We start from the raw sequence: 72,089 nt of genomic DNA, 5'->3' as shown, positions 1-72,089 counted from the left end.
ATCCCTTTTGGAACTATCCAAATTGAATTCAAGCGGTGGAAGCAAGCTGCGAAGGGTGCTATGAAAACACTGGAATTCTGTGTTTTTAGAAGGGGGCGCGGGTCACGCTCTGACATAGGCTTCTTAGGGCACGGGCGCGCTTTGACCTTTTGACAACAACACCTCAACTTTTCACAGTAGCTTTATTTTATCTCATTCATGCTATTCCCCACCTTGTTTCATGTATTCTCTATAGAGTCAAGTCGTGAGAATCTTACAACCTCGTAAAGTCCTCAGTCTTAGCCCTTTTCGTCGTATTCACGTCAATTCCTGTAAAATCAATGAAACAAACTAATCAGAGGAACTTATCCTAATTAACTAGATAATATAATATAAATATGGGCATATATGTGTAGCATTTATGTGCTTATCAAATACCCCCAAACTTATATTTTGCTAGTCCTCGAGCAAACTAACTTTTGAACTAATAACAAAAATTAAAAATCCTAACTCACTTTCGTAGGAATCACGATTACACCTAGTATGTGCAACAAACCTTTTAAACCCCTAGGTTTACCCTAATGGACAAGTTTAGTCTCGTGAGAGTTTTCAGAGAAGATACTCACAAACTTCATCTATACTATAGTGACTAAGAAATAACATCAATGTTTCCTTAATTTAATCTTAGGTGTCTGTACATCTCACTAGCAAGGAATAAAGAATACTCATTTTAAAACCTAAGTTAATACATGCATAATAATCAAATCATCTAAAAATAAACGTACATGCAATGAACAATACTATGAAATGCAGTGGCAGGTCCGTTTATGAAACTTTTGGAATAGCGTTCCTAAGTAGGTCCTCACAAATGTGTCAAGACAAAAATACTCTGATTTTTCCACTCAGGTTTTGCTCACTCCAGTGTGTAGTGGGCACACTTTTCCTTTCAATCTTAATGACATCCAAAGGAGCTGGGTCGATCAAACACATCTACCACTTACTATTACACCAACCTATTTCTAATTGAGCTAAATGTCTTTATTAGGTGTTATGGATGGTTTAGGTGATAGTTTAAGAATAAATGGAATGGATAAACAAAATAGACAAGTCTGAGAAAATAAGGTCTTCAAATTATGTAACTAGAGAAAGCCTTGTTCTTACTTTGCTTCTATACTTTGTTTCCATCCTTATCCCTTTTGTTTTGGCTTTTGACTCATTTGATTCTGTTTTTGGAGTTCTAACTTTTTATTTTATTTCTATTTATTTTTCTTTTCTTTGGATGGAAACTTTATTTTCTTTTCCTTAATTTTCTTTTGAAGTAACTAACAAAAATCTGTTTCTGCACATGTCTTTCTCTTCTCTTTTTCTTCATTTCATACTATTTCTCAAACTTATCCAGTGGGTAGGCTATTTTTATTTTTATTATTATTTATTATTTTGTTTTTTTATAAAGGGTAAGGAATTTGCGGTTTATGAAAATGCTAATGAAAGGCTCAGTGGGGCGACTAGCGGAAAAAATATTCTTTATATTGGAATTTCTAGCTATATCGATCCAAAGATGGCCTAAATTCTCTAACAAAATATCTTGTTCCCACCACCAAACTTATGTTAGACATTGTCCTCAATGTTGACATATATGCTCAAATTAAAAAGATAACAACATGGACAAGTAAAGATAAAGGAAAGAGGTTACCAATAGCTCCATGAACGAAAAATAAAGCTCGAGTCACCTGTAAAAATTAGTACCTTACCAAAGATATAACAGTGATAATATATATAAGGAACCAAATTACTACAACGACTAAAATATGTCACGTATCTCATTCCATAGAGTTATACGTCTCCAAAAAGACGGAGAAAAGGTGCTAAAGTGGAATGCATGAGATATGTGTACACAAGACTCAACAAAAAAATAAAATCATGGGTTGCCCCCAGAAGCGCTACAGTTAACGTCTCTAGCAGACGATTGCTTCACATAATCGATTCTTGGATTAGCGCTATGTCAAGCTAAAGTAGACTAGGGGCTGAAATGAAATACATGGAATCAATGCGAAGCGACTCTAACAAGAGGAAATAAACAAATCCTAAAAAGAAACGAAAAACAATAAAACATAAATTATAATCAATTAGTCATGATAAACTGGATCAATAAGACTCACCCCTTCCACATCCTGCCCGACCAAACCATCAAGGTATGGTTTCAAACGTTGGCCATTTACCTTAAACACATGACCATTCGTAGGATCTTCTATCTCAACAGCACCATGAGGAAAAATAGTTTTAATAATGAAAGGATCAGTCCACCTAGAACGTAACTTACCAGGAAAAAGACGCAAACGAGAATTATATAGCAAGACTTTTTTTTATTAGGTTCAAAAAAACTTGTGAAAAATAGATTTATCATGAAAAATCTTAGTCCGCTCTTTGTAAACCTTGGCATTCTCATATGCCTCATTCCTTAACTCTGCTAACTCATTCAACTAAAGTTTACGTTGTGAACCTGCCTTGCCTTACGCATATCAAAGTTAAAAGTTTTAATGGCCCAAAAAGCATGATGTTCCAATTCTACAGGCAAATGACATGCCTTTCCAAACACAAGCCTATAAGGAGACATACTAATAGGAGTCTTATAAGCAGTTCTATTAGCCCAAAGAGAGTCATTAAGACGTTGAGACCAATCCTTACGGTCAAGTCATACAGTCTTTTCTAAAATCCGCTTAATTTCCCTATTAGATACTTCAACTTGGCCACTAGTTTGAGGATGGTATGGGGTAGAAAGCTTATGAGTAATAGAGTACTTTTTCATTAAAGATTCAAATGCTCAGTGTGTAAAATGAGTACCATTATCACTTATAATTGCACGAGGAGTACCAAAACGAGAAAATATATTATATTTTAAAAAGTTAACTACGACTTTATGGTCATTCGTTTTACATGGCACCGCCTCAACCTACTTAGAAACATAGTCTACGACAACAAGAATATAAATATAACCAAAGGAAGGAGGAAAAGGACCCATGAAGTCTATACCCCATACATAAAAAAGCTCCACAACTAAAATAGGGGAAAGAGGCATCATGTTCTTATGGGAATATTACCTGTACGCACTGGCATCTATCACAACTCAAACAAAACTCATGTGCATCCCTAAAGAGAGTAGGCTAATAAAAACCACACTGCAAAACCTTCGCAGCTGTCTTTTTAGGACCAAAGTGACCACCACATGCATGATCATGGCAAAAAGAGAGAATACTATGAAACTCACTTTCAGGGACACATCTCCTAACAATTTGATTAGGGCATGACTTAAACAAGTATGGATCATCCTAGAAAAAATTCCTAACCTCAGCAAGAAACTTAGATTTATCCTGTTGTCTATAATGAGAGGGAAACTGTTTTGTTACAAGATAGTTAACAATATCCGCATACCAAGGTGACTGAGATATAGCAAAAAGTTGCTCATCAGAGAAAAACTCATTCACAGGCAAAATAACAGTAGAAGACTCTACTATAAGTCTAGACAAGTGGTCAGCTACCACGTTCTCCGTACCCTTCTTATCCCTAATCTCTATATCAAACTCTTGCAACAAGAATACCCAACAAATCAGTCGCAATTTAACATCCTTCTTAGTAAGGAGATACTTCAAAGCCGAATGATCAGTAAACACGACAACCTTAAACCCTATGAGATAAGACCTAAATTTGTCTTAAGCAAACACAACAGCTAACAACTCTTTTCAGGTTGTAGTGTAGTTCATCTGTGCATTATTAAGAGTTCGACTAGCATAATAAATAACATGGGGCAACTTGTCAAACCGTTGACCTAAAATAGCCTCAACTGCATAGTCAGACACATCACACATTAACTCAAAAGGCACACTCCAATCAGTGGATGTATGATAAGAGCGGTAGTCAATAAATACTTAAGCTTCTCAAAAGCTTTCAAACAATCATCATCAAAGACGAAAGCAACGTCCTTACCAAGTAAATTACATAGGGGATGAGAAATCTTACTAAAGTCCTTAATGAAACGCCTATAAAATCCAACATGACCTAAGAATGACCTAATATCTTTCACAGTCTTAGGTGGTAGAAGACTAGAAATGACATCAACTTTGGCCTTGTCGACCTCAATTCCTTTACTAGAAACAATATGACCAAGAACAATACCCTGTTGAACCATAAAATGACACTTCTCCCAATTCAACACAAGATTCTTCTCCTTACACCTAATTAATACTAATTCTAAATGGTGCAAACCCTCATAAAAAAAATCACCAAACACGGAGAAGTCATCCATAAACACCTCAAGAAACCTCTCTACCATATCAGAAAAATACTAAACATTCATCGCTAGAAGGTACTAGGTGCATTATATAATCCAAAAGGCATACGACAGTAGGCAAAAGTTCTGAAAGGACAAGTAAAATTAGTCTTTTCTTGATCCTCAGGTGTAATACATATTTGGTAATAACCGGAATAACCATAAAAAAAACAATAGTACTTATGACCGGCTAACCTCTCGAGTATCTGGTCAATAAACGGAAGGAGAAAATGATCTTTCATAGTGGCCAAATTCAACTTACGATAGTCAATGCAAAAACGCCACCCGATAGTCATATGGGTGAGAACTAACTCACCCTTTGAATTCTCAACTACTGTAAGCCCATACTTTTTAGGGACAACCTGAACAGGGCTCACCCATTTACTATTGGAGATTGGATAAATGATACCCACATCTAACAACTTGAGAACCTCGACTCTCATTACCTCTTTCATGTTAGGATTAAGCCGTCTATGAAATTCACGGGTTGGTTTAGCATCCTTCTCAAGATGAATATGATGCATATAATTAGTTGGGCTTATACCATTAATATCAGCAATATTCCACCCTAAAGCTGTTTTACACTCTTTAAGAACCCTAATCAATTTACCTTTTTGTTCACTATCAAGATTAGAAGCAATAATAACCGGTAAAGAATCATCAGGTCCCAGAAAGACATACTTAGAGTATCAAGTAATGGTTTCAACTCTAGTTTAGGAGGACTCTATATGGAAGAAGTTGGGGTAGACTCAGATGGAGTATGAGGCTCTATTGTGGCTCTCCACGTATCAGTTTCTAAAATTGGGGTTGCATCAAGCAACGAATTAACTTCACAAATGACATCATCTACATCACAACCACTACCAGAATTAATTAAGCAAGACTCAAAGGGTCATCAGAATAACTCTCCAAGAAAATCTCGTGAACTAGACTATCAATAAGATTAACATCCCAAAAATCATCAGGTTCAGGAGGTTCTTGACCCATATTAAACACATTAAGTCCTGTAGTCATATTATCAAAAGAAAGCTTTAACACTCCATTATGACAGTTAAAAATAACATTAGAAGTGGCTAAAAAGGGACGACCTAAGATGACCGAAATATGGTGTTTAGGGTTTTGAATAGGTTGTGTATCTAGAACAATAAAATCAACAGGGAAATAAAATTTATCAACTTGAATCAAAACATCCTTAACAATACCACGTGGAATCCTAATAGACTATCTGCCAATTGAAGTGTAATTGGCGTAGGTTTCAACTTACCAAGACCAAGCTGTAGATAAACCGAATAAGGCAACAAATTAACGCTAGTGCCAAAATCAAGTAATGCCTTCTCAATCATATGATTACCAATAATACAAGAAATAGTAGGGCATCCTGGATCTCTAAACTTAGGCGGGGTTCGGTTTTGGATAATATAACTCACTTGCTCAGTAAGGAAAGCTTTCTTGTGCACATTCAACTTACATTTTTGTGTACACAAATCTTTAAGAAACTTGGCATAGGAAAGAACTTGTTTTATAGCATCAAGTAACAGAATATTAATTTGAACTTGTTTAAACATCTCCATTATCTCATTAAGATTAGAACTTTTCTTAGCCTGAATCAAACGTTGAGGAAAAGGAGCTTTAGGTATATAAGCTGGCACAAGGTTAGTCTCCACAGAAGTAGGAGATTCTACACCCTTCCTAGAAGTATTATGACTATCAGATTCACTCACATCACTCTCCTCCTGCTCACACTCTATAGGATCAGATCTGACCTCAGCATCCCTAGGCATCTCAACCCTATTATCAATATGTTTACCACTCTTAAGAACAGTAAAAGACTTGGTTTGCTCCTGGTGGGCTTGGCTCAAGTTAGAACCTATTTCAAACTGACCCCTTGGGTTAGCCACTAGTTGACTAGGAAACTTACCTTTTTCTCTCTAATTTAAATTACTAGCAATTTGACCTATTTGAACTTCCAACTTGGTGACCGATTGTGCTAACTGGGCAAGGGTTTCCTCTAAAGGTGAGGGTTTTGGTGGTTGGGGTGCATACTGCTGCACCGGGTTTGAGTTACCCACGGGACCTCCTGATGTATACCTTTAGACCAAGACAAATTGGGGTGGTTATGCCACCCAGGGTTATACATGCTAGAAAAAGGGTTATTGACTGGCTTTTGGTATGAATTAAAAATATTGACTTGTGCAGTTATGCCAGGGCAATTATCTATAACGTGATCAAGACTATCACACAAAAGATAACTAGGGGCATCAACATTGTTAACTGGAGCTAGAGAGTTTGCCTATTTTTCTAGCTCGAGAGCTTCAACTCTTCTAATTAAAGTGGCCATCCTAGCGTTCGTGTCAAATTCCTTGTCAACATGGAACAAACCATTCTATGTAGTACTACTAGCCACCTTTTTAGGCTCACGACTAGTTTTCCATTGCTGGAATTTCTCAGAGACTTCTTCTAAAAAGGTCCACGCTTCATCTACAGTCTTATCACAGAAATCTCCAGTACTCATGGTCTCAATCATAGCCTTAGAATTAAAATCAAGACCCTCGTGGAGAATCTGCACTAGCCTACCCTTCTCTAGGCCATGGTTAGGACACTGCAAGAGCATGTCCTTAAACCTCTCTATACACTTCCATAATAACTCTCCATTATTTTGGCAAAAAGATGACAAGTCTTTTCTAAAAGCAGTCACCTTATGATTAGGGAAAAAGTTCTTTAAAAACATAATGCATAACTTTTTCCATCCCATTATGGAATTCGATGGGAGAGTGTGAAACCAACTCTTGGCTTTCTCTTTAAGAGAAAATGGGAATAATTTTAATTTTATAGCTTCATCACTAAATTGTTGAAGCTTAATAGTCCCACAAATATCCTCAAATTTCCTTACATGAATATATGGATCTTTCTCCTCCGTTCCCCTAAACTTAGGAAGGAGCCCACAGCAGATTGGGCTTCAACTCAAAGTGATTAGCATTGGTTGCAGGGGGAACGATGCAAGATGGGGTTGTCGATATATGCAAGATGGTACTTGGGTTGTCCTAGTAGGATATATGCATTCCTTAAAAGTAGATCTAGGTTTCTACTTGGGCAACCACGTCATTGTTATTACCCGAGTTTCTACCATAAACTACTTCTTAAAAATATTTGTATTGCCAACAAACAAATTTAAACTACGGTAAGGAATACCTCCTCTTCAACTCGTGAAACTAGAGCACTTGTATGAGCAAGGTTCTGGGTTCTTCAAAAGCAAACTAGCAAAACTCTCAGATGTCTCGCGATAGAAGTCAAGGTCGTCTTTTTCGAAAACACTTGGAATAGGCAAACTAGGGCGTGGAAACTAGCGTGGATGCGCTCTAAGTTTCTCACATATAGGTTTCAAATTTTCCAGGAAACTTATCACAGACGTCAGGAACTTGTTTCTATGGTTTTATGCAGGAAATTCGAATTAGACACTTAAATTATCACTATGACTAATTTTAACTATGAAAAATCACGAAATACGAAAAACAGTGTTTTAACATTCAATTATGCCACTACAATCCCCGACAGCGGCGCCAAAAACTTGTAAGCGATTTAACTAACCTAAATAGATAGGTTAGTTAACTCCTATTACTATTATTACTTGAAAGAGCACAAGGTGTATTGTAGTAGGTGTGCGAGAACAAGGTCGAACCCACAGGGATTGTGATCTAGAAATAACTGAAATCTAAAATACTACTTAACCTAATTCTAATATTATGGTTGTTGATTTGAAGAGTGTTTAATTACGAACTATTTTAATTATACTATGAAAATTATGAAACTTGTATTAACTATGAATGGTGGAAACACTAAGGCGTTTGATTCCATCCTAGACCATTGTAGGTTCCCTTAATTCACTGTTTTAAAGTTCTTGTATAATTACGAGTAGCATGAGAGAAAGAAAACCCTAGCTTCCTCGAATATGTGTTCGTTTAATCCCTAATATGCATCTTTACATAAAGTCGATTTGAATTTTAGCATGCAAACGTATGAATCCCTAGCAAGAGTTGTCTTATTACGGCACAACTCTTCACAAATCCAATATATAATAAAAACCATGCTATAATGCTAATGGAATAGTAATCCTACGATTAACTAGTCAAGATATGAAATTTAATCATTCAAGATATAATTAATGCAAGTAAACCACTAACATCAGTGTGAAAACAATATGTAAATCATTAAAATCGATTTAAGAACAGTAATAGTAACATAAAAATATCCTCCGCAAGTCTAGAGCTTCACCAAAGCCTTAGCTTGGTATCTAGCTACTCATAGACATGATGGAAGAAACAAGATAGTAAAGAAGAGGAGTCATTGATAAAACCGTTGTTCTGTATGGTGGCTTCGTCTCTAGCAGAGTCTTCTTCTTCTTCTCAGTGGTTCTGTCCTGAGTTTTCCGATTTTGTGTGTTGGGGGCGAGAGCTAGAGCTATCTACTTACTTTGTTTATATAGAGATCGATTAGGGCGTACAAGCCTTTGAATCCTTTTTGGTAACTTCCTTTCCATGTTTTAATCCCTTTTGGAACTATCCAAATCGAATTCAAACGGTGGAAGCAAGCTGTGAAGGGTGCTGTGAAAACATTGGAATTCTGCGTTTTTAGAAGGGGGCGCGGGTCGCGCTCTGACATAGGCTTCTTAGGGCACGGGCATGCTCTGACCTTTTGACAACAACACCTCAACTTTTCACAGTAGCTTTATTTTATCTCATTCATGCTATTCCCCATCTTGTTTCATGTATTCTCTATAGAGTCAAGTTGTGGGAATCTTACAACCCCATAAAGTCCTTAGTCTCAGCCTTTTCATCGTATTCACGTCAATTTCTATAAAATCAATGAAACGGGCTAATCAGAGGAACTTATCCTAATTAACTAGACAATATAATATAAATATGGGCATAAATGTGTAGCATTTATGTGCTTATCACGTGTGCACACCATAACATACATCAAACTGCCCACTGCACTAGCATAAGGAACTCGAGACATATATATATGCTCTTGCTCCTCCACCGAGTTAGGAGAGAACCTAGCTGAAAGCCTAAAATGCTCAGCCAAAGGAGTAGAAACTGACTTTGCATTCTCCATACCAAATCTAGAAATCACTTTTTGAAAGTATTTCTTCTGAGATATAACTAGCCTTTGCTTCTTCCTATGTCTTTCAATCTCCATGTCCAATATCTTCTTGGCTCGACCCAAGTCTTTCATCTCAAACTCAGAGTTAAGTTAAGATTTCAAATTTTCTATCTCCACCATCCACATAAAACAAGAGATAAACAAAGTCATCACCACGAAGTCTACGAAAGTAAACACAATAATCATATTTATTTCTGGTATATTTTTGCTTCATCATGAACTTATCAAAGCGTTTGTACCATTGTCTTGGCGATTGCTTTAATAAACCATACAATGACCTGTTTAGCTTGCACACATGATCATCTTTCTCAACAACAACAAAACCTTCTGGGTGCCTCATATAGATCTGTTCCTTTAAGTCACCGTGCAGGAAAGCGGTTTTCACATCAAGTTGCTCCAACTCCAAGTAGAAGTGAGCTACCAAACTCAATAACACACTGAAAAAAGTATGCTTGACCACCGGTGAGAAAACCTCATTATAATAAACTCCTTTCTTTTGTGAGAAACCTTTTGCTACCACTCTTGCTTTGAATGCGGTATCACCCAACTCAGGTAGGACCTCTTTCTTTCTGAACACCTATTTGCTACCGATAGCCTTCTTGCCCTTAGGCAACAAAACAAGGTCCCATGTGTGATTCTTATCAAGATATTCTATCTCTTCTTGCATAGCTACCAACCAATCTTTGTAATGTGCATCTCTAACAGCTTCTTTAAAGCTATCTGGCTCATCATCTTTAATATTCAGTGCATATGCAACTAAATCCACCTGACCATAGTGTTTCACTGGCTTATCGTGCCCATACTTGTGGACTTCCTTAACTTGTCTCTTTGGCTTAGTGCTAGCCAACTCGATCAAGTTGTGGATACTTATGCTCTTCTTTCAGTTGCTGTGTGGTTCGATAATCTTGGACATAATCATGAACCAACCAATCATCTGCTGCATCAGATAACTCAAGCTCAGTAGCCTGAGTTTCCATAGAATCACCACTCTGCCCACCTTTTCTCTGGCTTGCTAAAAGATAGCACCAAAGTTTCGTTAAAGGTAACATCTCTACTGACCAAGAACTTGTTGTCTTCAAGACACCACAAAATTGCCTTATTAGCTCTAGGAATATTGCCTTCTTAGCTCTAGGATCAAGCTTGTTTTCCCTCACATGGTAGTAAGTTGTAGATCCAAACACTCGCAAAATACTGTAATCAGTAGGTTTCTCTGACCACACCTCATAAGGTGCCGGCCTTGCAATCTATTGCCGGAACTGGTGACCTATTATACAGGTGCTCAAAAAGTGCAATTTAACCCTCGATTATGCCTCTTGTTTAGCCATCTTAGTGGACTAATAGTGTTTGTAAGTTATGTTTTATGATTCTACAGGTGAAAAAGAGAGTTTTGCGGAATATTAGAGAAAAAGGGGTATAATGGAGCAATTCGGAGCATTAAGGATCACATGGGAAGCCCGTGGACAATCATGGAGAAGGCCAAGAAATTGAAGCTATTAAAATGCGACTTGGACCTATTTTAAAGCCTATTTGGAAGCCCAAGGCAAAATGATTCGTTGTTTGGACCAAAGCCTGCAAAAGAGGATAGAAGTATAGAGCAAAAGAGGGAAAATAGACTTCCGCTTCTGGGACGCATGGATCGTGTGTCCAGACGCAATGCTCGTGTCTGAGACGCATGGATCGTGCGTCCAGACACATGAACCAACACTGTATCCACTTCCTTCTCAGTTTTGGAGATGAAGTTGGACTCTGAAAGAAGTTGATTTGTATTAGGAAACAAATGGCGGTTTGGAATGCTTCTAGAACTCATTGTAACCTCTATAAATAGAGGACCTAAGTGCCTCATGTAACTCACCAATTCACTTATACTCTTATCTTCAGAACTTGAGGCAGAGAGAGAGTAATAATAAAAGATTCGGTTTTAACTAGTCGAGTCTTAATAAATTAGTCTTTCTAGTCTTATGTTCTTCGACTCTTCTTCTTCTTGTTCTTCGTGTTCTTCCTTCTTTATGGAAGGCTAATCTTCTCCTTCAAGAGAGGAGATGAAGCCGGTGATTAGGGTTTGATGATTCTTTTGGTTCATGGTGTTCTTCAATCAAGTTTTTTTTTTTTTTTTTGTTTTTAGTTATTAGTTCCATTATCCAGACCAGGGGATGGAAGTATAGATTAAGGGTTTTATTTATTACAATCGACTATCATGCTAATTTAGGGCTATATTTATTGCAATTGAATATTTACTAGTGACATGCTTTTATTTATTTCAATTGAATATAATGCTAGAATAGGGTTTTATTTATTATAATTGAATATTATACTATTATTCTCTACTTTTCTTCTAGTTGTGTAGTGTTTTAGAGTAAGAGAAGTATTCCTTATGTTTGCCTTAGATGGTGATTCATTGAATAGCTACCCAAGCTCACATAAAAGGAAAGAAGATACTAGTAACATGAACATAGGAACAACCTTGAGTAGAGTTAATTGTTTAACGATGTTTCACCCAAAAAGGCATCAACACTTGCTTGATTGCCCGATTGTAGTCTACTTGGAGAACAACATGAAGCAAAAGGTCATTGAATCAAAAGCATTGGTGGATTTGAATCTCTTGAATCTATCTCTCTCATATTCTCTCCCTATTTCCAATTCTTAGCTTTAGTATAAGTTTAGTTAGTTAGTTTAGTTTAGTTTAGCATTAGAATCTAAAATCTCTACAATCATAGTTTTTAATCCCTCAAACCCCCTTTCTAGTCCTGTCCTTTATATAGCATACACTTAAAAGTGGAACGATACCTACTCATCCTTTACTTATTGAGGGATAATTAGGTTTTGATACGCTTCTATTTTGTTTAACGACTATCATCTATCTACATCATCCATATACCATCTCATACACAAAAGGAGCGCGTGTCACACGCCACGGACACTGCATCTGCCCAATACTCTTTGCCAAGACTAGCATTAGACAACCGACATCTCGCTCTTTCAAGCAATGTTCTATTTATCCTCTCTGCCATCCCATTCTGCTGAGGCGTGCCTCTGACTGTCCAGTGTCTAGCAATACCATGTTGCGCACAAAACTCTTGGAAGGGATCATTAGTATACTCAGTACCATTGTCAGACCTCAAAGTCTTCACCTTCCTTTATGTCCGATTCTCAACCCTTCCTTTCCACTTCTTAAATATCTTAAACACTTCATCTTTGGTTTTCATCATATACACCTACACATAGCGAGTATGATTATCAATGAATGAGACATAATAATGGTTACCTCCTTTAGAAGCCACTCTGGAAAGTCCCCAAATATTCGTATGCACATAATTAAGGATGCCCATTTTCTTGTGCTTGCTTGAACTGAACTTGACTCTACATTGCTTCCCATAGACGCAATGCTCACAGAACCCCATGCTTGGCTTCTTCAAGTTTTTCAAGAACACTCACATGCACAACTTAGACAAACCCCGTTCACTCATATGCCCTAAACATATATGACACATCTTAGTGCACTCGGAATCATCACTACATGTACCAACTGCTAGATTGCCTGTCACCATACTACCCATCAAAGTATACAAGGTTCCATGTCTTTGGCCCTTTATAACAACTAAATAGCCACTAACAATCTTTATGACTCCACCTTCTCCCACAAACTTGTGAATCCAAGGTACCAAGAGAAATAAGGTTTTTCTTTAGCTCAGGAACATGTCTCATATCATTTAGAGTCCTCACAATAATGTCATGCATCTTAACCTGTATAGTTCCAATCCCAACCATCTTACAAGTATAGTCATTACCCATCAAAATAGAACTGCCATCAATGCTCTTATAAGAAGTAAACCACTTTCTATTAGGACACATATGGTAGGAACACCCAGAGTCAAGAATCCACCATTTGGCCATATAGTCTTGTGTGGACACACAAAGACTCACATCTTCTACTTCAGAGCCTGAAGCATAACTTGCCTCAACTTGAGCCTTACCTTTCTTCTTACCATCTTTCTTGTCACTTTTCTTTGGGTGAGGACAATTACTTGCGTAATGTCCCTTTTCATTACAATTGTAGCTCTTTACATGTTTCAACGACTTCTTTGACTTGGACCTAGACCTCTTATTGCTTGTAGAGGCCTTTTCATATGACCTTTCTCTTGCCACTAACCCTTGTGCATTATGAATACTATTCTCTACTTGTATCTTTTTCATCAACTCATAAGAAAGAAGTACACTTTGAACTTCGTCAAGATCAACGTCTTCTCTGTTCATAAAGGTAGTCATTAAATGCTTATAACTTTTAGGCAAAGAGAATATTAAACATGTCACTTGATCCTCGTCATCCATCTTAATGCCAACATTCAAATAATTTGAGTGGCGTCGACGAACTCACTAACGTGCTCTTGTATCGTTGAACCATCCACTATCATATACTTATAAAGATGGTTCTTAAGGTATATCTTGTTCGTTATGCTCTTGGTCATATACATCGACTCTAACTTGAGCCAAATACCGGCGACGGTATTTTCTCTCATCACATTATACATGACCTCATTTGCAAGACACAACCGGATTGATGAGCATGCTTGGAGATCGAACTCTTCCTAATCATCATCGGTCATCGTCGCCGACTTAGCTTTAATCCCTTTCAAAGTCTTATGTAAACCTTGTTGGATAAGGATGTCCCTAACTTGGGCTTGCCAAATCCCATAGTTGTTTTTCCCATTAAACTTCTCTACTTCAAACCTTGTATTTGATATCTTGGGAGCCATTTCTACAAATCACACAAAGCAACTCACAAGAAAAAATCACCTGGGAATTTTATTAAACACATTGCCTTCACAAATTTTGAGCACTATGATTTTTACCCAAAACTCAAAATTCTAGGTCGTAAACCTTGCTCTGATACCAATTGTTGTGCACAAATGTGAAAGCTAACAACAAGGGATATTTAGACTTTGGTCCTAATCATAGTTGGTTTATTAGGATTTGGTTAAAAAAAGCTTAAATATTAGGGTTTGGTCCTAGTTTTGGTTTTTGACCGCCAATCAACTGAGTTGACTGTGGTAAATCAACTTGTATTTTTGAAATAGCAATAATACCCCTCATGTGCAATATCACGTGTTTCTATTTTATCAAATTTAGTTGACACGTGTCGACATCTGACTTCGACTTTCGATGTGGCCGTCAGATCTTAAATTTGCACATCTCGAAGACTGCTTTCTGTGATATTGGATAGGTAATATCTTCGACCAATGTGGAGAGGGATATGGTTTATGGTAAGTGGATTGCAGACAAGCTTGCTACATTTGATAACAAGGAAGTTAGAGTGCTTATTGTGGGAAAGAAGAGGTTTGATGATACTGCTATATTGCTCGAGATCAAGAACAACAGATCTAGGTTATTCATATCCTTACTCTTTATTTCAAAAATGTTTCGAAGGGGGGTGCTTACAATCTGCTGTCCGGTAGGTGAGTGGAACTTTGGCTTGTTAACATTCAAAGAAGCGTTACTCTTTTTCTGTAGATCCGCTCCAAACAGGTTACTCGCCAAATACCAACAACTGATGTGTTACTACATAAAGCTGGAGCTGCAACAAGAGTGTTGGTGAAACATGGGTATGCAGATCGTGCCGAAAGACTCAGAAATTTTGCACTAATGATGGAGTCCAAGAAGAATGGCGTTGACTGTCAAAACTTCCTTAGCTATTGAATGACATTTTCAACCTGAATAAACTTCCTCAGTTGACATGTGTTCATAGTTGCAAAGCTTTGATGGAGCTGTCCACTATAGAGGAAGTTGAGAGACTGCTCAAAGCCCCATGGATTGAATGTCAACAGGCTAGACTCAGTCTTAGGAGGTGGAGACTGGCATCCGAAATGATTGATCCATCGTGGTTGTACAAACCTTGGAATTCCATTGCATCTATGGTCCTTAGAAGTTTTCAGAAAAATGTGTTCCAGTTTTACAAGGTCAAAGAAGAGATTGGAGATTATGAGAAATCTTTCGTGTTAAGATCTTAGTGGATGATTGCGATTTGCTTAAGATTCCTAACATTCTACCATTGATTGATGAAGGTATTACCTATCTAATTTGTGCAAATTTAAGATCTGACGGCCACATCGAAAGTCAAAGTCAGATGTCGACACGTGTCGACTAAATTTGATAAAATAGAAACATGTGATATTGCACGCGAGGGATATTATTGCTATTTCAAAAATACAAGCTGATTGATCACAGTCAACTCAGTTAACTGGCGGTCAAAAAACCAAAACTAGGACCAAACCCTAATATTCACACAAGACAAGGTTCCAAACAAATACTCAAGCAACAACCCAATCACCACAAAAGCATAAACAAATATAAACTAGTGTAGAGAATATGTAAAGAACACTCACACACAAGACGATGATATATCGTGGTTCGGCAATGTGCCTACATCTACACAACGCGTTCAATGATTTACTAGATGAAACAAGATAGAGGATTACAAAGAGGAGCTCTCACTTCTTCACTAAGAATCAACACTCACACTCACAAAGAATGTTCTCACTCAAATCTCTCCTTTTGTTCTAAGTTAAGTTCTCACTAATTTTTCACAAAGAAAAAATTAGTTAGGTTAAAACTCAAACTCTTCTTTTATAGTTGACAAAGTTTCATGATCGAAATTCTTTTTTGCCAAAATATCAACAAAAAATCGAGTGCAAAGAAGGATTTCCAACAAGTCATTTCAACCTTGTTGAGCAATAATGATATCTCCAACAAGTCATTTCAACCTGGATTCGGTTATTTATGGTACTCGTTATGGGCACCTTCCATTTTGTGTTGGGCTGACTAAAAAAGAATTATTACAAGTTTGCCATTGCTCTAAAAAATATATTTTGTGTTGGGCACCCCCCAACTACATCAAGGAGTAACTTGTTGCAACCTCCTATTGCCCTTGCCTTCAAAGACTCCACAAATGGAGCACCACAGATAGTGTACGGTTTGGGTGACAGACAATAGAGTTTCTTCCCAAAAGTTCTTAGAGAGAACACCAAACAAAACGCACAATCTTAGTTGTTCAAACTTCAAACACCTCAATTTCTCTTAACTCTCAATAAAACAACAACAATCAATTGAGGGGTTACAAGTCTTTCGATCAATAAATCGAGATTAGAAACAAAAAAGAACACAAAATCGTCGTTATGAAACTGCTTGTTAGGAATTACGTAGTTTGGTAAAACCTTTGCTGATACAAATCCATTTTGAGTTTCATTTTTACCATTTAAAGTACATATCCATAATGTCAAATGTCTCAAAGATGAAGGACATCGGCTCAGGTGCAAATTCATTTTTCTCACAACAGCGATCTAACGAATATTTCTAACAGAAATGGGGTACATGATTTTAACACAAGACAACCCATATTCGATAAAGACGATGATCATGATTAATATATACAAGTAAAAGCAAACATCTTAATAATCTTAATAGTTATGATTTCATACAATTTAATAAAGCATTGATAGAAGGCAGTTCATAAGAAAACTTATTATATTTTACCATACAAAGATCAAAATAAGATGCCAAAATTAAAAGATGGATCATATTCATATTAAAGGATATAAAAAAAAAAAGATGGGGAAGACATACCCACCAGCTTGGCTTGTATATTCTTGCTGCTTCCTGACTTCGCCATTAGATAGAAACTAGAGAGAGATATGTTTGAAGCTAATTAATAAGTAAAAAGTGATGAGAAAGGTAGGTTTGTTGTTGACTGGTGGGTTTTGTTCAGAGCGTGTGTTGGCTATATACATACACACTGAGTGAATGACTCGTCAATGAATCTAAAAACCAGGAAGAGAGAAGCCAGAGAAGAAGACCGGCTTTCATCGCTTTTTCCAATTTCATTTGAAAATAGGCTTTGGATGTGGGGGGTGTATTCAACTTTATGTTGTGCCCAACATAACTAGAGATCCTAAGTTTGGGCCGAGTTGGGCCGGAGTTTGCCAAGACAATAGTAGGACCCTTTATTTATTGAGACTTCAGACATTATTACCGCGTGCCATTACGATTTCAGTTGGTTTAGGATTCGGACTTCTAGCGGTTAGTGTTTACCTATAAATATAGGGTGCGTATGTACAAGTGTAAAATTCAATTACCAAGTGTTACATTGCATATATTGGCTCGTTGTTTTCTCTTGTTATCAACTTTCATAAACTTTTCCTTGCAAAGAAGAGTCCAAGAAGCTAGTTGAAGGTGATCATGGAAGAAGTACCACGTGGGGTTAGATTTGCTCCAACAGATGAAGAACTTATCACGTATTTTCTTCCTAGGTTAGTCACTGGGGAAAGTCTGCCGTCATGCTATAACATCATGGTATGCGAGCTTTATGGAAGCGAAGCATATGAACCCTGGCAATTGTTTGAGGGGAGTAGGACGAGTGAAGTTTATGTTTATAATGACGGTTCAAAAAGAAATACGATGGTCGGAAGAAGAACGAAAGAACGGTCAGAAGTGGAGAGTGGACATGGAGGATCTCACAAAACAAACCGGTCTTTGATCAAAAGAAGAGAACTATTGGATACAAGAAGTTTCTGAATTTCTCAGAGTCGAAGAGCAAAGGGACAGCTAAGACTCCCTATATGATGGACGAGTTTGTGATGAAGGATCACGAAGACCACACTCTTTGTAGAATCAGAAGGAAGGACTCAAAAGATGATAACACTAGTACTAGTCCATCCTCTTCGGCCGAAAAGGCCTGTGGAGATTGATGATCTATCATACGATGAGGCAACGAGCAGGAAACGTATCAAGACATTAACAGCCAACATCAACAGTGCCAATGGCAAGCCAGCTAGTAGATGATCGTGTTGTAGATGCTGTGTTCTTTGCGTCAACTTCTTATGGACAGGAGAAAGAATCGATTGTGTCTAATATTGAAGAACCATCACGTGGTTCGGGGTTCCAACTGAAGGGTACTGTATGCCTGAATCTGATCAGTTTCCATCTCATCATAATTATCAAACTTTGAGTGTTAACGACTATGATTGTCCATATGCACCACTGCCTCCTTCGATAAGGCAACCAGATGATATTCTGGACCAATGCGGAACAAGATCCACATCACAAGCATTTTCAACTAACCATATGCAACCTGATCAACATAACTTTCAAGATTTGTCCATTGACGACTATGGTTTTCCATATGCACGGTTACCTCCTGTGGTAAGTGTACCAGATGAAATTCCATTGCCTATTGAAAAGTCCAAGTTTCTTGGTTTGCCAGAAGATGAGGACGGGTTCCATAACTTTTTAAAGGAAATGCTCTTCGAAGATTGACCGGCAAAAGAGAGTTGATACATTTGGTGGAAATGCCCTTCGGAGATTGACCGGCAAAAGAGAGTTGATACATGGTTGCAGACGAAGACCCTGTACACGGGCTGGAAAAGGAAAACAACCGATCTGGATGGCAGGACTGTGTGAACATTTACCCTGGTTAACTATAAATTGTACCGGAGGTTGATATGCATAAATTTTAATGCAGTAGTAACTTATGAATGTAATTTTCGTATATCTATCGTTGAAATTAATATTCTTTTACATTCATTAATTGAATATTGATTTTATTGTTTCTACTTTCTTCTTCGTTTTTCGTGGATTTGTACTTGTTCAGTTGCATTGGTTACTTGAGTCAGTAGGTTAGGCTACTTGAAGCCATCAAGGACAGGATCCCATTATATGCCAGTCGTAATAAAATGTGTAACATGTATGTAGAAACCTTCATGTAGAGTTTGGAATGGGGTCCCTGCGAATCTGCGATCAATAGCATCAATGAATCCCCACCCGTCGAGCAGAGATCACAATGCCATTTTTCCTCTTGGAAATTTGAAAAACAGTTATATGAGTTTTATTGACAGAGTTTATAAGAGACTTATATTTCATAGTTTACCTAATTAGCATTAAAGCCTTGTACATACATACCCGCAATTAATCTAAGCCACGCAATTACCATCAAAGAGCAAAAATTTATGGGTGGAAACTTTGTAATTCAAAATCTAAGATAAATCATCTCTGCACCCCCAGCACGGCAGCTCCCATATATATCCAACCCACACCCCGCAAATGCACTCTACTTCAAAGGAAAATGGCGTACACCCGTCTATAAACTCCATCTTGACCTGGAAACCTAATAAATTTTCGCAATAAACTGGACATTGATACTTTCTAGGATTTCAAAGTTCTTAGACTACGTTATAGGAGTATAAGCAACAATGCCACTCTTTCCATGTATGTTTCATACTTCCCAATGAGAGAGATGGTTTGTGGCCTCTTATGGAGATGGTGGGTTCTGATGCAATGTTCTTGACAATACTCAGAAGTTCATTTAGACAATCAGTACAAGTTGGAAGGTTCAACATACCCAAGTTTAATAAGAACACATCAGAAGTTGAAGCTTCAGTGAATCTCAAGGGCGTACCTAGGAACTTCACCAAAATGAAGTGTTCAACTCATGACGTTTGGATAAAAAACTCGAATTGAATGGACAATTTAGCCTTTATAGTTACTAAAAAGTGTGAAAAATCAAATATATTGACATCTTATCCCCTGCTACATTGAATGCAATAAAAGCTAAACCAATAAACCCCATGAAGTAACTGTTTTAATGACAAACTGGCATACATTTCGTCTTGCTACAAAGCTAAAACTGAAGCTCTGTTTTCCCAAATGACTTATTTATCATTAATCCTAATACATCACTAATACTTACAGACGGTATGAAAACACAAAGGGTAGCGCACCTCAGACTGAGCTTCTAGGACAAGCCAAGGCGAGTTTTCGTAGCTAATGACAAGAGATGACGAAAGACTACAACGCAGTTGCAGATCAGACTGAATCAACAATTTGTACAGACTATCAGTCATAAGACAACATGCAACAATCAACCAGCGTTCCCAAAATTTAACAAAAGAAGAAGTACTAATTAGCTCTCTAAACTCCTGTCTGAATCTGAGTGTTTGGTGATGTTCACTCCGCCATTCATTCTTGCACGTGCTTCTGCAAACATCCTTTGTTGCTCCGCCAATGCTTCTTCCTCTGTCATTTTTTCACCACTCCACTTTCCAGCTTTTGGGGAGTCCTGTGACAAATAATAATATTAAAGCATAAAAAATTGACCGCAATGTACAGATCCAACTGCGAAGAGAATTAAATAAGGTGAAAGAGTGTAAAAACAAACCATGGTCTCAAGCTTATGTTGTTCATATGCAGCATAGACATCCTCAATGTAATCTCCAAACCCAAGAACCTGATGTCAATACATCATCAAATAGCATGCAAAACTATACTAAAGAGAACTATAGGGTCCTCAGTTCAATTTTGAGCTTGGTAAAGTTAAAAAGCTACAGATGGTGATTAAAATGTCGGTCACGCGATTTCTAACAAAAAGAACGAAAGAAACTGAAAAGGCATCTCATTAAAACAGACAAGCTGGAAGTATAAATGAAGATTTTTTTTATCAGGTAGAATAAGAAGATCTGTTCATATTTCATAACTGTGCTGCACAGAAACTTGCATGCTGTCCAAAGCATCTGAAGCATCAAAGGATCAGGTAATCCAAGGTGGAACTTCTGTACCATGCGGTAGGTTTCACAGAATTTATGATGCATATCGAATGATCTTTATAAGTATTATTTAATATTTTCCTAGTACAATAAATAATAATCATAATAAAAATAATAATAAAATAAAATAAAATAAAAAAGATAAAGATTAGAAAGAGATAGAGAAAAGAGGATAAATCCCAGTTCCTATTTTTCCGGGGTTTTTAAAAAGGATACGTGGGAGAAAGTGAAAAAAGAAAGAGAGGTGGGAGAGAGTAGTGAGAAAGAGAGAGAGTATTAAGTAGAGAAGAAGGAGATAATGAAGAAGATCCTAATCACGATCCATCGATACGGATGATTATGAAGTTGACGGCTTTCCCCCGCCTTCCGATTTAATGTTGGGTGCTTCCAACTCACCTCCTTCCAGATCTCCTCTCATGTTCGCTCCTCAGCTTCCAGTGGCTCCCCTACAAAGAGGTGATGCCCCACCCATTTTCAATCACATCCGGATCAACAACCCACACAATTCTCTTGACGCACCACATGATCACTTGGACCTTTGGTGGTAACATTATTGCTGTCCAAGGATCTGGGGACAATTGGACATCAAGGAGGATACTGCAGAGGTCAGGAAAGGACCACTCCATTCTCCTGGTGCTTCCATCTGGTATATATCAATACTGGTTCGTTGTGGACCGCGAGCAGATACATCCCTGATCTTCCTTTCATAGCTGATGACACATGCCTTGGTGATAATCTTCTTGATGTGCATGTAAGTTTTTCTTAAAAAAAAACAATTATTATTCATGGCCTGCAGTCTGCTTGTATGTTTTTGATTGAAAGTATGTGCATGTTTCTCTGGGATAATGCTTTTAATTGTTTGCGTCATTCTTATTTTGGACAAATAATCGCATCATATCAGTGGTGGCGTACATGCATATCATGCTTTATCTTAGCTGTAGACGTTCCTTATTTATTCATTCAATGAACTTTTTGGTGCTACCTCATAATTGACCCTCACAATAAAGTTAATGGCTACTGCATATATCTATTAAGTTAACCTTTTGAGAGGGTTTACGAAGACAAGGGTAATATTATTTGTGAAAAAAATGACTTAAGTAGTAAAGTTAGTTTAGGAAATAATTCTACTAATATCATAAATTTAGGTTTAAATCTATGTCGAAACAAACATGTCGGATAGTGGACAGACTATTTTAATATACATAGTTCGATTTTGATTATATTTTTCTCTGCTGATCTGAAAATCAAATTTTCTAATGATGCACTTTTAATGTACCTACTATATGGTCTTGATAGAATGATAATCATTATAGAATGCAAACACTCTTTTACTTGGTCCCCTAGTGATACTAATTACATCAAAAGTGTGCCATTTAGAGAATGTATTGAATAAATTCCTGGATAGAGGGGGTGTACACAATATTAATTTGGTTGGGAGGTACAGTAATGCTCTAAACAAAATTATACCTACTGTACCTGGAATCATGAAGTGTAACACATCTGTTCAGTGTTAATATTCTTAGGACAGAACATGATGAGTTGTCATTCTTAGATGTATATAGAAGATATATTTTTGTTTATCTACATTTTACTGGGTTCATAAGATCGTTTTTGGATAATCAAAAGTAGAGAAATATCCATTTTTGAGTTTTTGGTTTTAAAGGTTCATAGTGTATCTCTGGGTATGAAATTTTACGTATATGATTGTAGGAGTATTTGAAACTTATTGTATGTGATTCTATATAGTATAAATTGTTGTTTTCTTTAAATGTACATATAAAGATATTGATATTTATTGTTTAAGAGCTACGTAAGGCTTGATTCTAATCTTAAAAGATTGGATACATATGCAGCCTTATGTACAAGTGCAGTCACTATATCTATAATATATATATTAGTTTGTGTGATAACTATGTGATTGTGTTAGAAATTAGTGTTGTTTTGAGACTATATATATATATATATATATATATATATATGTGTGTGTGTGTGTGTGTGTGTGTGTGTGTGTGTGTGTGAGATAGAAGTTGTATATGAATATAGACTTTAGTATATGTGGATCTGTTTTGGACATTAGTGTGTGTGGACTTGAATTTGGGCTAATGAACTATTTGTTTACGATATTGTGTATATGAGTGTGGTTACGTAAATTGTATTTGTTTGATTATAAGTCTGTTTACATTCAATGCTATTTAAGTGCTTGATTTGCCTTGACGCGCGAAAATAACTCTCTGCATGTGTGGTCTATTTTGACATGAGTAATGCTAATATAATTATAAGGGATAATAATGTTTTAATGTGTCGCCCACATCTTTAGAACTCTCCACGCCTCAGGATTTGGTAATGAGATATTATGACTTGTGATGTCATGTGATAGATGAGTATTCATTGAATGTGCCATGAATGACCCATGTATTCATTGAATGTGCCATGAATGACCCAATAGTTTGGACTACCCTAGAGAGGAACTAAGGTATTCGCCTTACGGGTTGGTCGTATTCCTTGAATGTACGGGAATGTAGGTTTGGGTATTCCTTGAATGTGGCGGCAATCACTATACCAAAACAGGACATCCCTAACAGTCAGAAACCGTTACTGAAAATATTTGTAACGGTTTTTATGCGTCACAGTTTGGGCGTTGCTAATTCGTTATTAATATTCGTAACGGTTATAAACCGTTACGTAATTATTTATTGTAACGGTTTCTAACCGTTACTAAAATATTTACTAACGGTTTTCTTTGCTCAACTGTATTACTCTTTAGCAACGATTTTATAAAATTAGTAACGCTTTTTGGTGTTACTCTTTTTTAACATCGAACGGGTTTTATAACATTAGTAACGTTTTTTTTGTGTTACTCTTTTTTAACATCGATAACGGTTTTATAAAAAATAGTAACGCTTTTTGTGTTACTCTTTTCTAACATTAGTAACGGTTTTATAAAGTTAATAACGCTTTTTGTGTTACTCTTTTCTAACATTAGTAACGCTTTTATAAAGTTAGTAACGCTTTTTGTGTTACTCTTTTCTAACATTAGTAATGCTTTTATAAAGTTAGTAACTCTTTTTGTGTTACTTATTGCAAAGCTTAGTAACGCGGTGAAGAACCGTTACAAAACTATTTCATATGTAAAAAAAAAAATCCCCAAAACCACCCCCTCCCCTTTTTTGGGAGACTACTTAACCTGCATAAAGATGCCCCCCCACTTATTGGGTATTTTACAATCGTCCATAATATAAACAAGAAATCTCACAAGTACATCTAATCACATAATCTTTTATTAAAATAACATCACCAAAACGCCTTTCATAAATAAGACTTGCCACGAATGAAATACACAATGTTTTCCAAAATCAATGGGACTTGTCCTTAAACTCAAGCTCTCACATCATTTGTACAAAACTAGCACCTTCAAGAGTTGTAAGCATCGGGGGATGACTTTGGGATGGTATCATCGGAAAAAGTCCCTTTCATCCTATACACCAATAGAAATAAATAAAAAGAGTCGAAGCAAGAGAAAACAAATATGTATATATAGATATATACTTATATCCTATTCTTAAGTAGTAGCTCCTTATACTCAAACTATGGAATTCAGAAAAACAGAGTATGATAGCATAATTCTTAAGTAGCAGCATGTTTTGTCCTTTCCAAGACATCGGAAAGTTCAGTATTTATTTTCACTGGTCCAACAACCAAACTCACAAAAAATGTGGCAACAGGGTCTCATACTCCTAACAATATGAGCAATTCAAACTCCAATAAACCTGCTCCACTTTAGCGCCTTCAAAGATCCTACTTTTGACACTTGTTTGTGCCTTCCGTAAAAATATTTGACGCAAAGGAGGTGTTCTCTCGCCTCATATACAACCCTACGGACTCTATTAAATCCATGGGAAGAGTAAGAGAACAAATCTATTGATTATTACTAAAGAAGCTCATGGAGTCCAAAAAAGCTATATGTGAAGATTACCGACCACTACTAGTGTGTATCTACGGGTATGTTCATACTATTTGCAACAATTCTTTTTAAGCTTATGTAAAGATCACAGATGCATATCTTCTCCCCACCAAACAATTACTAAAAGCATAGGTACAAGTATGCATACCTAGAAGGTTTCAAGTGATGCAATCACCGTAATAGTGACGATTAATAAGTATTCTACTCAAAACATCCTAGTCAAACAAGTAGTCATTCTATATGAACAACTTACACGGAACCTTTGGAGTGGAGGAACGCACCTTGAGAGTGGAGAGAAGACGTGGGAGCACCGGAGTGGAGGCGAGATAGTTGAAAGTGAGGAACGCTCAAGTGATAACTCATGGCTCTGTTCCACATAATTATGATGCATTATATTAGGGATCTCAAAGGCAAAAAAGTTAGAACATAAATAATTTTAGCACCAACACCTTCAAATAGAAGGAAAGAGCAGCTATCAAATACCTCCATCTATTACCTCCTTCCATTGGCCACATCTGTAATTTCAGCTCTAGTAGGCAGACCTGACTTGACAAGTGACTCCAAAACCTGTGTTGCCCGATGACCGGAATGTGAGCAGCTCCACATATAGATATAATTTCTTCTTGAATGTCCGCTAGCCTTACCCATCCACATTCTACAAGAAGATCACCTCGGCAATCATAATCCCCAAGGGATTAGGAGACCGCATTGCTGCAGCAACAAAAGGGCAATTTCTCAAATGCACTCGGGTATACAAAACCAATGTTTCACAAGTCATGGGAATTTTAATGATCTACCTCAGCACAGCAAGATCAATACAACGGACGGCCTTAAACATTGCCCTAGTTTAGGTGAGAAGCTATCAACGTGTTGCTTGAAAGCTGATGGTAATTTAGAAGAAACTTGAAGTTTATTCTCCAAAGGAGCTAAATGGGAGATTATTAGGCCGTTGGATGATCTTAAGTGGACGCAAACAAGCCAAGTGATAATTCATTTGATTGTTGCAAATGGGGAGTTTGCTTGCTTGAACTGTTGCTTCTTTCTCCTTTATAACTGGAGCACCAGGGGGATCCTGTAGTCAAAACAAAAAATGTACATTGTTTTAGAAAAAGGAACTCAACATGTGAACGTCGGTAAACAAACTTAGAAACCAGAACTGCAAGAGTACCCAAATTCTGTTTAAGTCGTAAGAATAATGTTTAAACAATCTTATCTTTCCAGTTCATAAAAACTAAACTAAAGCAAATTTCTTTGTAATTTAAAAAACCGAGTGTCCACCAGTATGACGAGGATAAGTGGATACTAGAAATTGACAAGTAGAAATAAATAAAGAAAGAAAATAAAAGTGATTATTGTTCAGAAGTACTTACTCCGAGCATGAGAAAGCTGAATCCTTGCTTGATAGTATCCTCGTCAAGGTTAATCTCTATAAGTTTCCGCAGATCAGCAAGTGTGCAATCCCTTGATCTGCATCTGCATAGAGTTCCAGCAGTCTTTTTGCAAATCCACTACCCTCTACTTCTCGTACTTTGTCATGTCCAGTTTTATCCCTTGACTGCTGTAGCTCAGTTTCCAGTTCCTCTAACCGCCTCCTCAATAACTCAAGCTCCTTCTGCTGCTGCAAGATCTTCTCCTCCATTCGCCTCTTCCCCATTTCAACAAACTCATCTGCCATTTTCTGACACTCTTGTAACTTCTTCTCTAATTCAAGTTTCAGAATCTTTTCCCTTTCTTTGACCTTCAGGTTGATCTCCTCTTCACTCTCAACTGGTTTCCTCCTTTCCATCAGCTCAAGCTTATCCCTTAGTGCTGCTACTTCTTCTTCTTTCTTCATAAGCTCCTTGTGGGCTTCATTACGTTCCTTTTCCCTGTGTCTATTCTCCATCTGTAACTTTATAATAAATTGGTCCATGGCAGCAATCCTTGAACCCAAAATCACAGAAGAACCAGCCTCTGAACCTATTTTATCCTTGTTTGGTGTATGACCACCACGAACAATGCACTTCGCTTTTGCCCCATATTCAAGAGTGGAAATAGTCTTGTGCATTTCCTTGGGATCTGGACTGGCACACAATATCATCAATATTTTTGATTTGTCGTCTTCAAAGGAGTCCTACAGACGGAAAATGAAATTAGAGGAATAATTCTTAAATGAAAGCCCTATATAATTTCATCTTGAAGGTATCCAAATACCTACACTGCAGAGAGAAATGGGAGTGATCTTTGCTGTCTGTAGTTACATTAGATTAGTGTCATACTGCCAAACAAAAACATCGAAACTAACATCATCTACGCTGTTCCAGCTACAAGACTCTTATAGCAGATTATGAAGTGTACTTAATTAAGATGAAGAACAACAAACACTAGTTTACTTGAACAAAAGCACAATGAACCAAAGCTGGAGTTCAGTATCATTCAAAATCTAAAACCATGCATGGAAGAAAATAAGATCTCGTTCAGTTCAAGGCTTCATCATCAGTTATTGAATAATGCAGTTGTTGTCATTAGATGCTTCGCAGGACCCTGAACATATAAAATTCACTAATATTAGCTCATGTATGTACCTTCATAAAATTCAATTCTGTTGTACCGTGGGTGTTAATAAATGTCAAGATTTCAGTTACATTAAATGTATGTTATAAATCAATGGTATGTATGTCTGTGAATGCATGTTATCAATCAATGGTCAGAAGCCTTCGCATTGAATATAGACACAGCTAGGTACTGCACTTTAACTTAAGCATAGAAGTATCCTAGCTTTACGTTCCCCCTCCACGGTAGTGTTGAACTTCCATGAGAATCTTTCAATAGTTATGGCAGTGAGAAACTGAGAATAGCTTGCCAAGGTCTCACACTCATAATGCCCTAATGCAGATAATTAAGGAATAATATTTGGTGGAGCCAAGGTTATGATTGTTATTTAACTCAAGAATTCTACCCTTGTCCATAAGGATATTCTCAGCAACAGTAAATAAATAAATAATATAATATAAAAAGAAGGTGAACAATTAAAAAAGGTGATAATTTAAAGGTTAAACTATACTCATTTACGCTGCTATAATAAACCTTCAAGGTCTTCATTATGAACTGTAATGTCTTCAGGAAGCCATCTCAGTAACATGGAAACCAGCTCAGCCTAAAAGAAATCAGAATCATCAATACCAGAATATTGAGTAATAAAGACAATAAACAGATGAAGAGTACGAATAGGACCAGATTAGATAAAGGAAACTAGAGATGGTAGGAGTTCTTGCCGAGATTTACCTTCCTTTGACTATATCTGTGACTATAGAAATGAGTCTGTAATGATTAAAATATATAAAACTATAAGCAAAATTACCTCAGCAATAAGAGCATGACTTGACTCTTCAATGCCCATTCTTCACAAGGAATGGCCATTTCGAATATTAAACTAAGAGCAAAGATTGGCAAAGTCTCTTGAGAATATTGAGTTCCACCTGTACTAATCGGCGGCAAAGGACAAAACCACGAACACTATGGATGTCAAAAGTTCATGTACAATTCGGTTTTACGAATATATATCTGATGAAATCGATCAAACGGAAAAGAAGCACAAAAACAAATGATGAATATATTTTATATCATTTCTAAGGATGAAAACAAATTACTCTCCTCTTTCTTTCTCATGATCTGTAAGCCAACAATTGAATTAGATTTTTTGTTTGAGTGTTAGAAGGAAAGTGATTAATGTAATTGCAGATAATGGGTCCATAGGCGACCTATGATGTCGCTTCGCTTTAAAAGTTTATAGACGGGATCCAAGTAACACGAGGAATTTATTTTCATTTCAATTTTATAAAATCCATTTATTAACATGGAAATGAATAAAACCATTCAATCTCCTCGAGCACAATGTACAAGGAAATAAAATGTATGTGAACTTAATAAAAGCCGCAAAGACGTCCTAAATCTTATAATTCCCATCAAACCTAACTTCATCCGGATCAATATCACCTACCATCGCACCTACAAAATGGCTTAAAAATAAGCCAAGCTAGCTAACTAGATTATTATCAATATCCAAAGAAAGGACTGCGTTAGCAGGGCTTTTCATACCATACCACTATAAAAACTCAACAAAATTCACTCACATCACTTGAGACTCCGGGTGCGGTCTGCGATAACTGTGAAAGCATATCGACTCTCAGGTCTTCACTTAACGAGCGCGATGCTTATCTCATGACTGAAGCGTCTAATAGGAGCTGGAAGACCTTCCCGCTATCGGCAACTGCAACTAACAGTACCACATGTCCAAAGTATCCTCAAAGCATCCTTCATATGCTGATTTGGCAAGATAAGATTAAAACATCAGATTCTTGACAATAATAATCATGATCAACCCGGTAATCTTATTTTTATGAAGTTTGTCAAGAACCATAATAGATCTGTTAAAAGTACAATATTCATCAAGAGAAGTGTAAGAGATAGTACCGTATTTATGAAAGATACAAGAAGGCCATTTCTTGCGGGGCCAATTCTCTTGATATTATAAACCTATGTTACTATGACATCCATATTCTAAAAAATCCGTTAATGCAGCTACGTGTGCACGATATGTGTCGAACCGCGACATGCAAACATATTCTATGTGATATACTCATATACCTCAATTTTGGTATTTAAGCCATGTCGGGACACTTTGTATCCGTGTTGGATAGGGACACAATCCTTGTCAATGTAACTTAAGTGTAAATGCTTAACCACTATAGGACATTTTTGTGGGCCGGGACAATAACAAAGTTATACAAGTTTTAACAGATGCCTATAGGAAGTAGAGAAGTAGAGCCACCACATCCTCGAGCAAGATACTTGATCATCAAAAGCGTGCCGAAATAACTCCCCGATAATGATGCAACTTCTCGTGGTAAGACCAACTTGATCGGATGATCCTCATGAGAAGAAACTTTCACGAAAACCTCAAAATGGCGGAGAAGAAGTATTGTTGGAGAGTAGCTGAAAAATGTCATGTATTAGTTACAACATCGGGAACCGTAAACAAGCCATGTCGGTCGTAAACAAAGCTCACTTGCTTCAAATACCTCTCAGCCGCTTTGAAAGCATGTGCTAAGCATACGAAACCTTTTTCTCGGAGGATCCCATTATATCATAACAGCTATACTCAACTACGTTGCGGACCAAGCGGCCAACAACATATCTTACAAGCTGTCCTTTTCCCACCCCTATAAAGAGAGCGAAAAATCAGAACTGCCCGGTGCAATTATTTTCCAAGTAATGCAAACATATCTTCTTCTATATATGGTAAACGAATCAAGTAAAAAGGCGGTACCCACCACAGATGACCCAATGACACACCAATCAACAAACCAATAGCAAAAATAACAGATCAAGTATCTTTTTTTTTTTTTATTATAGGTGTATATCTATATATAACTATAATATCAAAAAATGTAGGATGAGATATCCCACGAAATAAAAGAATGGGAAACTAGAAAATAAGAAAAATAGAATGATTACCAACAAGATAATGCAAGTATAAAATTACAAGTTTTTTTATAGTGCAACCTTTCAAAGGTCAGTATAGCACTATGGAACTAATATAACAATTCCTACCACTTTTGATCAATTTCAATGGAACTAATGCGCTTAGTTTTAACAAATTTACAAAAATTCTGCAATTGTTCTTAATCCTTAAGTGTTTCTGAAACTATGAAGTTGGTTCTACCAAAATTGGCTAAAATGCCCATCAAACATGCACAAGCATACTAGAGATTTCAAGTTCCAATTTACATAACCTAGTCCCTAATGAAAAAGTAATAAAATAAAATGTCTTTGTGAATTCTAATTGTATGGCCGCTATTGCGGGTGAAAACTAGAGAATCCACTTGAAGTATTGTGGGTCTAACAACCAAAAAGCTTCCACAAACAAACCACCAAAAATAAAATGTTAGACAAAAGGAAACAAATAATTACTACCCCGAAAAAGAATCTTTCATCAAAAGACTTTAAGATATAGAATTTCACGCTTTCAAAATTTGAAATATTGCACCTGCCACAACAACTATTCACCGCCACAACAACAACAATTCCTCGTGGGATATTGCCACAACAAATATTGCACCTGCCACAACAACAATTCCTGCCACAACAACTATTCGAGTAGATATGGAGTGGGGGCCTTTTGGTTTGTCCAGAGCTCCTTCCGAAAATGGAGGTGGATTGTGCGGTCTGCATCTTTGCCACTAAGATCATGAGAAGGATGACCCGGTCGCGATTGCATCAGCTAGGGATCCTCATCAAAGGTGCAATCAACACACATTTGTCCGCAGAGCCAATGTCCTAAAAGTCTAAAACACGAGGTTCTTCCCCGAGAGGCTGAATTCGGGATTCATTCTCTAATATTAAACATCGGAAGTATAACTCACGGTGAAAACAAATTACGTAGTCAACCGAGTTCCCGAGGAATTTGACCATAGAGTTGATTTTTCGACGGTCTCTCTACAATATAATAGCATGGTTAGATTGGTTCAAAACATTACACATGTATGTTAATGTAATAAAATAGGAAAAACTGGAGGTTCCTTACATCTCCATAACAACTTCTCAGATTTCCAAACTCTGCTTAATGTAACCGATCAATGTTCTTGCTAAGAATTCTAGTGGATAAACATACACGTCTTTTTCATCTGCCTTCAAAGAAATCTGTCAAACAAAGCTTAAACTCTGAGAATTGAGTAGAAAAAATGATAAAAATAAGCATAAACATGAATTGGAAAATAAACCCGGTGCGATCACGCTAAATACTGTCCTTTGATCTCGATTACGGATCAGCCCTCTCGCCCTCTGGCTCCCTTCTTCCTTCTTCTCTTTATATAAGCGTTTGCAGGAAACAGTCCAAGGCTCCACCATCCTCCCTCCTCCTTTATCCGGTTGGGACCGTGATTAAAACCAATTATATTGATTTGCAAAGCGGAGTTAAAATGGGTTAGTACTTTCTTCAACCCTGCTAAGCAAACAAGCATACATATACTGCAATCAAATTTAATAAATAGATATAGTACGAACATATTAAAGTCAATACTCATCCATACCAAAAAGACCATAAGTTTGTCAAGTCACTATGACATCCATATTAAATAAAAACAAACGACATTCAAAACATAAAGTAACCAAACCATCTTGAAAAATTCCAAGTTCGTAAAAGTTTGCATCCTTGACTCGAGCCAAATTAAAGGACCTCCCGCACTAAAGCCATCCAAAAATCTAACTCCATCTTGGGGCCCATAAGTAAACAAGAGCATCACCAACCAAGACTTCCTCTATGTAGACCTTTTTTCACTCGAGAACTTTTCGCCATTGCAATCTCCAAATTGTCTCTGTCATGACATACCCTTTAGCAACCACTACACCATCCCTATCTAATAAAGATACATTTGGTGAAGAACCAAGCGTCCCAGAAGGAGGATTCAAATTTGCAAACATATTCATCAAGTTTTGTTGAGTCGAGTGGCGAATAGAACTGAACCGACTTCAGTTTACGGTGTTGTTTGGTTGCACGGTGGTTGAGCGGTCGGTGTTCCATTGCTTTTGACGGCGCTTAAGTACATCCCACAATTTATAGTAACAATTAGTTATACATAATGATATTGTATGCAATAAAGCACAAGTGCAAACTGCAAACTCACCTTTAACACGCCCATGACATTAACTAAGGAAGACTTCATCTCATTCATTTCCCCTTCAACTTCAGAATGGATGAAGAGTTTGCTTGCTTGCAATAATGCCTTGGCAATACACGTTGCAATTGCTTCTTAGACTTGTTGGAGCTGATTCCACGAGTTCTACTCCCTTTGTCGGGCCCAAAGACTTGCATAAACTCATCATTATCGAAGTCTACTTCCATTACAATCCTCACCACCAGCGCTTGCTTCTTTTCTTCTTTTATGAGAAGCCTCCACTTGTTCCTACAATATTAACCACCGATATGAGTAATACAATATGCAACATAGTCTATATACAATACCAACACACAGGTAAGTTCAAGCTTCAATGTTATTAAAACTTACATAATGGGTCCGAGCACTCGCTAATATAGTTCCATCACGACGCTCATGTCCTTTTTTCCAACTATCTACCCGTCCATGTTTTCTGCTAGGATCTTCTTTATCCTACAAAAAAAATCCTTAATAGTTGTTAGCATAGCGATGATAAGAAATCGTTAGTGCAAGAATAGACACCTACCATTTTATCCATTTATGGGCATATGTGTCCCGCCCATTAGTATGTCGATATATATTCTTTTGGCATTCTCTCGTGCATTCTTTGCGTTTCTAGCTCTCACTTCAAATGGTACTCTCATTTCTAACAAACACAGCCCAATGATTTGAGTCCTTACCATCTGGGCATGCTTTAATAGCTTCTTCCACGCTCCCACACTTACGCGAAAATTTCTTTCCATGAGGGCATACTTTCTTGATCCGAACTTTTGGGGAAAGTCCTTTTCAACTTCGGCGTCTTTATTGCTTGGGGAACATTAGGCTCAAATTCTTCCTACATGAACAAAGTGACTTTTGTTTATTTTATATTAAGTAAATTTCCATACATAGGGCTGGACAACATGTAGATATAGGACTTGAAAAACATACTAATATTCAAGAATAATGGATGCTATCATCGAAATTAAAGTACATGTAAATCTTACCATTAATTTATTCGAGACATTATCCTTGAAGCTTCCATCTATTTTCCTCCAATCCTTGTAATGAATTGGAATCTGAGATCGAACATAAATACCAAACTGGGTATTCCATTTGGCATGGTTAGGACCCACAGCGACGCCATCCTCATCGAACTCTATAGGTAACTTGGTAATCATTGGTGAGTTTCCCCAAGGCTGAGATGTGTGAGAGTCTGAAGTTGAATTATGAGCTGGAAGTGGGACTGAACTCGATGGCTGGGAAGCAATAGATTGAGATTGACCTAGTGCCATTATTAAATAGCCTACTATATGACAAAAAAATGTTAGAACAAATAGGTAAAATTAGGATACCACAAAAAAATGACAAAGTTCAAAAGTATACATTTATAGAGACTATTCTTGATTAAAAAAAAAGAAAAAAACAACTCAAACACACCTTTCACCCAAACCCGAGGACAAACTTAAAATAGAAAGAGTTTATATATTTAAAACTAGAAAATGAGAAGTTTGCATGCAACTAAAAATCTCACAATATGAGAGTGCAACTATTACAATCAGGTTAGACTTTCCATCAACGGCTGCAAATTAGGTTGGTCCTCAAGAATAGATTGGAAGTCAGTTGGTGCATCTAGTTCATCAACTCGACTTGTCAATCGCCTAGGCGAATTTATGACTACCCACCAGTTAGGATTTCTCAAATCCTCCGAGTAAAACACCTGACTAGCCTCAGAAGCAAGAATCACCGGCTCATCAAAGTATTGATCAACACTCTTTAGCCTATTGAGATTAACCATCACTAAATTAGAATCTGGACAAAGTTTACAACCATTGGTCTTGTCCTCCACCCTCACCCAATTACAGTAAAAGACAACATGCTGGAAAGTCGTATAGTCCAACTCTATTATCTGTTCGATAACCCCATACCACTTAGTCGATGAATCAATAGGATTTTTGTCTTTCCTACTCGACGTAAACGTAGTGATTGCTTTCATGCAAACACCACTATCTTGTGTGGAAACTGTTTCGTCATGCGACCTAGTAGAGAACACAAAACCATTAACACGGTACTTTTTATATGTTTTAGCTTTGAACAATGGTCCTTGGACAAATCGCCATAAGTCACAATCTGTGTCTTTTGCAACCAACAACTGTGAAGTAAAAAAAATGACAATTAGAAAGATTAAATTAAAATACTAATTGTAATATCCTACTAAACTAAATTATATATAAAACAATACCTTGTCATATAACCACACAATAAACTCAGTCTGTATCTCCACTTCTGTCTTTGCTACCCCTTTTCTTACGGCGCGTCGGTTGCTTGCAAGGCCGCGATATTCACTACAATTTGTTTATACAGTTTTGACCGCTATTTATTCACGACTTTTTAGACTAGTAAATGTTTGAGTCAAATCTATCAAAAACAATCAAACCTATAATGTTCATCAAGCTTTTCGATGTCGAGTCGAAAAAGAACCCACCTACACGTTTGTATCCATTGTTCCTTGCCTAGGATCACAGTTTTACCCTCAAGTATAGGCCCTCATCACTATACTCTCCATCTTCATCTAGAAATGCCTCACGAGTAGCTTTGTGATTTCCATCCCGAATTTGGCATGTACTCCATAGCATACCTAATGGACTTCGAAACAATATAGGACTCCCAAGAATGGAGCCTTCAACATAACGTTTATTGCTCGAATATTTTTACACTCCTTCATTGCCCTATTAAAATAAACAAAACCAAAATTGTACTTTGTAGTTTAAAATTCGATAATAATTGCCACTAAATAAAAAATAAAAGTAAAGGCATTTTACATACCGTTCAAATGGATACATCCACCTAGGATACGAGGTCCACAAATCAGCCCCTTCATCAGCCAAATGCACCAAGAGGTGGATGCCGATATCAAAGAAAGCGGTTGGAAAATACTTTTCCAATACACACAATGCCTCTGCAACCATGTATTTGGCATCTTGGATTTTCTTTCGATTAAGACTTTTCGAACATAGAAGATTAAAAATAAGCTAATCTGATGAATAGCTCTACGCGAAATCGCGGTGTTTTGAAAAGCATCTTTGAAGCAAAACTGGAAGCAAGTAACACATAATCCGTGATAGTCATGTGATTTCATTATAAGCAAACCAGGGAGGACTCAAAGTGACAATGTTTTTAAGTTCGATGAAAAACCCGTAGGAAGCTTCAAATTCTTCAAGATTGTGCGGAACTCAAGCTTCTCATCTTTATTCAAAACAAATGGGGCCTTTGGTTTAACGGATCTCCCTCGTGATTGGGTCTGTTTGCATCCATTGACCACTATGAATCCCCATTTTCTTTAAATCCTCTCGCGTGAATCTGTATCCTTTGTTTTGTCGTCTTTCTTGTCAAGAATCGCATTTATTATGTGTTACGCCCGTTCTTCTCATCGTGCATCACGTCAATAACATGTCGAATTTTATGCTTCGCCAATATTCCAGTTCAAAGAGAATAGACCTCTTATACCATGCTTGAATAACCATAATCTTCATCATCTTCATCATCTCCAATAGCAACCACATCCACATCATCTATACTCCGTTTGGTACCTTTTAATACTTTCCCGTACATAATGGACAACGACTTAACATTTTCTCAATTACTTCTCCCTTTAACCTTGGCGGAGGAGGGTTTAACTCTTTGTCTTAACTCCTAAGTACTTGCCTTGCCTAAATGGGTGATCGAGTTTAAGAAACATCCGGTAATTTGTATAAACGATCTTCCTTGCGTTTCGAAGATGCATAGACGGAGTTTCATCACCACAAATAGGACAGGCTTTGTAACCATGTGTTACACAGCCTGATAAATTGCCATACGCTGGTAAATCATGAATGCCCCACATCAACATAGCCCTCAAAGTAAAATGCTCCTGTTTGTGCATGTCATAAGTCGCCACCCCTTCTTTCCATAACTGTTGTAACTCATCAACTAGTGGTCTAAGGAATACATCGATGTTTTGACTCGGTGCCTTCGGCCCAGGTATTAACAACGACATCATATGGAACTCAGATTTCATGCACAAAGGCGGTTATGCAGATTATAAGGCACCACAAAACAGGCCAACAACTATAACCAATTGGATTGAACACCGTGGATTGAATCCATCGGTTGCAATTCAAAGCCAAACATTACGCCCTTCCTTAGCAAAATCTGGCCAATCATCTTTACATGTCTTCCATCAAGGCGAGTCGATTGGATGCCTCATATAATTCCAAGAAGGTGTCGCTCATCGCCCGTCATTTCACGTGCTATCCATGATATAGTGTACAACCTTTTAAGTCTAGGAATCAAAGGGAAATGTCTCAATACTTTTCTCGCCTCTTTTGTTTCTTTCTTTCCAGATTCCCCTCCTTTACTTTGTACCTAGGCGTTTCACATTGAGGACACACTATCAAATCGGCTTCATCTTATAATATAGCATACAATTATTTTCACATGCATCTATGCACTCGGCTTTCATTCCCGATCTTTCAACATTGCCTTCATTGCGGGATACTTAGAAGGCAAAGTGTTTCCATCCGCAACCACGTTTTCAACAAAGACAAAAGCGGTCACACTATTTCCCGACCAATTATCTTGCTTCTTCTTCAAGTTATGGAGGTCCACAAATTTGAAAGGGTTGTGGCGGGAGCCTCACATGAGGGGTATAATTTTTCTTCTGCTTTTTTCTTATATTCATTGTACCTCTTACCCAAATCAGGTTCTAGAACAATAGGTGGTTCAACATCTTCAGCTTGACTTCCATCGCCTCCACTCAAATCACCCACTAATTCTTCATGCATGCCATAAGCAACATCAACAAAATTCCCTATCCCTAGTCCTTTCTCACTATTTTCTTCTTCAACTTGGTTTACCATTCGATCCTTATATAGGTTCTCACCATGTAAAACCCATACACGATATGTTGATTCTATACCGTTATGAATCAAATGTTTTCTAACTATATCATATGCAAACCTTTTCCTATTTAGACATTTGTTACATGGGCAAGGACACGGGTCGACGTTTAGCCTTTGCCACTAGCGAATAGAATAAAATCGAAACCCCCGCCTATACACACTCCCAAGTCTACGTCATTTTCATTCATCCAATCTTTTGGAATCGGTTGAGACATTCTGCAAGTAGCACATCAAGTAAACACAAGGAACAAGTGATAGGGTCAATGTCATTTCCTACTAGCCCGGCTTTTAGCACTATCGCTTATGAAAATTTGATGCATAACGTTCTATAAATATTGAACTATCTCGGTAAACAAGCTAAACGGTGCCTACATTTTAACATTGAAGGCATTATAACATATAAGCACAAAATGCAAGACAAAATAAAAGACTTCTCATTCCCCCAACATGCGTACACTCTACTCAAGATAATTGCCCAAATTCAGTCTTAAAAAATATAAATATATGCTATCGGTTTGCACATATATACAAACTCATGTAGTTCATTGTAGATTTTATTCCAAAGGCTCAGACCAATAGGATCTTGGTTGTCAAATCACTTCGATACAAGTTTGAAAATTTTGAACTTGCTTCAAATATGAATCTGAATTTCAAAAGAGATACTTTGTGTACTAGTTCAGATTTTATCTTTTAAAACCCACACGCTACTGGAAACAAGACATGGGTTATTCTTTGTTTAAATATTCAACCCATTCCAGCATGAACTCTAGAAAACCCTATCCACGCTATCAAACTAAAAAAAAAAAGGAGTTAGATACTACTAACAATCAGTGACGGAGCCAGGATTTTGTTCCAGGGTGAGCCAATGAATGCTACAACCGTGGAGAGACGATAACTTGTAGGAAAGTAGAAACACAATTCATAGACACACAGCTACTAGTTATCTCAGTTTAGAGTCGGATGGTGTGCATCATGATTAGCTAGTTCGATCTACGTAGAGACCACATCTATTAGACGAACAAGAATACAAAAATAATATGAAAAAATGCCAAAAAATTAGAGAGCTCGTCGTTCTACTATCTCTCCGTCATTATCTTTGTTTTCTGTTTTCAAAGAAATTATTTTGTTTTGAAAGTTCTTTCTAATTTTGCATTTCGATCTCTTCTTATGATAAACTCAATTAACCCGAAATTAAAGGTGTGTCTATGACCACCTAAAGATCCAACCATTAGTTAAATTTCTCAATTTCCAAAGATCCAAAGGTCACATTTCTCAATTTCAAGGCAACCTCTTTTTAATCAAGTTATCGCCATTATTTCAAAAATTTTGAGAGATGAATAAGATGGAAATAATAAATCTGAGAGATGTTAATGAGAGTTCCACCAAAATAAAACGAAAATACTTATATAACCCACCACTTTGTTTGTTGATTCTCCACTCTCATTAATATTTCCACAGTCCAATCTTTTTCTTTCTTTTATTCAGGTTGTCACTCCATAGAAAAGAGAGAGATTGATTGAAAAATATTTCTAAAACATGCCTACCGGTTTTCCTGGATTTCAATGTAAGGTTTGATTGAGTTTAGGGAGTTTGAATTAAAGAAATGGAATTAGATTAGATTAGAGAAGCATTTGGGTTCATTTTAATTCACTACCAAATTACTCCCTCAAACACAATATCATATTAAATTTTTGCTGAAAATGAAAATTATCTTATCTATAAGTGAGGGAAGTTATGGAGGGGTGAAACTGGGTTTGTTTTCAAATCACTTTGCTTTTTGGGCTGAATATATGGAAAGTAGTACTCCAAACAAAGTAAATAAGTAAAGTTAGGCCTTCTTTGTCTCCATGCATTACCCTACTTCCTTAATCCAAATAGCCATAGGAGAAGCCGAGCTAGCTAACCTAAGTCCAGTAGCTAAAGTTCTCAAACAAGAGTTCCATTCCCCTTACTTTCATTTGCGAGGCAAATCCGTTACTAGTAGTTACGTTTAGCCCACTTGCCCGAAAGCACACTCACTTGTAGATCGCGCCACACCCCACGAGAATAGAAAACCAACGGACCACGAACACCCGGACGCATGAAAACAGCCCTTTTGAAAGCATACCCAAGGAGGCGCGGGCATCCATCCAATCTTCACTTATAGACATCAAATGGCCTTATTTCCGTTCGTTAACTACTTCTAACGAAAGCAAGTTAGTAGCCTACCTCGGCTGGATGTTGGGACAAACAACAAAGAATAACCGTGCTTATCCTTCTAATAAAGAAACTAAACCTTACCTAAGAAACCGATTCACCCACTACTACTAGTATAGAAGAAGATCTATTAACACGCCGGCTACCTATATAACAAGTTGCCTCGACCTCTCTCCTCGACCCGCCAAATAGAACTTGTAGCTTCATGCCCCGACCGACTGAACTACTACTGCCTTTAGTGCCTTAGCTACTAATAACTTGGCACCCGTCCCGCCAATATAGTAGAAAGAGTATAAGTAGGATTCCACTCGGGGGCACACTTGTTAGCTACAGTTCCCATCCTGTCTTGTAAAGAACTCGAAATCCCCTGATTCACGGGACTAAGCTCCCCCGGCCGTAGCAACTACTGTTACTCTTGCTCCCCGAGCTTCAAAATCCTTACTTCGGATTAAGGTAAGCGTTAGCTACTTACTTTGTATTAGAGTAGGACAAGGCCTTTATCCTTCCTATTTCATATCATACTTGGGAACTACTATCTCTAAGTCCGAATAGCGGCCTTGGTTCAACTCCTAGCTCGAAACGGCTGCCAACTCCTTACTTAGATTTCGGGGTTAAGGTAGTTTACTTGTCGGGCTGATAAGTCGTAGTGTAGCTAAGATTAAGATTATATGGACCGATTAGATTACTAGTTTGTTTAACTGAGGTTCCCCGCCTAAGTCCCATATCTTAAAGACTATAACTCAACAAAGAAGCTGCCTTTACTTGGCTTCAAGTCCCATAAGAGAAGGAAGAATAGCTGGAAGCTAGAGAGTAGCTGCCTAGCTACAAACTCAAAAGCCCGGATTTGGCTATTAGTCCCTATTATTCTTATTCTAAAGTACCATTAGAGCTCCTTTTCCGACAACGGTCGGAGATCTTACTTTCTCAAGTCATAATCCTTTTGTTCAAATTAGCAACAAGTGTTCCGGCTCTACTTATTATTACTTACTAGCCCCTTCACTTCAACTCATACTACTTTACTTCCAAATTTATTCCCAAATCAAAGCTACTTGCTTATAAGAGCAAGGTCGTGGGCTTGTTAAAGCATGGAAAGGTATCCGTAAGCACAAGAATAACAGCTATGAGATAGGCCCTCTCACCTAATACCGCTACTAATACTAAGGATTGAAAGTAGAACAATCGGCTATAGGGCGTAACTCCGGATCCACAAATAGCCGCGGGCAAGCACCTTTAACAAGCAAGTAGCTAGCTTCCACCTTTACTTAACAAAAAAGCGAAAGCCTTCGCCTATAGCTTCTACTTCTACTTAGCAGCCCAAATAAAGTACTCCTTTAACACACAAGTACGCCACGCTAAAAGTAAGTAAACAACCTGATCTGCTCCTTTGCCCGTTCTTCGCATCTCGTTCTCCCTTTAGGTGGCATGAAAGCTTTGGAACAAAGACTAGACCGCCTTTGCTCTTAAAAAGCAAGCAAACCAAACCACCTTCTCATGTCTCCGGACCTTCTATGAACAGGGCTTTGAACTATAGCAAATAGCCCATTGGTTGAGCTTTGCTCTATCTTCGGGCTTAATCGTTCCTATGCCTCGCTTTCGAGCAGAAAAGCCTAACGAGCAAATAAACCGTTAGCCCAATCCACTTGTTGCCGGCTTGCTTTCGCACTCGCCACGATCTACTTAGTTAGCATCCCAAATCAGCGTACCCCTGCTTCCTTTAACAGGCTAGTACACAAGCTACTAAAGCTAGTAAGCTAGTATACTATGGAACTCATCTGAAAAGTCGATTTGCTAGATCAGAACGTGAACTCTGATAATAGGGGTATAAAAGTTCACCACCTAGAATCGATCCATGACCGCTAAACTAAAGGAGTCCTTTACCAAGTAAGCTACGCAACCGTTAACCGCCTTTTTGTCCACACCCGTATCTTTCTTGGGTCTGATATTTAAACCGTATGAAGTTGAGTTTGGGTTTGGGTTTGTCATCAACAGGACTGGTGTATTCATTATACAGACCGTGTGTGTGTTTGCTAGCATGAATATTAATCTAACAATCCACAAACCAGGAAAAATATAAATCATAACATAACTAAAATAAGTAATTACTAATTACATATAGAAGAGCAAAATCAAACCACAAAAATTGAATTTTTAATGAATAAAACAAGTAATAAAAATCGCACCTTTGGTTATAATCAGAGCCAACCAACACCCAAGTTAATTTCAGTTGTGATATCACCTAGTAGTAGAGTGAAAAATTGAAAAAGAGATGAGATGATGAAACATACAAAATCGAGAGAAGAAGAAGCCAAAAGTAACCTTACCTAATAGCGGCCAGCAATGACCCGACGGTCTTGACTCCCAAAACTTGTTGAAGGATGAACTTGTTGAACGAGAAGGATGAAAATAGGGCTGTTCATTAGTAATCTTAAATAGGAAAAGAGCGAGAATTTTGGCCTTTCCCTCTCACGAAATTTCTTTCCTCTCACCGAAAATTTTAATTTAGAAATTTTAAATTCTAATTTTTAGCTATTATTTTTAATGTTATATTTAATATTTACGATTTATTTACGCTTTTTGGTCCAAACAAACAATTTTAAAACGTAACAAATTAATTCTCATATTTGGCAAAATTAAAGTAACACTTTATATATAATTGTAACGCTTATAAAACGTTAGGAACCTAGTTATACTTAAAAACTGTTACTAAGCAAAAAACTGGAGCGTTACTAATATCCTGTTTTGGTGTAGTGAATGACCCAAGGTATTCATTGAATGTGTCATGAATGATTTGAGATTTTATGGCCAAAGAGGCTGTGATTATGTGTATGGAAAGCCCAGAGATGGCTGTGATATAGTGATACTCGGTGGGAGAGAGGCACACGTGTATGTGTGATTTGGCAAATGTGTGAAGTGCAAATCGTGGAGTAGGAACTAAAGGTTGGGTTGAGTCTGTTTATAAATGAGTCAACAAGATAATTAATAAACAAAGTGAAATATTGATTTTTTGTATGAGTGAGTTATTGCCTATGAATATTTATGTATTATAATGTATATGCTTTCTTACACAGAAATATAGAGGTGGTTTGTGTGAGGTTATGGATGTGAAGTGTGACTGGGAATAATATTATTGAATGCTTGTGATCTTTTCTGTGATTGTGGAATGACTGTAAAATGATATGTTATTATGAAAGCATTAATTACTTGTAATAGTCAGAGATATATAGCTATATGCACTTGGAAACTTTATGACGTAATGATGTCATATGAATGACTACTCTTGATATAGGTATTATGATAACTGGTATTCTCCGAATATGCGGGACGAACTAGGTTATATCAGTTAAACTTAAATGTCTTAAATGAGGTTTGGTTATGAATGGAGATTTGACTGGCTGAGATAAATCATTTTATTGTAATGTCTAACTCTGTTTTGCAGGAGGGTAGGATCTATTAATCTTTTCTGCAGGGACGTAAATATCCTACCCTAAGACAACGTGTTGGCTTAAAGGTAAGGTATACCAAACTCATATTTAATTAGGTTATCATATGTGCATTTAATAAATAGAATGTAAGTGATATTTATGTTGTGAGTTATTTTGGAAAGTGGGAATGATGAGTACTGTTATATGAGATTCTTGGAATTTGTATATTGTGGGTGAAATCTTACTTGGGAAGAAATTACACGCCGTTTTGGAAAACGGAACTATATTGTTTTCCAAGTTGAAATGGTTGGTAATGTTATATTTATTAATTTGAAAGATTATTATATATATTTTGTTGTTAGTCTACTCATACCAACAAATTCAATTTGCTGACCCATGTTTGCTTTGTTTTGCAACGTGGGTGTGTTCTTGGGAACATAGATGGTAGTGTGCAGTGGATGAAAACATGTGACTTGGATTTGCTCCTAGAGTCTTCTGGTTTAAGTTTTTGAAAGTGTACGGTTTTGAATTGAAACAAATGTAATAGAGTTGGTTAGTAAAAATTTCATTTGTAAATGAAGCGTTATTCTTTCGGTTTTAATTTGATCTCAGATTTTAATATCGTGGTTGATAATATGTTAGTGGGTTTTGTTTCACTCCGGGTTTCCAGATGATTGAATATCAGTTTTAATTTTTCTGAAATTTGGGGTGTGACAATAAGAAAATACATATATCTCGGTACAGCTATATCTCAACTTGGAAGGGTGAACACATAAAGAAGCAACATCTTGAAACTATAAAAAGAGGTGACAAAGGTAGCACCATTTCCTTATGGCTCTAGAGACGAAAAATTGCAAAAGCACACACGTGATACAACTCATCGGAAACCCTTAATTTACTTAGTCCCCCAAAAAACACCACACACATTAATTCCATAGATATTTCAAATGCTCTACACTTCCATTGGTACTTACACAGTTACACCATATGTGAGACACTGAGATTGTGCGTCTAATAAGCAACAAGAAAACCCAGTTGTTACAGGAGCTGTACATCAATTTTCTAAGCGTTTTTGATTGCTGAGCTTATTAAGGTAATAACATCTTTATCCAAATAAGGAACTTATATAACATTACACACCTAATGACTCACCCTTACTATAAAGCCATCTAACGGCGAAAAACTAAAATATGTTTGATCCCTAGAAAAGAAACTCAAGTGAACCAAAAAGTTTGTAGGTTCACATAACTATGAATACAAATCTAAAGCAAATGACAATTACATGCAAAAATAAATAAATAAATAAATGAAAAATAGTAAATAGAAAAAAAATTTGACAAACTCATTCAACTTCAATAACTCTCTCCCTTAAATAAAACATCACACGTAAACACATAGTACTCAAACAACATGCCACACTACTTGTTCCAAACAGACCTAAACGAGATAAATATGACTTTTTAAGACAAATTTCACTCTGATAAGCATATAGATGATCAGTCAAAACTTAGAAACAGTAAATCTATATAGAGTTAATAGTAAAGAATGAAGACATAAGATGTGGGATGTAGCAATTATTGGGGTTAATACCGATACCAATCGATTCTCTACTACACAAATAATTTATATTTGAACCAACAACAATCTCCAGACAATTCTAAATATTCTCTACAACCAAACTAACATGCCCAACTCTCTAAACAACTATTAACAATAGATAATAATGTAAAGAAGTAAAACGCATACCACAACACAAAGATATACCGTGGTTCGGCCAATGGTGTCTACTTCAACAAGAGCTAATCCTTTTATAAAGCGGGAAGGACGATTACAATCACTCCTTTCTCTTTACAGGCTTATCTCTCTGTAAATGTTATCTCTCAATCTAGATTGCTTTTAAAATTGGGTTTCAATTGTGTTGCTTAGGCTTTCCAAAACCTTATTTCTGTTTATATACTGCCCTTCCAAATTCGCAGTTACTGTAGCAAATTAGAATGCAAATATAGGCATGGGTGCGGGCGCGCTCTTGGCAAGGCCAATGTCGAGCGCGCGCACCCTAATAGTACTGGAAGTTGTTCACGGCATGGGTGCGGGCGCGCCTTGGGCAAGACCAATCTGAGCGCGCACGCTCCGACTTTTTCACGCAAACAGAACTTCTTTCTCTCCTCATGTGAGGGATAAGTCTAACAATCTCCCCCTCCCGAATAGTGAGGGGGGATACCTCCATGTAATTTCCAAATCAACAGGAGGAGTGTGCTACCATTTCGGCGATAGCACAACAAACATCAAACTTACCTTTTGGTAAGACTTTGGTCATTATATTTGACCCGTTCTTGTCGGTATTGATCTTCTCAATGCACAAATGCTTGTCTTCGAGTATTTATCTAATCTAATGATAACGCACATGTATGTGCTTAGATCTAGAAGGAAAACTCAAATTCTTGCTCAAATGGATGGCGCTCTGATTGTCACATAGAACTACAAACTGTTTCTGCTTTAGCCCTAGCTTGTCGAAAAACCTCTACATCCATAGCATCTCTTTGCAACACTCAGTGGTGGCAATATACTCGGGTTCTGTAGTGGAGAGGGCAACACACTTTTGCAACTTAGATTGCCAAGAAACTGCTTCCCCTACAAAAGTAACCAGATAATCGGGAGGTGGACTTCATCGAGTCAACATCACTTGCCATGTCTGCATTAGTGTAGCCTTCAAGTAAGGGCTTACTTCTACCAAAACACAAACACGATTTGGAAGTGCCTTTGAGATATCTCAATATCCACTTAACACCTTCCCAATGCTCCTTACCCGGATTTGACAGAAATTGGCTTACAACACCAACGATGAAAGCAATATCCGGTCTTGTACACACCATTGCATATATCAACCTGCCCACTGTGGATGCATTAGGAATCTTTTCCATCTGACTCTGCTCCATCATGCTTACCCTTTGGACACATCTCTTTGGTCACGCGGAACTGGCCACCAAGCAGACAACTGACTGGCTTTGCTTGATCCATGTTGAATCCTCTTCAACATTTTCTCAATGTAGCTTTCTTGAGAAAACCACAACTTCCCACTCTTTCTGTTATGAGTGATCCGCATCCCAAGTATCTGCTTTGCTTGACCCAAAGCCTTCATCTTAAAGAACGTAAGTCTTTCTTCAGCTTGGATATTTTGTTGATGTTCGGGCCAACTATCAACATATCATCCACATACAACAAAAGCACTATAAAATTCCTGCCTAGAAATTTCTGAACAAACACACAATGATCAGAAGCAGACTTCTTGTATCCTTGCTTCACCATAAAGAAATCAAACTTTATGTACCACTGTCTAGGTGCTTGCTTCAATCCATACAAGCTTTTATCAGCTTGCATACTAGGTGCTCCTTGACCTTTGACCTCAAACCCCTTTAGCTAGTCCATGTAGCTAGACATCTTTTTCAAGGTGTCCATGAAGAAAAGCTGTCTTGATATCTAGTTGCTTAACCTCTAGGTTCATACTTGCGGTCATACCCAACACCACCCTGATAGAAATCATCTTCACTACAGGAGAGAAGATCTCATCAAAGTTAATACCTTTCCTTTGACCAAATCCCTTCACAACAAGGCGAACTTTATACCTTGGGTGTTGATTATTCTCCTCATGCTTGACTTTGTAAATCCACTTATTCTTGAGAATTTTTCTTCCTTTCGGTTTCTCAACTAACTCATAAGTGTGATTCTTATGCAAAAAATACATCTCATCATGTATGTCCTTCAACCACTTCTCTTTGTCTGTACCTTCAAGTGCCTCTTGATAGTACATATGTTCTCTACCATCGTAGTAAAACATACGTATGTGGTGGATACCTGGTTGAAGCTAGTCTCTCTCTGTCAGACCTCCTTACCCCAGCTTCTTGTGGCTCAAGAGGATGCACTTCTGCATGCTCAAGTGGTGGTTCATGCACTTCATCTGCATCTTCTATACCAATAGGTTCTATCCCATCATGAGCAATATGATCATCATCATGAGCTTCAAACTCATGGTTCTCTGCATTCTCAATCCTTTATGCACGTTCCACAGTAGGAACTTCTGGTTCTGAATTAACAAGATCATTAGTGAAAGCCTGTAGCTTCTCGCCCTCCTCAAAGTTTGCTATGGTTTGGTCTTTTAAGAACACAATATCTCGACTTCGGATTACCTTATTGTTAATCGGATCATAGAGTTTGTAGCCAAACTTCTCATCCCCATAACCCAAAAATATGCACTACTTGGCTTTGTCATCAAGCTTGGATCTCTCATCCTTGAGAATATGAACAAATGCCCTGTACCCAAATACCCTCAAGTATCCATAATCAACATCTCTACCTGACCATACTTTCTCTGGATAATCACTATTACGAGACTTTGATGACGATAGGTTGATCACATGCACGGCTGTACACATTGTTTCTACCCAGTAACTTCTAGGTAACTTAGAGTGAGACAGTATGCATCTTATCCTCTCTACAATGGTACGGTTCATCCTTTCAATTATACCATTCTGTTGCGGTGTCTTGGGAACGGTCTGCTCATGACGAATCCCATGACTCTTGCAATACTCTTCAAACGGCCCTATGTACTCACCCCCATTATCTGAGTGGATACATTTCAAACGCTTCCCTATCTCTCTTTCCACCATGCTATGGAAAGTCTTGAACACGCCAAGTACTTCATCCTTGGCCTTCAGACTATATGCCCATATCTTTCTTGACGCATCATCAATGAGAGTCAAGAAGTACAAAGCTCCTCCTAGGGGACTTTACTTTCATAGGACTACATAAGTTAGTGTGAACTAGCTCAAGGACATTGTCCTTTCTGTGAGATGGGAATCTTTGGAAAGACACCTTGTGTTGCTTTTCTATACCAAACAATGAGTACATCTATTTAAATGTGTACCTTTGATGTCTGGCAAGGCCTTTTGCTTGGCAAAACTTCCATACCTTTTTTGCCCATATAACACAGTCTCTTGTGCCATAGTCCGGAGGAAGCTTCTTCTTCTGCCGCATTTACTTTTGCTTTACACAAACTAGCATGTGTTTTGTAAAGAGAGCAAGTTTTCTTCCTTTTGGTTGCTACAATGGAACCTCTACTCAGTTTCCATACCCCGTTACCAAACGAGTTTACAAAGCCATTATCATTTAACTTCCCAGCTGAAATTAGGTTTAGCCGAATGTCAGGGACATGTCTTACATCCTTGAGTGTCAAGGTGTAGCCGATATTGGTTTCTATATGAACATCACCAATGCCTACAATCTTTGAGACTTCAGTGTTACCCATCTTTACTTCACCAAATTCACCATAGTTATAGGTAGTGAAGAATCCCCTATGCAGTGTGACGTGATAGGATGCTCCTATATCTATCATCCACTCTGTATCCTGACATGAGGTACTAAGACAGCACACACCACATTCTAACACAATTCCCACTATATCGTCGACTAGTGTGGTAGTATCTCTGCCTGTGTTTTTGTTCCTCTACACCATGTTTTCATGTACACATTTATTCTTCTCATCCCTCTTCAGTGTTCTGCACTCATACCTGAAGTGACCCTTGGTGGCACAATAGTAACATTGCCTCTCTGCCTTAGGAGTTTTAGTTTCACCCCTAGATTTGCTTCTATCATCACCTCTAGAATGAGATGGTTTTCTGCTTTTACCTCTCCCCCACTTCTATGTGATAAGTATCTTTGAGTGAGAGGAGCTGCTTCTTGAACCCCTTCTTGTGTCCTCATTCAACAATGCCCCAATAGCCATCTCCATGGAAATAACTCCATCTTTAGCGACTTTGTTGAGAGAGACTGCTAACGTCTCCCAACTTTTGGGTAGAGAGGTTAATAGGAACAAAGCCTCAACTTTGTCTCCCATATTAATTTTCATCAAATGCAGCTGATTGATGGTATTCTGTAGTTCATTAAGATGCTCAGACATTGAAGAACCTTCTTTGTACTTCGTGTTGGCAAACTTCTTAATGAGCAGCACTTTGCTTCCGGCCGACTTCCTCTCATATATGTCTTTGAGTTTCTTCCACAAGCCAAAAGCAATAGTCTCTTGGGATACATGGTGAAAGATATTGTCGTTAATCCACTGTCTAATGTACCCTATTGCTTTTCTATCAAACTTGCTCCACTCAGCCAACGAAATCTCTTTCAGTTTTTCTCTTCCATTTTCAATGGGTTGTGCCAAGTCCTTACAGTATAGCAAGTCTTCCATCTTAGCTTTCCAAATGGTGTAGTTAGCTCTATTCAAACTCATTATGCGAGTGTTTACGGAATGATCCATCTCTACAAGTTATTTAAACTCAAATCTTCTCTTAGGGATTTTGTCAAACACCTTCCGACCAAGATTTGGATAACACCTTAGGTTAATCTAACCTGGCTCTGATACCACTTGTTGGGGTTAATACCGATACCAATCGATTCCCCACTACACAGATAACTTGTTTTGAACCAACAACAATCTCCAGACAATTCTAAATATTCCCTACAACCAAACTAATATGCCCAACTCTCTAAACAACTATTAACAATAGATAATAATATAAAAAATTAAAACACATACCACAACACAAAGATATATCGTGGTTCAGCCAATGGTGCCTACTTCCACAAGAGTTAATTCTTTTATAAAGCGGGAAGGACGATTACAATCACTCATTTTTAGTCTCTCACCTTACTAGATCACTCCTTTCTCTTTATAGGCTTATCTCTCTGTAAATGTTATCTCTCAATCTTGATTGCTTTCAAAATTGGGTTTCAATTATGTTGCTTAGGCTTTTCAAAACCTTATTTCTGTTTATATACTGCCCTTCCAAATTCACGGTTACTGTAGCGAATTAGAATGCAAATATAGGCATGGGCGCGGGCGCGCTCTCGACAAGGCCAATGTCGAGCTGCACTCCCTAAAAGTACTATAAGTTATTCACAGCATGGGCGCGGGCGCGCCTTGAGCAAAACCAATCTGAGCGCGCGTGCGACTCCGACTTCTTCACGCAAACATAACTTCTTTCTCTCCTCATGTGAGGGATAACTCCAACAGCAACAACCTCTAGAGCCTTGAGAACATGCTCAGGTGCAATTGTTCTTTTGTCCTCTTTGCTGTATTCCTCGTTGGATTATGATGAAACGAGGTTTATAAATTCTACATAAAACAAAAATAAATATATGAAGCAAGTTTAGATCCAAATTTATAATACAAAATTTGTTTAATAGTTAGAACGTTTATTGCCTAATCCCCCTTATATTCCCATTTTCCTCGAAGGTGTTCAGTGTGTCTACTGGTCAAGAGTTGTGCCCAAGGTAGTGGGTTCGCTTCTCACCAAGTAAAATTTGCACACAACAATACAATATTACAATCCATATCAAACAAAAACATAGTACTTTTATTTGAAGAAACCCCAAGGGTGATCCTAACACACGAACGTGGCTCTCGTTTCCCATAACTGATTATTTCTTGAATGAGCAAGGAACAAACAAGTTGGGAGCAAGCACCCCTACTCTAAGATAAAAAGAACACAATTAAAATACCGTCTTTTAAATTTATATATTCATGTTCTTAAACAAGATAATCTTGTTGTCTTCTTCATGCTGATGTGACAAAGAAATTAAACAACTCTTTATCCTCATTTTGTATATAAATTTTAACCAAAATCTACTTATAATCAAAATTTTCATTAAACATGATATATTAACAGCGGATACCACGCATGCATGGGGGTAAAAAAGGAAATCATATATCAGGCAAGAATGCAATCTGTGTTTTCAAACATTTTGAACGCACCTACACAACACTCAACAAGAAGGTCTTGCGCATTCCTAGCAGCACGAACATCTTGTGGCAGCATCTCCTTAATAATCTTAAACATAGTCGCTGCCTGGAAACAACAAACACACATGAATGTCACCTCACAAATTATAGCCAAAATAAACATAATGTCACATCGAATGTTGCACTCTTATTGGTTTGATGTGTTTGTTATAAGATGCATATAAGAGTTGCAAAAAGTGTCACCACCTGCAATACTCATCACTTTTGCTTCTAGGTTATCGAAAATTTGAACATCATGATATTCAAATTTATCGAGTCCAGTTCATACAATGGCTAAAATAGTAATTATCATTGTTGCTTCTAGAAGCTCTTGTTTAAAATAATGAAAGTGTAAAACCCCGTATTATTGGGCTTAGGGGTGGTGGCCCATGAATCATGGTTGGGTCCATGAAAAAAAAAAAAAAAAAGGGAATACTCGACCTTTTCTCTCACTTTCGCTCTCGACCTTCTCTCTCTCTGACTTTGATTTCTTTTCCTTAAGTCTTCAAAAGAAAAAGATTATATGGTTTTGTCGTGGGGAAGAATTCACTCCAGACTAGTTGTGTGATTGAAGGACTCTTAATCATCACTATTTCTAAGAAATACAAAGTAGGGTTTGATTTGTGGGGTGTCGAATTGGAGTTATTTCGTTGGGGATAATTGGGGGTTTCTGCTTAATTTGATTTCAGTCGAAATCAACTTGGGATTGGAGCTATTATGTATAGTGGAGGAGAGCTAACCAGAGATATTCGATACCAAGAAGTTTAATTTGTTAATACTGCCGAAGGCAAGTACATCTACCCCTCCTCTTAACTAGTTCAAGTGAATCGCAGGTATCTCTATGTATAAATTCTCTTATAGTGATATTCGGTTTAGCCTTGAATGCAAGAACTCAGTAGATGGATGAATGGTTAATTGTGTGTTTGGTCGCGTTATTGTTTGTTCGAACAATTATGTTTAAATTGGGATTTTGTCTAGTTGAATTGGTACTTGTTGTTGATTTTATAGTTTTGACCTCACCTTTATCTGGTATGATTTGAAATCTTTATCTGTAAATGAAAGCTACAGTTATGTTATGCAATATATTGTTTGTCGTAATGTTTGTTTGATAGAGGTTGAACTGTTGAGTTCTAAGGAAGAACTACGTATGGCTTGATCCCTGAAAAGGTACGTAGGCAGCCACCCAGCATAGGTAGATACCCACCCCATAGAGTTCTTTGTTTATAATGTTTGATTGTTGTTTTATTTCGTAACTATATAGGCTAGAGCGTGCTTAGTGTGATCTGTTTAATATCGAATCCTCATGTATTTTGTTTGGAAGAACCGATAGTAAGTGATTCAAGTTTAATGTTTTACGTATATCATTTAGTTACAAATAGACAGGTGCAAGAATGACACTGAGAATAAGTTTTACTATAACTTAGATATTTATTGCTATGTGTGTCATTATTTCTAGTCGTGTTTGTATCCACCCGATTGCTATATTAGAGATATCTTTATTTGTTTAGTTGATATTAGTTTAGTACTCAAGTGATCTGGCATTTGTAAATCCTTCGTTTATGGGTGTATTTGGAATATGTAGGGTTAGATGGTTTCGTTGAGGTTGTTCTGGTAACGTGGAGATGTATGTATGTTAGTTGCATTATACAAGTTGTGTATTAGGGTTTTGGAATGTTGTTTGTATACTTACAGTTTTCTTCTTATTCGAGGATTGGTTACTTGACTAAATTGACATTGGTGGAGATGGTTAAGTAGCTAGTCCTACGAATTAGTATATCCTTAGTAGTTGGATTTACGACCGGGGTATGAGGTTTTATATTTAGTTTGGATGTATTTTTTATTAAATTCTTGGGCTATGAGAGGTTATTATATTTATGAAATGTTGAAAATACAGAGAAAACTCTACCGAAATTTTTTCTAGAAAAGTCACGGATCTTAGGTATATAATTGTTTTGGAATTGGGGTGTTACAGAAAGACTAAAACCACCACAAAAATCAAAATTAGTCCTATGTTTCTAATTTGGATATCGGAAAGTCTTTATCATGATAGTTTTTCCCAGTATCAAACTATTAATGCCATAAAACCATCACACTATCAGTTCAGTTCTAATTTCTCACATTTCATAAGATATCTAAAACCATGAACTAAACCTATTATAAAAATTAGCTATCTATAACTACTCATCAATGTTTCAGGTATAACTACTCATCAACAGTCAGGTAAAAGTGAAATGCCTTGGCAAACTATTGAAAGAAAAAAGGGCTCCTAGTAAGGCGATTTTATGTGTAAAAGGGCTTTTAGGTCTTTTTAACTTTCTTTTTCCTTTTTGGGTAACTTTAGTTCTAATTACAGCAATTGTGAGAGATAAGGTTGGCTCGGGAGAGGAAAACTTTCCCTTCGAATGGGTTAGCCAGCCTTCACCGGCGGTTAACCCCCTCTTTCCGGCATAACTCTTATGTTTTCGAGCATGGATATCAATACTCCTAATAACGAGCAATCGTTGCAACATAAAGATCCAGTCTTTTGCCCATGGGACTTTCTAGATGGGTGTTCAAGCAATAGCAAACAAGCAAATCCAAGAAGCCCCACTGAGATTGTAATAGTCGAAGAGGGAGATGTTACAACGCCTCAACCGACAAACACAACAAAGAAATCATATGCAAATGCTGCAAAAGTTACCTATGGAAGGGATGTGGATACCTCAACGTTGCCTACACCGGCTCGACAAGGTGACTATCCCATAATCACAATCCAAGCTTCTGAAGTGGATAAAGGCCTAGACTTCTATAAACTTGCACTGGTTGGCAGACTAGATCTATCAAGATGCAATATGAACGTGGTTAATGATAAAATCAAACAATTATGGGCTCCTAAGGGTGAATGGCAAGCTACACCATTAGGAAGAGGATACATTATGTTCTGCTTCACTGATAAGGCCGACTACAATAGAATCTGGGGGCAAGGAACCTGGGTTTTTGGTGATTAGGTGTTAAGGTTGTCTAAATGGGTCCCCAATTTCTCGACTAATAAGGAAAATCATTTGAATGTGCTGGTGTGGATCAAATTTCCAGGACTCAGTCTTGAGTACTGGGAGATTAAAACAATTCTCTCGCTTGCTAGAGCAATTGACAGACCAATCCATACTGATGAAACAAAGGCAAAAAGAACACTAGGATATTATGCTAGTGTCTTAGTTGACCTTGATTTAACAGAGAAGATCCCAAAGAAAATTTGGGTGGAGGTAGAAGGAAGAGACACTAAATTCTAGCAAAAGGTGGACACTGGAAAAATACCGAAATTCTGCAATCATTGTAAGAGGGTCGGTCACCTGGTAACTGAGTGTAGAATTCTCAAGGATGCATTCAGCAAAGAGAATGAGCAGTCTAAAGAGAAGGATCTCTCGGGTGAAAAAGAACAACCTACAACCGAGGGCATGCATATAAACTAGAGAAGAAGATGGAAGAGGAAAAATAAGAACGCTGGGGGTGATGGAGGAGAACAGCAGGCAGCTCGGCCAAATGTGGTTACTCTAAACAACTTCGGTCTTGAGAATGCTTTGGGTAAGACACCGATAATTCAAGACCAAGTACAGATAGAGGTGCAGTCAGTACACGGTGAACAAGTAGTTGCTCCTACAGAAGTGCAATCAGTGCATGGTGAACCAGTAGTTGAGTCTACAGAGGTACAGACAGTACATAGCGATGATCATGCAGACGAAGTGCAAGAAGAAACCATACAACATGTGGAATCTGACTTACCAAAGGAGATTGATGTTGTACAATCAGAACAACATGAGGGATTAGATGAAATACTGGAAGTGGACAGAGGTCGGGTGGAACAAGCTGAGGCAGTTATGACAAAAATGGTCACTTCAGTAATGGCAGAGAATTTTACTTCAGTAGTGGCAGAGAATGTCACTACAATGGCTCCAACACTAGTGGAGCATGAGGCTGGTCCTAGTTCACCATGTAAAGGATTGGAAATCAGTAACCAATTCCTCATACTTCAGAATGAAGAGTTGGATGGGGATAGCCACCCTATGGAACCTCAGGAAAAAGCAAGGACTAGCATTCGATGGACTGATATTGTGGAGAATCAGGTTCTAAAAGATAGTCCGAGGTGGGGAAAAAAAGGTAAGAGGGGTCGTCTGTGCCTCCTGTTGCTAAGGTGCAGAATCCTAATCACAATTCTCAATGAAGATCCTCTTCTAGAATATTAGGGGTGCCTTAAAGATTACAGCTAGAGATAGATTGAAAGAGATGATCAGTACTAATAAGTTGGATGTTGTTTGTTTGGCTGAGCCCCTCATCAGACCTCAAGTAAATGTGATTAGCTCCTTTAGTATCAATTTTTTTGAAGAGTACATTCTGCACAATGATTACCCTAGCAGAATGGGTAATATTTGGGTTTTGGCCAAGAAAGGAGTGAAGATGTCTCTTATTTCTTCCTCGGCCCAGCAAATAACTGTAATGGTGGAAGATTGCATATTATCTTTTGTTCACGCAAACTGTTTGCTAGTTAATAGATGGCAGCTTTGGGATGAGTTGAAGTTGGTGTCCACAGTGTTACCTTGGCTAGTCATGGGTGATTTTAATGTGGTTATGAGAAACGAGGAAAAGAAAGGAAAAAGGTCACCTAGTAGAATAGCTATGAAAGAATTTCATGAGGTTGTTAGCACAAATAAACTTTTTGAAAGCCACTGGGAGGGAGTCCAGTTTACATGGTGTAACAACCAGTGGGGACCGAACAGAGTCCTTTCAAAGTTAGATAGGGCCTTTTACAATGAGGCTTGGAATCATAAGTTCTCAGGCTGGAAGTATAAGGTTGGTGCTCGACAAGGCTCAAACCACTCTCCACTTATGGGAATGCATCCTCTTATCCCCAAACCCAAGATACCTTTCAGATTCAATAAGATGTGGATTTCACCCCCTTCCTTTTTAAATTTGGTTGCGTATAGTTGGAATCAAGATATGATAGCTGTACCAATGGTTAAAGTGATGAAAAAGCTCCAAAGACTAAAAGAGGACCTTAAGAAGTGGAATCGGGACATTTTTGGGCATGTAGATGATAATATAAGAAGAGCTCAAGAGGATTTACTCATATCACAAGATGAGAAAATTACTTCTACAGTTGTTCAGAAAGAAACAGAGCTTGATGCAGCAAGAGTAAATAGAACTTCTTTACTCCAGGCAAAAGAGTAGAACTTACTTTGAGGACGATGGTGATAGAAATTCAGCATACTTCCACAACATGTGCAAAATCAGACAAGGAGCAGCCATTATGACTGAGATCATGAATGAAGATGGGATAGTGCTAGATGAACAGGACCTTATCAAGGACCATGTTGTTGATTTCTACACAGAGAAATTCAAAGAGAAGCCAGTTCAGGAAGATTTAGGCCTACTGAGTTTAGTTCCTAACTTGATTTCTGAAGAAGATAATTACTCTCTTGATAGAATCCCTTCTTATGAGGAGATTCAACATGTTGTGTTTAGTATGAAGATAGATAGTTCACCGAGCCCCGATGGTTTCCAAGGACACTTCTACCACAAATGCTGGAGCATAATCAAACAAGATATATGTGTTGCAGTACAATCTTTTTTCATCCAAGGTTGTCTACCTAAAGGAATGAACTCTAATTTCATCTCCCTTATTCCAAAAGAACAAAAATGCACAGAAGCTTAGCCAATATAGGCATATCTGTATGAGTAACTTCTTCATGAAGATTATAACGAAGCTACTCCAGTTAAGACTCAATGATGTGGCTGGGAAACTAATCACTCTTGAACAGACAAGATTTGTTCCGGGAAGAAGTTCTCCCCTTCAGAATTGATGAATGAACTGAAGTAGAAAAGATATGGGGGGTCGGTGGCACAGAAGCTGGACATCACTCAAGCTTATGACACAATGAGCTGGGACTTCCTATGTCAGGTTATGCTTAAACTTGGTTTTTCTTCTATGTGGATTAGGAGGACCATAAGCCTACATCCATCTGGTCTGGGATAAGGAATGCCTTGGTCGAAGTGGTGAAGAGATCACAGTGAGTTATGGAAGATGGGGAACAAGTGGATTTGTGGCGCAACAATTGGTTGGGCACTCAGTCTTTGAAGCAAGCTCTCGCATCAATTCTGCACAGATTAAGGGGTGTAAAACAAGAGTGTGTGATTTGTTAGTAGAAGATAAGTGGGTTATTCCTGATGTTATGAAGTAACTGATGGATAGTGTCAACCTTAGCATTTAGGTTGTTCACAAGTGTGACCCCCACTTTGAGGATTTCATTGTTTGGCGTCCAAACTCAAGAGGTAAGTTCTCGATGAAATCAGCGTATGACCAAATTAGGAAAAAGAAGCCAATCACTAAATGGAGCAAGTTTCTATGGAATCAGTATATCCGATCCACCCTCACTATGCAGCTCTGGCGTGGAAAATACTAAGACGAGGTGGGCCCATAGATGTGCGTGTTCAGAAAGTTGGTGTGCATTTAGCATCACGCTGTTGTCTCTGTAAAGATCATATTGAGTCCTTTACCCATTTGTTCTGGATGTGCACCTTCTCTCAAAAGCTTTGGAAGTGGATTGCATTAGCTTTTAACTGCTCCACCCCTCTCATAGACTTCAGTTCAGTGATGAATTTAGCTAAACTATGGAGCAGTATAATACAACACTTATGGAGCTCAGCCATCATTGCAGGAATGGTAAGCATTTGGAAATAGAGAAACAAAGTGTATTTTGACAATAAAGTGGGAATGTTAGTTACACGTCAAAATACAAGTAAAGATGTCGGCCAGACTCTCCAAAGCGCATAGTTGGAACACCGAGGGTGATAATGTTATTCTAAGGTTATGGGATGTCAATCCTAGACCAAGGAGAGCACCAAGCATCAATCAATGTTGTTGGATACCTCCTGACAACAATATCATCAAGCTTAATACTAATGGTTCATCTATGGGTAACCCAGGTTCATCAGGCATTGGTATAGTTTTTAGAAATTGCTTGGGCGAATTCCTTCTCACTGTGTGGCATAATATTGGAGTGGGCATAAACTTCAGAGCTGAGTGTCTAGCAATTATTGTGGGGGTCGAAATGGCTTTACACAAAGGTTGGAAACAACTATGGGTAGAGTCCGATTTTGAAGCGGCTGTCAAGGCTTTTGAGAATGACCAGATCCCTTGGGAGCTTGTATCGAGATAGTTGAGCTGCAAACTTGAAGTTCAATCCATCAAATTCACCGTAATTTGGCAAGAGGCCAATATCACTGCAGATGCACTTGCACGAGTTGGTGGTGGTCTACAAAATCAAGAGAAGTTCATTTACCTAGGCAGACCAAGTTGGATTCACAAGTGGGAAGCTCCTTTACAAGTCTTCTACAGGTTTAAATGAATTATAACTAGATTTAGGTCTGACTTGGCTAGAATATTGTGTATGACAATCTGTTGCCTACACTAATCATTTTTGTACTCTTTCCCCTTTCTTTTAATATAATTTAAACTTACCTAGCAAAAAAAAAAATCAATGTTTCACATCCAATGGTGGTCTTCTCCATGTAATCTAAAAAATATTTGAGCTATGTAGATAGATCCATTTATGAGATATGAATATTACATTGGTCACTCATCCAAATTTCTTACAACATGAAAATCACACTCTAGAAAATAATAATAATAATAATAACGCACTTTTATAAAAACCCTTCGAGTTCTTTTTGTTGTTTAATAATAGAAGTTTGATAAAAAAAAATTTGTGAAAATGCCCAATGAGGCGAAATTCATATTGAATATATTTGAATAGCAAGTCATTCCCAATCATATACTTGTTGATACATTTCCACTACACATAAAACAACAATGTTTTGAGGTTAGTTCAATGCATTAGCATTTAATTTCTGATTTTCCGTTAAATATTTTTTGAGATCAGTTCATTGCATTTGTATCTAGTTTTTTATTTTATGTTAATTCATCTTTGAGGTTAGTTCAATGTAATTACATCTAGTTTCTGATTTCCCATTTTTCAATTTTTGTTAATTATTCTTTGAGGTTAGTTTCATGAATTTGCACTTAGTTTTGGATTGTGTGTTAATAACTCTATGAGGTTAGATCAATGCATTTGCATCTAGTTTCCTATTTCAAGTTAATTATCATTTGAGTTCAATTAGTTCAATGCATTTGCATCCAGTTTCTGATTTCCCGTTAATTATTTTTTAGGTTAGTTTAATGCATTTGCATCTAGTTTTCGATTTCCAGTTAATTATTCTTTGACGTTTGTTTGATGCATTCACATCTAGTATTCGATTACACTTGAATGATTCTTTGAGATTAGTTCCATGCATTGACATCCTGTTTTCAATTTGTCGTTAATTATTCCTTGAGGTTAGTTCCATTCATTTGCATCCAATTTATGATTTCATGTTAATTATTCTTTAAAGTTAGTTCCTTGCAGTTGCATCCAGTTTTCAATTTTCCGTTAATTATTCTTTGAGGTTAGTTTAATGCAGTTGCATCCACTTTTCGATTTTCTGTTAATTTTTCTTTGGGGTTAGTTTGATGCAGTTTTATGTTGTTTCCGATTACCCGTTAATTATTCTTTGAGGTTAGTTTGATGCATTTGTATCTAGTTTCCGAGTTCCCGTTAATTATTCTTTGAGGTTTATTGAATGCATTTGCATCCAGTTTCCGATTGTCTGTCAACTATTCTTTGAGGTTAATTAGTTCATTGCAGTGTTACATCCAGTTTTCAATTTCCCGTTAATTATTCTATGATCGGTTAGTTCATTGCAGTGTTGCATCCAATTTCCGATTTACCATTAATTATTCTTTGAGGTTAGTTCATTACATTTGCATCCAGTTTTCAATTTTCATCCCACTAATTATTTTTTTGAGATTAGCTCAATGAATTTGTATCAAGTTTCTTATTTCCCATTAATTATTCTTTGAGGTTAGTCGATGCATTTGCATCCGGTTTCTGATTTCCCATTAATTATTTTTTGAGGTTAGTTAGCTGGATTTGCATCCATTTTTTTATGCCATGTTAATTATTCTTTGGTTCAGTGCAGTTGTATTCAGCTTCTTATTTCCCGTTAATTATTCTTTGAGGTTAGTTAAATTCATTTGGATCCAATTTCCAATTTCACGCCAATTATTCTTTGAAGAAAGTTTGATGCATTTGCATCCAATTTTTTCTTTCCCATTAATTATTTCTTTGAGGTTAGTTTATGCAGTTGCATCTAGTTTTCGATTTCACGTTAATTATTCTTTGAGGTTAGTTCAATGCATTTTTATCTAGTTTTTTATTTCTCGTTAACTTTTCTTTGGCGTTAGTTCAATACAGTTGCATCCAGTTTCCAATTTTCCACTAATTATTTTTTGAGGTTAGTTCGATGCATTTGCATCAAATTTTTGATTTCCCGTTAACTATTCTTTTAGGTTAGTTCAATGCAATGTTGCATCCAATTTCTGATTTCCTGTTAACTATTTTTTGAGGTTTCTTCAATGCATTTGCATCAAGATTCCGATTTCCCATTAATATTCTTTGACGTTGGCTGTTTCAATGCATTTGCATCTAATTTTCCAATTTTGCATTAATAACTCTTTGAGTTCGATGCATTTACATCCATTCTCCTATTTCCAAGTACCCTTTAATTATTCTTTGAGGTTAGTTCATTGCAGTGTTGCATCCAGTCTCCGATTTCCCGTTAATTATTCTTTGAGGTTAGTTCGATGCACTCGATCACATCCATTTTCCGGTTACCCATTAATTTTTCTTTGAGGTTTGTTCACTGCAGTGTTGCATCCATTTTCCTATTTCCCGTTAATTATTCTGAGTTAGTTTAATGCAGTGTTGCATCCATTTTCCGATTTCTCTTTAATTATTCTTTGAGGTTAGTTCAATGTTGTTGCATCTAACTTGCGATTTCTCATTATTATCCTATTTCCTGTTAATTATACTTTGGGGTTGGTTCAATGCATTTGTGTCCAATTTTTGATTTCCTGATAATTATCAAAGTTGGTGTGTAATACCAACTTCTATTTATCGTTATGTACAGTCCTCAAAGCAGATAATAAGAATGTTCATTGTTTGCTAATTCATGTTAGCACGTAAAGAGCATGAGCACTGATATGTTTATTGATTCAATGACCCTTTTTCCAAAAAAACTCAGGTACTCCTCTTCATGGTTTAATATTTGAAAACCATAAGAGACAAATGTGGAATGCGGTCCATGATAGAAGGCAAATAAATACTTAATTTACTAATAGTGCAATTACAAAAAAAATTACTCTTAAAAACATGAAAATTTCAAAACAAACATGTGATAAAAATTTCAATTTTGTTCTACGAAAGAAATCTATTAATTAGAACCCCATCACAAATTAAAGTGAAGTAAAGCATAAGAAAGAGTCGAATTAACACTGAATCACATCATCACTCTATATTAGAAATGAATTCAGACTGCAACACTAACAAAAACAAAAAGTTGGATAAGTTGCCTTTAAATATATATCAGCTGCTCTATAGAGTCCATCATCAATAACTTCGGGCATAGTCAAGCAAGATTTCAATGATATCAATGAATTTCCGTAGATCTAGATATGGATCAGGCACAATTTCCGCTAGATAAGCATCAATGAGTCGTCCAACCTTCAGGACTGAGCCATGACTTGGAGAACCAAGAACTTCAAATTCATACCCAAAATGTGATGCTTTTTAAGATTCTTCGTCTTGGATTTGTTGCAAAAGAAACCAAGTGCTAAGAAATCCTTCCTTTTGTAATTGTAAGTGGGACAAAAGTACCAATGAAGTAGCTTAAGGCTAACAAAAATATAGTAAAGCAATGCATGTGAAAGAAAATCAATATTATATTAGATTAATAGCACACCTGAATCTAAGAACATACAAAACAATCAGGTTAGAAAATCAATCAAACGTACCAAATGGGTCGAAAAACGCAGTACCGATTGCTTTAACTTTAAGATACATTAAACATTAACTTGTGAACTGAAAAATCGGGGAAACCGACTCCCACAAAATTTAAGAAATATCAAATATGAATTATGTTGTGTGCCTAAACTTCAATTTTAAGAAAATAAATCCATATGAGCATATTACTCAACTATTATAGTACATGATCATGGAACCTTTTGGTTTCCCTCAAGTATCTATATTATCATGTAGGTTTATATCATTTTACTTTAAGTATGCATTTGAAGAATGGTAGTCTGAACGGCACAAATGTTCCAACATAGACATATGTACATAATAAAATTAGTGCGACCAAAAAAATTTAGAAGTACAGTTTCAAGTTTTGAATATATAGTCCAACAACTTCACAAAACACAACCTAACTCAGTTATATCATATTAGATTTGCAAGGTTTACTTATTATTATTATTATTATTATTATTATTATTATATATATATATATATATATATATATATATATATATATATATATATATATATATATATATATATTCAACAAAACATACCCTAAAATAAAGAAAACTCCTTATTTGTACTAACTTCCATGTAAGAATCTCCTATTTCTGGCAACGCCACTAGCACTCCCTGAGAAATTTATCTACTCCAAAATACCATCGGCATGCAAACTACTAACACACACACCTTAAACATGTAGACTTGAGTACACTACTAACACCAAGAACCCCATTCAAAATTTAAACAACGACCATGAACTTATCAGATTATGCAAATATAACCAAATAACAACCATGAAAGTAAGTTTGGATTACTTCAACTTCTAAAGATATTATGGATAGAATCATTGATGTCTACCCATGCACAAATTGGTCTAGAAATGCTCTTAGGAAATTAAGAGTGAAGAATAAAAAATAACAACTACATATTGAAACAAATAAAAACAATATAGAATATGGGGAAAAAAACACTTGCATGGTTATCAGATCCATCAATAAGTAACTACATTTACATCTTTAGGATGCACTGAAATCTTATTATTATGTCAAAAGAAGTTTATCCGTTAGCATGGTTAGGGCATGCTAATAACTACAGAAAAAGGAAATATAAGTCTTAAACACATTATATAAAATACAACTAGTAGATGAGGATTAGGTGAGTGAAAATAGTTACTTGAAAAATTTTATTGATAAAGAATTGCTCATATGAAAGAGAAGTTCAAAGCTCCAAAACTATACATGTAAGGTTTAGAGCTTTAGATCCACTTACTAACGTTTTTATAGAACATACTAAAATATATGGATAATATATAGATAGTGACGACTAAAATAAATAAATTAACCTTCTCCCTAGATGAGGAAGTAGACTGAGTTGATAAACAATTAGGGTTGGTATATATACATAAAGTGTATGGTTTGTCAATCTCGGAAGTCACAATCAAACGTACTAATGTTAGACCTGCATTACCTTTTCCCTTAACACTCCAAATTGTATGGTAAGCACAAATCAAAAGAAAGAAGACTTTTGAAATCAACACATATTGGGGAGGTAGAGAAAGAAGACTTGTAGAAAGAAGACTTTTGAAATCAGCACAATAGTTACTAATTGAAGAACTCGAGAATATAGGATACTTAGAAGTTCAAGAATTTGGACTTTTAGTTCCTATTTAGTTTTTTTTTTCTCGCAGCTTGTTTCTCTAGCTTTTTTATTAGCAATTTTTTTCTCCTGATTTGAATAGAGTCTCTCCTGTAATCTTTATTATTCTTTGTTTGGATGTGTATAGATTAGGAACAGGAAACATAATTAATTAGGACTCTTGAAGAAGAGAGTCTCTCCTTTAATCCTTATTATTCTTTGTTTGGATGTGTATAGACTAGGAAACAGGAAACATAATTAATTAGGACTCTTGAAAAGAGATTTAGTATATAAAGGAAACATAATTAATTGGGACTCTTAGTTACTATTTATTTTCTCATATTTTTTCTTAATCCCCCTGCTTACGTGGACAGCCCCAATGAGCCCGAAAACATAATTACTTAGGACTCTTAAAAAGAGATTTAGTATATAAAGGAAACATAATTAATTGGGACTCTTACTTACTATTTTTTTTCTCCTATTTTTTCTTAATCCCCCTGCTTACATGGACAACCCCAATGAGCCCGAAAAGGGACTGCTATTATATATATCACTATTTTCGCTTCGTAAATCCTCACTGTAGTAACATAAACAAAAACCAATGCCGAAGCAACAAACAAGTTCTTCTCAAATCCCCATTTAACACACAACCCATGCACTGACATGCCTCGATAAACCATACCAGTGCTAGCACAAGCTCTTAAGACTAAAGGAAGAGTGTAATACTTTGAGATATTTTTATAAATTTTACATGATTACATATTTTTTTTGTTTAAGATATAATTTGATTGGAACAAAACAACAATAAATTAAACTAAAACCTTAAATAGGTGCCAATCAAATTAACGTTTTTGTATTGAGATAAGGGTTTTATACAAAACTTAAAGTAATGGCATACCTTATCTTCATCTTTGATTTTCTGCATAACAGTCGGCATATTTGAATCTTAATAGAACACGAAGTGGGTTTTTTAGTGAGAGAGTTCAAGGAGAGAGATAGTAGAGAAACGTTGCTTATACAAATCCGAAACTTGTTTTAGTTTAGGATGAATCAATCCTATTTTCTGATGAGAGAAAGTTTTTGGGGCAATTTAGTATGAAATGAAGCTGCGTGGGAAAAAGTGGTAGCAAGTCAAATTTGAATAGAATTTGAGATACAATACCCGCTTAAAACACATGTTATAAAATTTGTTGGGCCTAGGCCCAATAGTAAACGTAGAGGTTTCTAAACCCAATAACTTCTACCTAATTGAAAACAAAAAATCTAATTTAAGATAGGGTGATTTAGCTTTAGGTCCTCCCAATAATATGGGTATTTGCGTTGGATCCTAAGTTTTTCGTTTCTTAGCTTTAGGTATCACTATCGTTAGTTGACCGTCATTTACCAAGTTTGATCGTCTGTTGTGGTGTGTCTAGTGTCATGCCCTTTCAAAAGGCCACAACTACCCCTCACACGTTTTGCACGTGCCCACACCATAAAACTCAAAATCCAAATTTCAAATTACCCAACACGTGTCATAATCGTGGCTCCTAATAGAGTGGAGGCTACAAACAAGGAGAAGCTCGCTGTTCCAAAATATCCAAATTTAAGATATATACAAAACTAGAATCCTACGAAAAGTGAACTTCCAATCACTTAGTAAAACATAATCTATTAACTTAAAAAAAACAATTGCACTACACATATCGAAAAACTAGGTAGCCTATTTTCTTCCTCTTCTCCATTATTTACAATTATTTACTGACTTCATTTTATTATGTATATTGCAGATAATGGCGTATGAAAATTACAGCTTATGTAAAAAAAAATTGCTAAAGGAAATTCTAGAAGCATGACTTAACATTCAACAAGATCCGGTCTACAACACAGAATTAGATAGTGGACGATTCAAAAACACTATAACATTAAAGGTGCCAAAAGACTTATTCTTTAACAATGAAGACATCGTAGTTAAAGAAATTGATGGAAGCACCACATATTCTGTTGCAAAAGCAGATGATTCAGCAGCTTTTCACGCAATACAGTTTATAAAGGATGAACGTGATATGAAAATTGAAGACTTCAATTTCAAAGAACTTATGAAGAAAAGAAAAGAAGTTGAAGAGAAACAGAATCAACTCGACATCCTCAAAAATAATACGCTAGATTGTTTGGTTGATGATAAACACAATAAAGATAAGATATATTATCTCGAAAAAAAAAAATTAAATGAATAAAGGACATGGAGAGTTCCATAATAAAAAAAAGAAAGCCATGAGGATTAGTACTTGAATAGCAAAATTTTATTATGTTGGTCACATAGTATTTTTTCTGTTAAACGCTTATTTTAAACTTTAGATATGCATTAATTTCATTTATTTACTTCATTTGTAGCAAATTAATGTTGTTTTGAAATATATTCGTAGTTAATGTGCTATTCAAACTGTAGCATTACAAAAGAAGTCTTCTGATTTCACTGAAGTTCATGCCTGAATGAAACGAATGAACCTAAAAACAGACGGACATTAACCCAAATTTATTAGCGGAAGCAATGAACAATTAACTCTTATAACGAGTAGTTAAGTGGGTCAAACGGCACATACTTGAGGATTTTGAACATCATCTCCCAATAACTAAAAAAACCATATTTAGAAATATATGTGGGCATAAAGGAATGCCTAAAGATCAAGAATAGTGCTCATTTATCTGTTTTGTCTTCAAAGATCGTGAGCAAACCATTTTCCGTATACTTTACCAGTAGCCAAGCTATATCCAATAATATCAGCATATGCCATGGTATAAGTTTTTTTCAAACTTGCAAAGTATTAAGATATATTATATTTCAAAATATAAAAAAATGCCCTCCAAAAACATAAAAACTAACACCAACTTTCTAAAACTAACAAAACAGTAGTTAGTATTTCTTAACAATATCCACAGCTAGCATATATGCTTCAGCATTAGACTTTGCTATCCATTTCTGTGTTTGCAAAGCCACATAGTTGTCTTCCCAATCCATACTCTGAAATATTACTCCTGATGTAGGTTTACTACTAAACCTGTCAAATCATACATAAAATATTCAATTCAGCCAAAACATAAATTAGAGAGAACACCCAAGTCCCCAACATATGCACATGTACAACTCACCCTATTTTGTCTCTTAAGAATAAAATGAATATGAAACAAAGAGAGCAGAGAGCGAGGACTATGAGTTTAGGGGAACTGGGTTTGTAGCTGAATGTGTAAGGAATAATGAGGGAAGAACTTATACACTTTCACCGAAACAAACTTCAGAAGTCAGAACTTCCTCTTTTTTTGTGTTTGAACAATTAAATCTCAGTTAATGTGGTCTTCCAATGACAAATAAAAAAAAACTAAATAAATCGAATAAACGAAAATGAAAATAACCAGAGACCAAACCAAAATAACATATCCCATTTCAAAGCCCATTTGAAAGCTCATAAAAAAACTAAACAAGTGTTTACAATGTGTCTTATTTTCAAACCAGTAATGTTACACCGCCCACTTATTTAACATTTTAACCTACTATTTAAATCTACTGATGCACAAATTAATTATGTTTGTTGAGATATTTTTTTTTTAATAGTACTAGGTTATAGTATTAGTGTTGACATCAAAATTTGAAACACTACAATATTCTATAGTTAAAATGCGATGAACTTCTCGTAAAGATCCAAAGTAGACCTAAAATATTCGAGCTGCGATAAGCTAGACTGATGTCCATGGCTATTCCACTCCTGGATCCAAAGCGTTGCCCAACTACCTTGACTTAGTGTGCTTTGGGAAACATCAATCCAGCACTTTCTCAGTCATTCCCTTTGGCTCTAGATCTATCAAACAAAGAACAAAACAACCCAATGTCAGTGGGAAAAATGAAAGGAAACACGATCGGTCACCTCATTTTGTTGCATGTGTTCCCATATAAAATTGTAACTACCAGCTTCCATTCAAACTCCTCCTCACTTGTCGTTATCTTCTTCCCTACTGTTGGCCAAAGGCCATGGATGGAAAAGGTTCGGGGCAATTTAGGTTTTTTTAGCGTTGCCAAGCTTTCTTCCTCCGACCCTAAAAATAAGAAAGCACATAGTGATCGAGCAAACCTGAAAAAAAAAAAAAAAAAAACACTTCAGAGATTTCAAGAAAGAGAAAACTAAGTATAATAAGTAAGGCGGAGCTTCTTATTTGAAAGAAAATGTGTATACATATTATCACTGACCTAATCCCGGTGGTAGTGGAGGGGTGGAGGCAGGGACGGAACCAGGATTCTAAGCCAGGGGGTGCGAGATTATGTGCACACCCCACCCCACCCAAAAAAAACCTTATGCAATTTTTTTTTTGTCAAAAGGTCTAAATAATAAATATCAACAAAATTATGTATTTATTTCAATTAACAAAACTAGAGTGTGTTGACTACTAAGAATTTAATATGGACTGATGAAGTTAACTACTTAAGCACTTAAGCCATTAATTGATACTATTATGTCTATATATATCTACATAATCTAGTCTAAACAATTCAACAAATTATTAACTTTCTATAATGTTATAAGTCTATATAACATTATATAGACTTATAATGTTCATTATAACATTATATATAGACATAAAATATTAACATTGAAAATAAAAGATTGACATTGAAAATAAAAAATTATATATTTTTTTAAGTTAAAATTGTATTGATAATGATAATAAGTTTTACAAATAATTAGAACAATTGTGCAACAAGCTGCGTTGCGCCACAAGTCCTTTCTGAATTTATATTATTTATTTATTTTTGGGTTGAGGTCTGACCGTTTGTTTAAGAATTGAGAGTGAAAGAAAGGAAAGAGAGCATACAAGTTTGTTATGTGTGATTAGAATTATACAAATTGACCGGTTGGGCTTTAGGTCTTTGGCTATTTGTTTTAATCTCATCAACCCATCAAATATTCAAAGACACATTTGTCCCTCTTTAATGGTTTTGAACTCAAAATAAATGATAAATAATAATTTTGTAAGGATAAAAAGAGAAGTAAAAAAAAGTTGGCTTATTTATTCTAATGTTTTTTATTAGTTTTTTTTTTCATACTATTTTTTTTGTTGATAATATTCTTACTATAGTTGTGAAAATTTTGAGAGTACGGTTTGCTAAAAAATTGGGTAGAATTTTTCTAGTTTGCTAAAAAAAATTGGGGGGTGTTGGCGAGTCCTTATAGTTTGAAGATTTTTCTAGACAATTAGTTATGTGGTAGTGGAGCTTTTCTAAAATCTCGCAAGTACAACCGTGTTGATTATTGTGGCAACTACAAAGTTGCTTAGAACTTTCACACGCACCTATATCCATCTATGGGTGGAGGGGGTGTTGGTGGAGCTCTGGCAGTAAGGGCAAGACTGACTGAGAGTAGGAGTGATAGAAGTAGAAGATGTTTGCAAGCCATTGTGATCACAATGCAAGTGCAAGCAATTCAGTGTCTTTGAGAACGTACTTTGAGTCTTTTTAAATAAGCATGAAAATCTGCAAGTACAACCAAACAAAGTTGATTATTGTGGCAACTACGAAGTTGCTTAGAACTTTCTAGTTTCACCAGTATGGTAATTGACCAATGACTTTTTGTTTAGTAAAATTGGGATTATGAGATTTAATAAAATTTGGAAACATATATGTTTAAGGACTTAAAACAGGTCATACAGAAACCTCTAAAGCACGGACGCCATTTAACCCAAGGGATGTGTCATTTGACCTCGGGTTTGGCGTGTCAACACGGTCAACTAAACCGACATTCAAGACGATCGGATCTTAGGTTTAATAAAAATTTAGCTGGTCGTGGTAAAAACTGGTCAACATGGTCGGTCAACATGGTCAGGACGCGGATTTTACCCAAAAAAATAAAAAATAAATCAAAATAATATTAAAAAACTCAATTTTTTCATTTTTTGTTTTATTAAGACTTCTAACATGTTTTTAAAGTTTGATTAGAAAATATTAAACTTAATTTTGTGGCTATTTATCTTTAATAGTTTTGAATTTATGAATGTTGATACATTTAATTTAGTTTTTAATGTTCAATTTATATAAAATAAAATTATAAATATTAATTAATTTCCGCATCCTTTGTTGCGTCCATCCTACAATTTTGAGATATAACCGAGTCCGCATCAATGTCCGCGTTTGCGTCTGTGTCCGTGCAACATAGCTTGAAACAACCACTTCAACTACTTCAATTGAAGTTAATTTAAAGTGGATGAGTGAGGGGTAAATAGCATGTACATCAAGAGTAATTTTATTGAGATAGCTTCCATATTATGACGTTGCTTGCCCTAATGATACTTGTGTCAAGTTAAATGACCTCACTAATTATTGTTCACCCTTGACTTACACTATAATTTTGTGATTGACATGATTAAAAATTGTGTGCCACAACTCATATTAGTTTGGTGCATAAAAGCACATCATCTTAGCTTAACTAGTTTTCGAACCCGTCCTATGAACGGATGCCGTTATATATTACATTATTTTGAAAATTATTTGCAACTATACAAAGCTATGAGATATAAATATTATATCGATCTTGCAACGTGAAAACCCCACTCACCATAAAAATAAATAACCCCTTTGACTTCTTTTTGTTTTTTTAATAATAGGCGTTTGATTGAAGTTTTTTTGAGAATGTCAAATGAGGCGAAGATCATATTGCACCTTGTTGAATAGATAGGCATTCGCAATCATACAAATAAAGATATAATAAACATCATTTTAAATGCAAAACTATATTTGTCGAGATATTTCGATTAAATATAATACAACTATGTTTTGAGGTTAGTTATATGCATTTGCATTCAATTTCTGATTTATCGTTAATTATTCTTTGAGATTTGTTAAATGTTCTTGCATCCAATTTCCATTTTTCCATTAATTATTCTTAGAGGTTAATTCAATACATTTGCATCCAGTTTCTGATTTTTCATTAATTATTTCGATGCATGTGCATCCAGTTTCAATTTTCCGTTAATTATTCTTTGAGGTTAGTTCGATGCATTTGCATCCAATTTCTTATTTCCCGCTAATTATTTTTTGAGGTTAGTTCGATGCATTTTCATCCAGTTTTTTATTTCGCGTTAAATGTTTTTTGAAGTTAGTTCGATGTTCTCGTTAATTATTCTTTGAGGTTAGTCCAATGCATTTGCATTTCGTTTTTGATTTTATGTTAATTATTCTTTGAGATTAATTCAATGTAGTTGCATCCAGTTTCTAATTTTTCCTATTAATTATTCTTTGAGGACAGTTCAACGCATTTACATTCAATTTTCGATTTTCTGTTAATTACTTTTTGAGGTTAATTCAAAGCAGTTGCATCCAGTTTTCGATTTCCCGTTAATTGTTCTTTGAGGTTAGTAGGTTAGTTTTTTTATTTATTGACAAGCCTATTTTAAATGAGATCAGTAACTCTTTGATGCTGGCGGGGTTCAATTAGTAGGTTAGTTCATTGCAGCTGCATCTAGTTTCTAATTTTCTGTTAATTGTTCTTTCAGGTTAGTTCAATACATTTGCATGCAATTTATAATTTCCCGTTAGTTATCTAAGGTGGTGCATAATACCAACTTCTATTGATCCTTTTGTAGTGTTCTTAAGAGACAGGAACTACAATGAGCTCAAAACTTAAATCAAACAGATCTTTGTAGATCTTTGTAACGACGTATGAGAAAGGAGAAGAACAATATGTAACAAATGGTTTCAAGTTGTGCCGAATTGATCTTATTCTCCAAGGCTTGACTATCTTATTACCTCAAAAAATGAGTTGGATTATACTTAAATAGCCTTTAGCCCAAAAAGAAAATGACTACCATGGACAGGATCACAGGACCTTGGTGGATTCGAACCACCATCCCTTGAGATGTATTTCCATACTCAAGGGCTCTTCCATTGAGCTAAAGTTTCACTTTAAGATAACAAAGTTAAGAAAAGTATTACTCGGCTAATTCACGACAACAATATATAGACTAAAACCCCAACAAACCAAAACTATATAAACACAACATTGCACTTATTTACTTTGTTTTAATAGGAAATAAAGAAAGGAAAAACTTGTTTTTTTATCTTAATTTTTTAGACATGGATGCTAGCTTCAGTTGTGGCATGTGGAGAAATATAGTGAATTCAAATACACGTGTAAACTAAAACAACTAAGAATAAGAAAATGCGGCCATTTGCTAAGCAACCCTTATTACATGAGATGTCACCAAGATTCAATTTATCTCAGCAATAAAATTCACGTGATCAAAATTTCAATCTCAACAAATTATGAAAATTAGATAGAGGACATAGGTTATGTAAGAGCAATTGTTGAACTTACCAAATATAAACTGAAGTAATAGGATTTTAACTAAAAACGAAGATTGAGAAAGATCTAACCATTAACAATGTTACAGTGATACAACCATATAAGTATTGCATGTAATGAAAACCAAAAGAAAT

General features: G+C 36.5%; 1 protein-coding gene and 1 pseudogene across 2 annotated transcripts; both read right to left on the bottom strand.

The window, feature by feature from the left end:
* Positions 1-20,067: 20,067 nt before the first annotated feature.
* LOC147479951 (protein Dr1 homolog) lies at positions 20,068-51,156 on the bottom strand (annotated as a pseudogene). The gene is made up of 4 exons (XR_015205418.1): positions 51,042-51,156; positions 50,308-50,402; positions 20,664-20,732; positions 20,068-20,564 (listed from the first exon to the last, which is right to left on the bottom strand). The product of XR_015205418.1 is annotated as a protein Dr1 homolog (transcript).
* LOC147479952 (kinesin-like protein KIN-10A) lies at positions 25,878-27,122 on the bottom strand. Its single transcript, XM_086580635.1, has 2 exons — positions 26,380-27,122; positions 25,878-26,081 (listed from the first exon to the last, which is right to left on the bottom strand). Exon 1 carries the CDS (start codon positions 27,087-27,089, stop codon positions 26,436-26,438), a length of 654 nt encoding a protein of 217 aa, XP_086436761.1. The 5' UTR covers positions 27,090-27,122; the 3' UTR covers positions 25,878-26,081; positions 26,380-26,435.
* Positions 51,157-72,089: the final 20,933 nt, after the last annotated feature.

The sequence above is a fragment of the Coptis chinensis genome, chromosome 8 (assembly GCF_015680905.1).
Source record: "Coptis chinensis isolate HL-2020 chromosome 8, ASM1568090v1, whole genome shotgun sequence".
Lineage (NCBI taxonomy): Eukaryota > Viridiplantae > Streptophyta > Magnoliopsida > Ranunculales > Ranunculaceae > Coptis > Coptis chinensis.
This window is presented reverse-complemented; position numbering and strand designations above follow the sequence as displayed.

Bases quoted from the DNA above. Each gene is read 5' to 3' on its own strand.
- LOC147479952 (XM_086580635.1), bottom strand. From the start codon at position 27,089: ATGATATTGTGTGCCAGTCCAGATCCCAAGGAAATGCACAAGACTATT.